The sequence below is a fragment of the Amblyomma mixtum genome, chromosome 5 (genome assembly GCF_055824585.1).
Source record: "Amblyomma mixtum isolate Tamu chromosome 5, ASM5582458v1, whole genome shotgun sequence".
Taxonomy (NCBI): Eukaryota; Metazoa; Arthropoda; class Arachnida; order Ixodida; family Ixodidae; genus Amblyomma; species Amblyomma mixtum.
The window spans coordinates 161,585,375-161,657,463 of NC_143016.1; the positions used below are offsets into that span (position 1 = coordinate 161,585,375).

Below are 72,089 nucleotides of genomic sequence, written 5' to 3' on the forward strand. Positions count from 1 at the left end.
GTGGGCCGATCCGTACGGAAGTAGTTCCTTTTTTTGCTCCTGGGGAATACATCCAACACACTCGTCCTTCTAAAAACTGCAAGCTGTTGTTGTCTGGAAGTTCATGAGTACAAGCCAGCCCTTTTCCCTGTTGTCTGAAAACGGATAAGATTCTTTCCATTGTGCTGGGGAGCGTCAATGCAGAGTTAGTACTTTTTAGTGTCACCAAGAAGTCATCCACGTATCTAAAAATTCGCAACACTGGGCCACTGTCAAGGGAAGAAGCTAAAGCATGGTAAATAGTTGATACAAATATATTACACAATACAGGGGCGACACAGGAATCGATCCAGATGCCTCTTCTCTGCAAGTACATTCTGTTTCAAAGGAAACAAACGTAGACCTTAGGTAAAATTCAAGTAGCAATAAAAAATTGTCACCACTTTGTCCAGCTGAGTTCTGAAATGCGATGGCCCCATTAGATTCAATGCTCTCCCGTAGGGATTTGAAAAGGTCGCTATGAGGAACTGAATAGAATAAATCTTCCACATCAACAGAAAACAAGTATCTAATAGGAGACTGGTCTTTTAAAAAAGCTGTCACCTCTGGAGAATTCTTGATAGCAAAGGGATTGTCTACTTCCAGTCCTTTCAAATGCTTCAGGAGAAATTTGCTCACCTTTTGCTGCCAAGAATCCCGCTCACTAAAAATCGATCTGAAAGGCATGTCTGGCTTATGAGTTTTCATCGTAAAAAACACATCAAGAGATCCTTTCTTGCAGTCGCTGATTCCCTTGACCAGCCCGGAGAGCTGCAACTGGTTGCACAACGTTTTCACTCTACAGGCACTCTTCTTCCCCTGAACAAAGTTCTTCAAAATGGCCTGCGTCGCCTTTTCTTTGAATACGCCCGCCGGAACCACCGCAAAACGGCCTTCTTTGTCTGCTTGAAGAAGTCTTAGGTCGTTATCGCTGAAGAACGACACGACGTGTTGCGTGTGCTTCTTTGGGTAAAGGTCCTTTTTCCGGACTGTCCTCAGTATTCCGTCAACACCATCCAAAAGGCACCTTTCCCGGTCCTCACTGGCTTTATCTGCCAACTTCCTGTTCAGGTGACAGTAGCTCGAAGGCTGGGATTCTTGGAGGACAACTGTACTTCGACCCTTTCGTTAGGATAACGGCCACTTCTTCTGGTGCGGAGGCATTCAAAAGGACGACCAGGCTCCTATGCTTCACCGTCTTCTTTTCAGGTTTCCGCGGGAGAACAGTAAGGTAACGTTGCCACAAAAACTCTGTGGATTGCGCTGCGAGAAGCCTTAGAGCAGCCAGTTCCTTTTCAGCGAGCCAGTCAGAGTTAATGTTGAAGCACAAAACGCGCAACCAGTCATAAAACAATCGAACTTGTCTCCACAGTTCAGATTTCAGAATTCGGATTCATATTCAGAAGTCGCTCGTAACGGGCTTTATGGCTATCAACCATTAACGGCCACCTGCCAGGTTGTTAGTGTGGGTGGCGACTTTCATGTGGTGAATATAAAGACAAACAGCAATTTCCTAGCACTCATTCGGGAGATCATCCCGTTCCTCTCGCTCGTAACGCCTCCCACGGCTGTGGCAACCTCGCGAAATACTTGCATAGACCTCGTCTTTGAGAGCCCGGCATTGGTGCAGCAAGTCGAGCATATATCCGTCTATTTCCCTGCCCACAACGCTTCCTTCATGGCTATCAAGGAATGTTAGTGGAGTATTTCTTGAAGAAAGTAAATGTGCGAAAAATAACAAGCTGTCTGAAATTGTGCATGCATGCCTTGTTCGAATTATTTGCCTCAATACATAGAAAAGGTGAAACAACTGATCAGCTGCGCTCAAATTTCGCATTAGGAACAAATGTAATCGTCGGCAATTTTTTTTTTATCATCTGCTGACAACCGTGACTTTCCTTGTAGTGTCAACTATTTCTGAAATTTCTGAGTGGATTTGAACACGCTCTTTGTCGTGTTGGACATTTTCAGGATTATTTGGAGGCTATTTCTTGCCAGGAAAATCGGAAACGTCGTTTTCTTTTGTCACGAATTTCCAAGAGTACTCAGCCCTGTTCGACATTCTTGGTTCGGTGAGGCGTCTTGTGTGACCGTTGCAGGCAAATGCAACTATCTGCTCCTTCCTTAACGGGGAAGCTAGTGCCAGATGTAATAACACTTAGTGCGCCTTGACATAAAACGTGGCTGCTTGTGCAGAATTTTGAAGTGAGCCATTTGACTTTACTTTCAGGGATCCCCTCTGGAACATTTGCGGCTGGACGACGGGCTTCTCATATCCTCTTATTCCTTTAAAAAATTTATGCTGCTAGCTGGCTCTATTTGACGATGTTCATGGATTTTGCAAATGGTGCTTCCACGCCCCCGGCTCCCACCGAATGTGAACAATGCCTGCCAAGGGAACATCGAAGATTTCAAAGAACTTCTGTGCAGCCAAATTGGAATGAAGATTGTAGCCGAGGGAGCTACCTGAAACGAAATCGTATTGCTACGTGCTTGCGACCTACGCTCGTTTCCGACGACCAATTCAAAAGAAGACAAGAAATCGCATTTTCAGCAGAAGTTGTGCCGATGAGGCTTGAAGTGATGTCAGCGTTGTATAGACTTAAGGGACATTATTTTAGCATATTTGGCAGCGACTTTTGTCATGCTGCTTAATTATGATACTGGTGACATATCGATGCAGCCGTGAATGCAAGCCTATTGACCCATCGTCGCCACTGTAACATGACACTTATAGTCCAGAATCCGATTCTCTCGCATCGGGACCGGTTCGCGCGCACTCTCAAACCCAGGTAGCAGGCGCCATCTGCCGCCAGGCTGCCAAAACGCAATGAAGTGCCTTTGCGCCATGCACAACAAGCGAGCTTTGTAACCTTTGAGTGCTGGAACATCTCCGTTTCATTCGCCTGGAAGTACAAGTCATCTCGGCACCGCTGCGTTGCTTACGCATACATTAACAGCCGGAGGAAATAAGCAACTGGGTTGTGCAGCGCTGTGTGCGATGTCCGCAACGTGTGCCGAGAGCTCTGCCGCTGCGGAGTGTTCAGCGTGTATCGTTTCCCATCGGGCGTTAAAAATGCCGACCTTCATCAAATATGGATTGCTGCGGTGCATAGAACGAAATAATAGGCAAGTGCGAAAGCACGAGTTAATACTGTGTTTGAAAGGGTCGGCCTAAATGCGTGACCATCGCACTACGTTTACCAATCAGTGACCGTGTTATGGGAACATTCTGGTATGCTCGGAGCATTTCGGACAGGGTGTTAAACGTCTCTTTGTGGAGTTGAAAGCCTGTTTCCTTTCTGCTGGTGGCCCTGCCGCTCTCCTCTCTGAGGAGGTTGCGTGCGCCGCAGCGGTGCCCGGCGCAACCCGAAGCTTTCTGTGTTTATTCGTTACAGACATAGATTTATGCGGTCGCGCTGAAATAGCCAGCTAGATTGCAGTATGACCAGTAGAATCCAATGAATTTGGTAGAGCGTGAGACGATTTTCGTCGTTGTAATTAGATCGGATTTGTAGCTTGAATGCTCAAGTGCTACATTAGGCGGGCAACGCTTCGTCAGCTGCGATCCCCGAATTACACCTTGGATTTTGGAACATCGTGGTTACACACGTTCTGAAATCGTAGCTCGCAACAGCTGCCGGCCTCGGAGGATTTGAGACAGTGGCTTGGAAAAACCACATCAACCCCGCTATCAGTACACGCATTGCCGCATCACCGCGCAAATGGCAAGCATGCAAATGAACAGTTCGTAGCAATGCTTGCTCCGTTATTGAACCCTGCCTCATCGGTTGATTGTAAAACATTTTATTCGCCGGGAAGAGCTTGGCAAGAGGTCGCGTTAAGTGGTCGAGAGTACATAGCCCTCGACGACTTTGTCAGCCCACTCCACCGCCAAAACTTGCGTTCTGGGGTCAGGCTAGCCAGCACGGTCTCCCACCGCTCGAGAGAAGGAGCTGTAACTAGATCACCCGGAGGTGGCTCTATTTTGCAGTCCCACAGGATGTGATCGTAGGTAGCACGTTGGCCACAGTGTTTGCAGTTTGGGTTGTAAAGATCTGGATAAATGTGCGCGAGGAGTGATGGGGTGCGTATCGATCTCGTCTGTAGACGACGCCACGTAACCTCTTGTTCTTTAGTAAGTCTTTTGTCTGGAGGGGGGAAAATTCTCCTCTCTAATTTAAAATGATTGGTGAGATCATGAAATGTGATCATTGAGTCCTTCGTGAAATTCAGGGAGCCAGACTCACCCACTGCCCGGTCGACGAAACCTCGGGCTTTATTGTGGGCTGCCTCGTTCCCCGGATTCCCCGAATGGGCTGGGACCCATATCAATTCGGAATGATTTGGTGAGAATTTGGTTGCGTTAAGGATTCTAAGGGAGGTGTTTGTAATTCGCCCTTTAGCGAAATTATTGATACCCATTTTGGAATCGCTGAGGATGATGCTCCCTTGGGTATGTGCTAGAGCGAGGGCTATAGCCGCCTCTTCTGCCGTTTCAGAGGATTTCGTTTTGATTGTCGCCGAGTCGATGTGGTCACCATTCTCGTTCACAACCACAATTGGAAAGGCATTGGTATTTTTGTATTCTGCCGCATCTACATAAAGTGTTGCAGCGCACTGTCTGTATTTCTTATGTAAGGCTTTGGCTCGTGCTTGTCTTCTGCCCTCATGGTGTAAGGGGTGCATGTTTTTGGGGAGTGGTTTGATTAGTAGGGCCGTCCTATAGTCGCGGGGTAAGTCTACTTTAGCATCGTTATTCGTAGGTTGAAAGTTAATTCCGAGCCTGGTAAGAATACTCCTGCCAGTTCTGGAATTGGCTAATCGCGCTGTTTGAGCCATTAACTGGGCTTCTGTCAGTTCATTGTAGGTGTTATGTATTCCTAACCTCATAAGCCTTTCGGTTGAGGCATTTAGCGGGAGTCCTAACGCAGACTTATAGGCCTGCAGTATCATGCTATCCAATTTGTCCTTTTCTGCTTTCGAAAATTTGAGATAAGGGGTGGCATAGAGTATCCTGCTTAGCGCAAAGGCCTGCACTAGGCGGCATAAATCTCTTTCCCTCACCCCTTGTCTGCGGTTAGCTATGCGGCGGATTAATCGCGCCGTCGCTTCTACCGTGCGTTTTAGCTTAGTGAGTGTGTCAGTATTCTTTCCATTTGTTTGTAAATACAACCCCAGTATTCTCATGGTCTGTACCTCTTTGACAGATCGTCCATTAACATAGACGTTTATTTGCGGGGGGGATGTCGTGGTACGCCTACCTCTTTGTTTACGACGGATCACGAAGAGTTCAGATTTTTGCTCAGAACAAGTGAGGCCGGATTCCCATGCGCATGCCTCAATGATGTCCACTGCTGCTTGGAGTGTGTCTTTTATGTAGCCTTCGCATCCTTTGGTTACCCAAAGTGTGATGTCATCTGCATAGAACGTGTGATGTAGGTCTGGTATTTGTGCCAGTTTGGGGGGAATTTTGATGAGGGAGAGGTTAAAAAGGAAAGGGGACAGGACGGAGCCCTGTGGCGTTCCTTTACTTCCTAGTGTGATTGGGGCAGACACTATTGTTCCGACCGTTATCACTGCTGTTCTGTTAGTGAGGAAGGATCGGATGTAGTTGTACGTCCTTTCTCCGGGGTTGATTTCTGACAAGTTTGTCAAAATGGCTTTGTGGGTGACGTTGTCGAAAGCTTTAACAAGGTCTAAACCCAATATTGCTTTCGTTCCTGTTCCCTCGTCAGCTTCAATTATGTCCTTGTTAAGCTGCAAGAGTATGTCCCGGGTAGATAGTTGGGCCCTGAATCCTAACATTGTTTCAGGTAGAAGGTTCATGTCCTCCGCATAGTTTTGGAGCCTATTGAGGATGACATGCTCCATGAGTTTGCCTAGGCAAGATGTTAATGAAATTGGGCGTAGATTCTCAGTGCTGAGTTTCTTACCCGCTTTAGGAATAAAAGTGATTTTCGCGTGTTTCCACTCTGGTGGTATGTTGCCTGCATGCCAGTATTTGTTCATAAGGTCTGTAACCGCCGCGATCGACGTTGCGTCTAAGTTCCTGAGAGTCTTATTTGTTACTTTGTCTGGTCCTGCCGCAGATGTTGTCCGCAGTTTTCCAATTGCGTACCAGACCTCTGCGTCTGTGATGTCTGCGTCTAAATCTGGATTAGGAGTACCCCGGTAGTCTGGTTGTGTGATACCATCATCCGTGTTTAGATAACGTTCTGCTAGCTCTTTGATTAGGTCTTCAGTTGTACCCTCATATTTATGTATGAGTCTGTACAGTTGACTTTGTTGCACGGGACGTGTTTGTTCTGGGTCGAGCAGGTGTCTTAGAAGATGCCATGTCTTCTTATTTCCGAGCTGTCCATTGACGCTTTCACATATTTGGTTCCATTGTTGTGTTTGGAGCCTCATCGGTCTGTTTGGTTTTAGGGCCTTTCAAAATGTTGGCGCTCAAATTTGTTTCGTGCTCTGGTCTACAAGCCAACTTCAAAGTATACATCTACAAAGACAAGTCACAAGACAATCCACTGAGCTGAAAGAAAAACCAAATATACAACAGTGCCTTTCTCATCAAAGTGCGACTTGAAGTTGATGTGGTGTTGCTAGGATTGCCTCAACTTTTTTTAAAATGAAAGAAAAATGCGGAGTGAAGCAATTTTTAGTCGGAAACTCACACTCGACATAGTCTCTGTATATAATTTTGGTAGCTCGTCTGTGATAGGATAGGATATACGATCGACAAGATTTGCGGCTTTATCGGTCGTTTTGTTACAGCAGTTTAGCTCCCCTCTAGCTCGGCCTGAGTTGTAATGACGCCTAAACCGATCGATGAGCTCGTCTAAGTTTAGTGCAGCAAAAAGAAATTTCATTCTTCGTCATTAAGATTCTGTCCGCTCGAAAATGCCCTTGTGTACGCGTACGCAGTGCCTTGAGTGCTGGCAACCTTCCACCAGCTGCGAATTTTCTAGCGTGCAAAGGGCAGCGCCAGTTTGCCTGCCCTTCAACGCGATCTTAGCGTGCGCGCCGCTTAACGAAAGAAGAAGAGAGCAGCAAGCGAAGGCGGCGGGCTGCATGCATCGAGCAGTCTTCGATCCGCTTTGCCAAGCCGGCATCTCGGCCACGGCAAAGGCTCCAGAAGTTCCCACACACGCACAGAGCCAGCTGCCTTACGGAAATGGCGCCTTCCAGCTCCGCGTTCTCGTCAGCCTGACTATCACCTTGGGCATCTACGCACTGCACTACGAGAGCTTCAGGGTAACGGCCGGCGTCATGGACCACTGGTGCAAGCGGCCCGATTCCTTCGTGAACCTCAGCGTCCCCGACTGGAAGCAGCTGGCCATCCCAGCAGACGAGCGAGGCGAGTTCAGCCGATGTACGGTACGCGAGCCACCCAACGACGCTGGGAACGCGACCAGCGTGGTTCCGTGCGCTTCATGGGAATATGACCTCGACCAATTTGGTAACAACATTGTGAGCGAATGGAACTTGGTGTGCGAAAGGCGTTGGCTCGTCGAAGTCGCAAGACTTGTCTACTTCGCCATTTGCATAGTGTCCCTGCCACTATTCGGAGCTCTCGCAGACCACGTTGGCCGCAAGATTATCATCTTCATCACGATACCGGTGGTTCTCATAGCAGGCGTCGGAAGCAGCGTGCCCAATGACTTCCAGTTCTTCGTTGCCGTACGTGCCATCGTAGCGGCCTCAACGAGCGCCCTGGTGCCGCCAATGATAGCTCTCTTCTACGAGGTCACACCGGCTGCAAAAATACCTGCATACATCACAGTGGCGTCGCTGTCCGCAGTGCCAATTCCATTATTGTTCTTCGCACAACCCTTCCGGGCTGGCTGGGTAATACAGCAAATCACGCTGATGCTTCCCACCTTCCTACTTGTCCTACTATACTATGGAATCGACGAGTCGCCCGCCTGGCTTTTGGCAAAGGGCAAGGTGAAAGAAGCCGAGCGCGTCGCTCTGCGCGCAGCAAGTCTGAACCGAGCGTCGCAGCAGCTTTGCCGGGAGATGCTCGGACAGCACCAATTCGAGGCCCAGGCTGACGGCAAGGATGCATCAGAGAGTACCCGTCTCTGCGGCTCGCACCTTAGGGCACGCACTGTTCTTCTGGCATATATGTGGACGGCGGTCAGCTATGCCTACGACACGTTCGTTGTCAACGATGGAGTGTACATCACCAGTGCTGTGACCGCCATTAGCTACATAATATCCGCTGTGGCGTGCTTACTGGTCGTGCCATGCCTGGTTCGGCACGGCTTCAGGAACATCGTGATCACCTCGGGACTCGCCTTCGGTACCTCATCTGCCATTCTCGCCATCAGCTACAGCCAAGGTGAGACCCTGATGCAGAACTGCCTCGTCATCTTTATGCGCATGGCTGGAAGCATCTGCTTCACGTCCTTCATATCTCAGGCATCCGGCGCATATCCCACCGTGGCACATAGCAGCGGCAACGCTTGGAACCTTGCATTCATGCGCATCGGTGACACCCTAGGCCAGACCAGTACGATGCTGCTCGAGGGCCGACATACTGACCTGCGTCTGGCCGTTGCAGCTGCCCTCTTGGCACTGTTTGTCATCGGCGCACAGGTTTTGTCGTACGAACACTACTGGGTGCTGCAAGGAAGCTCCACTTGCGGCCCCAAGAGCACCGCTCCGTACGATGTGGAAGTAAAGCGTGCCATGCAGGAAACTCTTGTGCGGCTGCCGAAGGAGCCCGTGCAGCGCCGAAACACAAAGACATCCGACAGAGTCTCCCTGCCACCGGAGCAGTACTCCACGTACTCGATCCAAAGGTCACAAACACCTTCCTTGCGCTAGTAAACGAGCTCCTGCCCGGTCGCTTTTTAATGTAAGCAAGTTTTTTTTCACAACCGGCCTATTCTATTTTCTTTCCGGATACCGATGTATTTTTCGCTGCTAATATTTTAACTCAATAACAAATTCATAGACTTTTTTGGTAAAGTTTCATGCTGTTAGGATTTTACTGTATTGTTTCGCAACTTCGCAACTTCCCATCTTCTTTAAGTGGGAAGTTTATTCAGCATTTGATACTTGGAGTTGATATACCAACTAGACCAGCCACAACCTATCATTATAGATGAGAAGGCGGAAGGGGCAATTACTGAGCTTGTCCCGGTTTGTAAGCTGAATGTTGCTCATAAATGTGGCCATGAGGAGCGATTTTGGATTCTGAATGAGAACTGCATTTTTTGTTCTTTACCTGCTGTGCACATCCTGCAGTGTTCTTATGCTCGCTTTTTTTTTTCGCACGGAAACGCGCATTGCATCTGAGATAATCACGGTGACGCCGACTAGGTGCATTTGTCGGTTTTGTTCTTGTAAGAGAGGGCTGCTAAGCGGCGGATGCTGGAGCCGCTGACGGGTGTGTGAGGCTTATTGGACTAATCAAAATGGACTATGCTCAGCAGTCACACCTCTTTTCCAGGAAATAGTTCGGAAGCAACTTGTAACCCAACAGTTTCCTTCTGTTGCGTGTGCAACAGAACCCTGACATTTGCACTAACATGCACTGCATTGACCAAGTTTTGAAATGACGGTGGTGTTAGAGTCCATGCTTCGCATCGATTTTGTACGGACCTGCTTTTCTCTCTCCTTTGTACGTGCTTTTGCGTGTGTAACTAAAACTACGCTTCATGCAACTTTTCGTGTATTGATGTGTTTTCTGTACGGTTTGGTTAGTGGGTTAAATATTTATCTTGCAAAGATATCCGCACACGTGTATGCCGGTCAGACGTTAGCGGTACCCACTCGCGTTTAAAATACAATCGATGCGATCATTTGGCATGCTACATGTGCAGCTGTCTGGCTCGTTTTTTTACCGATTGCCTGTAAACTTGACATCGAATTCCGTTTCTCTGTTATTAATGCGAAAGCATTAATAGTCCCGTTAACTCCAACAGCGCTCGATTGCCAGCGCGTTCAGCGGCTTCAGGCGCGCTTCGACGGCGCCCGGTGCTAAACGTAACCGTATCTTTCGCGCCAGCCGCTACCAGCTACACCACACCAGTTCCTCCGCAGCCGCGGCTCAGCTTCAGAGAATGGAACGGACCCCGTCAAGCCAAAGGCATCTACCGGTTCTCATGATCCTGCTAGCGTGCCAATGCAGGAACCGGTGTCAATATGCAGAGAGTGGTGCATCCCTGGTCATATGCGGCGTTTGCATGAAGCCGATAGGGCCAAGTTGAGTCGTTATCGGGTCCATAACCGATTGTTGCGTTCATGTAAATGCACGCCGAGTCGGGTAGGGAGTCGAGAGTCGGGTCCAGTCAACTCCGCTGCAAGGAGTGGGTTGACTCACTCGGCCTTACCCACCGGAAGCATTTAAACGCTGTTGAGCCGAAAAGTTGGTTTAGCGGGAGATGATAAATGTGAACCTGTTTTTCGCTTGCGCTGTCATGCCTCCGAGACAGAGGTGATGCAATATAGCGGTGGCGTGCCACGATCTTGAAGGCTACGACTGCCCTCTCCCGTTGCGCTGCTTGACGCTTGGTGTCGCTGCAGTTGAACTGATCTCGACTCCTTAAACTTGAGTTCCTCTAAACAAGCATTCGCCGAATCGGGGCGACTTTGCTCTATCCCACCTTCCACTCCACACGACGCTATCGGGTTCATGCAAACAGGGCTATAGAGGAAAGGAATTATCCCCTTTCATCTACCACCCCCTGCTTTGTAGCACTAGAGCTACGAGAATGGGCCGAAGTCATTGTCTGGAAGGCTGTCCTCTCACGGGGAAAAGACGCTGCGTTAAGTTGTATCCGACTGTAGGGGCTGGACGGGTGGCGCCGCCTCTCGTCGCTTTCCTCATTACCGGAATGGGCCGGTGCATTCAAGAGCACAGTCTGTCGTTGGTTTTTGTGGAGTTTGCTTCGGAGCTCGAAATGTTTAGGTGGTGTCGTGAGTAAATCCGGTGAAGCGAAGACTAGGCAGATGCGTTGTGTTGTTGGACGCTTCTCAACGCAAAATCGTCACAGGCTTCTAAGCCAATTAATTTCTTCGGGTTGACACCAGAACGGTCTCCGCAGCAGCATGAACGGCGGGCGGTCTGACTACGGTTAGTTCAAAGACAGAGGTATGTATGCACGGGTTTGATTACTGCGGGCTCGTGGAAACTTTGCGTCATCATCAGCCTGACTACGCCTACTGCAGGGTAAAAGTCTGTCCCAGGTATCTCATATTAACCCTGTCCTTTGCCAGCTGCGCAAATTTTGTGGCGGCATTTAATATTGTTGCCTTAACCGGAAGCTTTGTTAATCTGACAGTTATCGTTAAGGAGTGCGCTGTAGAAGTAGGTGGTATCATGGTTCGACAGGATACCGGCAAGCTGTCTCAGGACTAAAGATCTGATTAAGAAACGCCAAAGCGTGAGGACTTCTAATTCCACAGACAGAATAGAACTAGCAGAGCTATCGAAGTTAAAAAATGGCTGAGGCTTAACTTGGTTAAGCCTGGAGAATGCGAAGCATCATCGTGTCGCGTAATTTGGAGGCGCACAACCACAGCGACGGCGCGAGGTGGGCCCCCGTTTCTCCACTGTCGTGACGTCATCGTGTCACGTGGTGTGACGTCATGTATCACGTGATTTGTAGGCGCACAACCACAGCAACGGCGCGAGGTGGTCCCCCGTTTCTCCACTTTCGTGACGTTATCGTGTCACGTGGTGTGACGTCATGTATCACGTGATTTGAAGGCGCACAACCACAGCGACGGCGCGAGGTGGGCCCCCGTTTCTCCACTGTCATGACGTCATCGTGTCACGTGGTGTGACGTCATGTATCACGTGATTTGGAGGCGCACAACCACAGCGACTTCGCGAGGTGGGCCCCCGTTTCTCCACTGCCGTGACGTCATCGTGTCACGTGGTGTGACGTCATGTATCACGTGATTTGGAGGCGCATAACCACGGTGAAGGGCTGAAGTGGTAGCTAAAGTAGTATGCTTCGCATAAAAATAAGCGCCAGGTAGCCGAGGTAAGGCAGTTTAACATAGTGAAAATCGATCAGGATCTAAAGAGTGGAGGTAGCCCAAAAGCAGTGAAGAGAAAACTAGGCATAAGTAAAAACCAGATGTATGCGCTAAGCGACAAAGAGGGCAATGTCATTAGCAATATGGATAAGATAGTTAAAGTAGCCGAAGAGTTCTACACGAATCTATACAGTACCGAATGCAGTACTGTATAGGTACCGGTGCTGATATAAGTACTGAATGCAGTACTGTATAGTACTGCTATTAATCTGCTCAAGCAGGCGGATGACACCACTGTTGTCATTATCACGTCTTGTCGCGCTTCTTTGTACATTCTTCACAATGTATACTCACTCCTGCCAAAGGCCTTCTGCGATGGCTGGCAGTACCTTTGAAATAAAAAAATCAGAACGTTACTGACAGAGGCAGTAGAACATAGCAATGGGACATTCCGCAAGTAACGAAGGAGCAAATAAAGAAAGCCTTAGAGGCAATGCAAAGGGGGAAAGCAGTTGGTGAGCATCAGGTAACAGCAGATTTGTTGAAAAGGACGGAGGAGAGATTGTGCTAGAAAAACTAGCCACCCTGTATACGCAATGCCTTGCGGCCTCTAGCATACCAAATGCTTGGAAGAACGCTAACGTTATCTTAATTTATAAGAAAGGAGACGTCAAGGACTTGAACAATTACAGACCGATCAGCTTTCTGTCCGTTGCCTATAATGTATTTGCTTCGCCTTTAGGAGTGGAACGGGACAGCGTCTTGCAACGCTGCCAGGCAGTCCACAGAACGCCATCGCCCGTTCGGCTCTACCCCTTGCTCGGCAGCAAATTGGTTTTTGAGGAAAAGAAATGAATCTTTTTCGCATATCTCGGTGGGCGCCCGAACATCGCCGTAAGAGAAAAGTGGTGTTGGTGAAAACTTTTATTTCATGAAATAGAGTTTGGGAGCCACAGAGGGGCCCTGCTGCATGGTCGGCGTCCCTAGTCCCGGACACCGCATGACAATGCCCCGTCTCTCGCCCGTTTCACCAGAGCCCTTTGGGACTCAAGCGAGGAGCAGTTGAGGAGGGCAGTCTCCCATGCCTCTCTGGAAGGGGTAGGGGAAGGGGGGAGGTGGGGATTTTGCGTACATGCCCACACCATGTGGAAGATATCACAGGTCTCCCGACAGTACAGACATGACGAAGGAAACTTTGCGCAAAAATAGGAAGTGCGGGCACGCCTCAAGGGGGCTGCGCGTGCGTGGGATGGGTCCCGGAAAATGAAAGCAAAACATGAAGTACACAAACGAAGACAAGCGATGTAAGAAAAGGGACATGAAAAACGCTAAAGGCATCGCCCATCCGTATTAGGATCGTAATGTTTTATGATTGCAGGACAGAGCAGAGTACCTGTCTGCAGGCGCCTTAAAGTTCGCTCCTCCGTCTTACTCAGCCCCTTTGCAGGGGCCGGGAAAAGGCGGTGGTTGTCGCTATAATGCGCTATTATTTCCTTGAATCGCAGCAGCGGCGGGTCAGTCTCCGAGCCAGAAGAGCAGGGATGAGGAGCCCGGGGAATAAGCGCACGGGCTGCCGCGTCAGCGGCCTCATTACCTCGTAAGTCCTGGTGGCCAGGAGCCCGAATGATTCTTTTCGACGTTGGATCAGTGGCAGTCCGTCTTGGAATGCAAGCAGCTAATGGGGAGACCTCCCCTGCCAAGTAATGATGACATGCTTTTCGGGAGTCCATGAAAATGATTCTCGAATTGGCGTGGGCGGCTGCAAGCGCTGTCGCTACTTCCTCGGCTCGCACTGAATTCGGGGCTCGAAAGGGGAGTCCATCAACGTGCATTTCCTGGAGAACGACAGCGGCCGGGTAAAATCCCGTGGGCGATGGCCCTGCTACGTCTACATAATATACACCGGGTCGGGAGCCGTGCTGTCTCTCAAGAGCCCGAGCCCGCGCTTTTCGTCTGCTTTCGTGCATGTCGGTGTCCATGTTACGGGGGAGCGGGGAGACCCAGAGCACATGGCGCCACAGTACTGGGATGCGCTCCGCCTCCTTTGGAGTGCAGTCGTGTTGGATGTGTAAGCGGTTTAGCAGGCGGCGCCCAGTGGCCGTCTGCATGAGCCGCGTGTATTGGTTCACGACGTGGGCCTCCCGCAGCTCCTGGTAGGAGTTTAGAACCCCCACTGCCTTGAGTTTGGCATTAGAGGTAGCCACCGTGAGATCCAGGGCTCGCTTAGTTGCCTTGCGGATGATGGTGTCTATTCGCGCCTCTTCTTGCTTAGTAGTGCGGAGATATGACACGGCGTAGAGGATCCGGCTAGTCACGAAGGCATAGACGAGCCGAAGCGCGTCCCTGCCCCGCAGACGGCCCCGCTTGTTGGAAACGCGGCGGATCATGCGCCCCTACCAGTTCGCCTACCCTCTTGAGTTTCACAATGGTGGAGTCCAGTCTGAGTCTGTGGTGAATGAAAAGGCCCAGAATACGGAGCTCCTCCACCTCTCTAATAGGACCTCCTGACAGAGAGATGTGAATTGCTGAGGAAGATGGGGATGAACGAAGACACCGATTTCACTAGACGCGCCTTTGTTCATTCCAAACCATCGAGCTGGCATGGCAGAGGGATTAGCGTGATGGTCTCGCACTCCGGAGACCCTGGTTAGATTCCCCAACTCGTCCAATTTCCTATTCAGTTTTATTTATTTATCTGGTCCCACAAGAAAGGTTAATTAGGCTAACTGGTTAATTAACTAATTAGCTAAACTCAGTCGCGCTTACTTGGAGCATCACTATAACATCCATTTAATTGGTCGCATGGTTACTAGCCAAAGTACAATTGGCCGCGAATGAAATTCGCGCGCAGTGACGTCACGACCATTTCGACCAATCTGAAATGCGGAGATATTTGCTAACACGTCTAGGTCACGCCAATATGAGGCATTAAAGGCTTTCGCCTTAAAAGGAAAGTGTACGGGACTGCCGACTGCCTCGCTGAGCAACCACCGCTGCCACTTGCAGATAGAGGATGGTTAAAAGACGAGAGGAAACAATAAAAGAAGGGACGCACGTCGCAACAACCGCGACTGCCGAAGCGAAGACGCTGGCTGAGACAACAGGATGCATGGATGGAAACAACTTTATTACACAAAAAAGAAAAATCTTCCAGGGTGGTCCCCTACTGGTCTTGGAGTCCACGGGCTTGTGCTTCACGTAAAGCCCGATCCACCAGCCATTTCTGGCCGGCGGGCTGAGCGGTCCGTAAAGCAGCCTGCTGAGACAACAGATAACCTTCCGCGTTTATTCAGAGCGTGGGCCTTAAGTAGACTAAGCGCCGCTAATACAGCGCCCCCCGAGGTGAGTAATCTGCCGTCTTGAAACCGAAACCTTCATACAGCAGAAGTGAATGCCGAGAAAGACTTCGTGAGGGGACTGGTCCAGAACGGTGAACTGAACGGGTGCATGGAGGCCAGAGATTGACACATGGGCTGTGCATAGCCCAACCACTGGGGGCGTCCCTTTGTCGGCTACACGAACAACGGAGGTTGGGGCTGGAGTCAGTGTTTTCTGAGACCGCCGCAGGTGTGAACTAACGATCGATACTTGCGCACTCCTAACCTTGAAGGCTATGACAGTGACTCCATGAACGCGAATGCCGATGAAGCTACGTCATGCACGAACACCTAAGTGAAGATTTTCGAGACGCATCGTCTGTTCCAGGCGCTGCAGTGCCTTTTTTTTAGTCTTAGAGCCGCCGCTGCAGCAAGAAGAGGTGAAGCGACGGCGCTGGCGCAAACGGGACTGGCGGCGCAGAGGGGACGGTGAACGGCTCAAGCGGGGAGTCTGGACGGCGGCGCCAATGCTTGGCGGGCTCGTGCTGGGCCAGAAATGATTGGATCGTTCATCGGCGCGGCGAAACCTGAATCTGTAATTGGACGTGTAAGGACAGATCCAGCGGTAGCGGCACTGGCGAGCGATGCAGCCAACACGTGAACAGTGCTGTTGTTAGCCTTAAAAAAGATGGTACATAGCCAAACTGGGGAATAGGCCAGGAATTACACAAATGGGCATATTCTTCGTCGTTCTCGTCTGCGCATATTATATGTGATATGATATACGATATAATATGTGATATAATATAATGTGATATGCTGAAAGTCTACGGGTTTCTCGGCCCTTTCTGACAGCAACTGAGCTCCAAAATGCCTAAGCTTGAACGAAAAAATGAAGTTTTATTCCATATATACGTACCAGCACCTAACAAGAAACACACCACACATAGTGAAAACAAACGCTCTTGTACAGTAGAAAAGAGTCGGAACTAAAATAAAGGTATGGCCGCCACAGGGCAATCTCGTAGGTTCCAGCGCGACGAAAAAATACCCGAATGAAGTCACAGTTCTCTGAAGCTGACATTCCTGCAGCGTATAAATATTGAGGCAAGTTTTGTTTTGAAACCACTAGTCTACTTTCATCACACAACGTAGCTGGAAAAAAACAACCCGAATGTTACAAGCCGAAGAAAACCTACACATTGCGACGCAACAGGCGGGCAGCTGAATTTCGGTATGTTTTGGTGCTTCGCGGATATCCGCTTTACGTGCCACTGTGGTTTCGTTTTTGACATGCCTCTATCTGAAAAATGCGGAGCACCAGGGGGCTCCAAGCGGCCCTAAGAAGTTCTCGGACAAAGTTCATCCCAAGGTGCGTATATATAGCTTCGACCAGGAAAACAGCTTTGATTAGTTAACTTTGGGAGTGTCTCCACGTTAGCAAACAGACCGCTCGGCATGTTCACTTCACCTGCCTACCATGACGCTGATCTGTAGAACCAGTGCTACGAGGACAATTATTACACAATTTAATCATGTCTGTACGTATCAATCTCCACTCATCAATCGTGTCGGTGGATTAGCGGTTACAGCTGCCCCACAGGTAGCACGACTTCCTGCCGATGGTGCCGACACCTCGGCCCTCAGGCTACCCTGCTCGAGCCACCGCCTCAGCCATCATACGCATCACACAGTCTGTTGGTTAGAGGTCGCTGTTTTGCTGGCTGGAGTTCTTTGCTAGAGCTTTGTTGTCGCGATCGGTAACGGGACACAGCGTAACGCTGCAGCTACACAAAACAAAGGTAGCAATCGCGGGTCGATGTCTGATTGATACCTGGTAGATGCACCGGTGCCATAAATCACGGACCCCATATTTACATCACCTTACGTCAGTTTTCCGGTACTACGTCATCACAGAGTCTCGAGTTTGAATTAGAGCAGCGGAAAAAAACTTTCAGTTTCGAGTCCAAATCTAGCAATAACCACATATTTCGCTTCCGGACAAGCGACAACACCGCCACGTACTGGCCAACTATCGGTTTTTTCTGGCAAAAAAATTGAAAGAGTTGTCTTCAGCCCGCATTAAAGTAGCAGTGAAGCCCCAAGCCGCACGAAGACCACGTCAATGTTTAGTGCTGCCAAAAAAGAACGCATTCTCCGCAAACACGAATCCGTCTGCCCGACAATATTCTTGTGCTCACGTACGCAATGCCTTGGTAGCTGACAGCTTTCAACCAGCTGTGACTTGTCCACCCAGTTTCATTAGCGATGCCGCGTTGCCAGTCTTCCACGCGCTCTTAGCTTGCGCGCGGCTTTCGGAATGAAGAAGAAAGCGGCCAGTGAAGGATGATGGGCGGTATCAATCAACCATTCCCCGATATGCTTTGCCCAGCCGGTGTTCCTGCCACGGCGAAGGCTCCAGAGGTGCCTTACGGAAACGGCGCCTTCCAGCTCCGCGTTCTGGTCAGCCTAACTATCGCATTGGGCACCTACGCACTGCACTACGAGAGCTTCAGGCTAACGGCCGGCGTCATGGACCACTGGTGCAGGCGGCCCGATTCCTTCGCGAACCTCAGCGTCCCCGACTGGAAGCAGCTGGCCATCCCACTCGACGAGCGAGGCGAGTTCAGCCGATGTACGGTACGCGAGCCACCCGACGATGCTGGGAACGCGACCAGCGTGGTTCCGTGCACTTCGTGGGAGTTTAACCTGGAACAGTACGGTAACAATATCGTGAGCGAATGGAACCTGGTGTGCGAAAGGCGGTGGCTCATCGAACTCGCAAGGCTTGTCTACTTCTCCACCTGCATAGTGTCCCTGCTAATATTTGGAGCTCTAGCAGACCAGGTTGGTCGCAAAACTGTCGTCTTCATCACGATACCTGTGGTTCTCATATCAGGCGTCGGAAGCAGCGTGCCCAACGACTTCCAGTTCTTCGTTGCTGTACGTGCCATCGTAGCGGCCTCAACGAGCGCCCTGGTGCCACCAATGTTAGCTCTCTTCTACGAGGTCACACCAGGTCCAAGTATTCCCTCGTATATCACAACGGCATCGCTGTTCTCGATATTTATGACCCTTCCAACGCTATTTTTTGCACAACCTTTCGCAGTCGGCTGGGCGACGCTACAGCTCATGCTAATGGTTCCCACCTGTCTCATTGTCCTCCTGTACTACTGCATCGACGAGTCTCCCGAATGGCTTTTGGCAACAGGGAACGTGAAAGAAGCCGAACGGGCAGCTCTGCGCGCAGCAAATCTGAACAAAGCGTCGCTGCAGCTCTGCCGCGAGATGCTCGGGCAGCAGCGGTTGGAGGCCCTGGCCGACAGCAAAGGTGCATCGGAGAACAGCGGTCTGTGCGGCTCACGTTTGAGACCACGCATTGTTCTTCTGGCTTATATGTGGACGGCGGTTAGCTATGCCTACGACACGTTTGTTGTCAACGATGGAGTGCGCGTCAGCGGTGCTGTGACCGCCATCGGCTACATATTGTCCGCTTTGGCGTGCATACTAGTTGTGCCATGCCTGGTTCGGCACGGCTTCAGGAACATCGTGATCACATCAGGACTCGCCTTCGGTACCTCGTCTGCCATTCTCGCCATCAGCTACAGCCAAGAGGAGACCCTGATGCAGAGCTGCCTCGTCATCTTTATGCGCATGGCTGGAAGCATCTGCTTCACCTCCTTCATAACTCAGGCGGCCGGCGCATATCCCACCATGGCACACAGCCGCGGCGCCGCTTGGAACCTCGCATTCAGCCGCATCGGTGACACCCTAGGCCAGACCAGTACGGCGCTGCTCGAGGGTCGACATACCGACCTGCAGCTGGCCGTTGCGGCCGCCCTCTTGGCTCTGTTTGTCATCGGCGCACATGTTTTGCCGTACGAGCACGACTGGGTACTGCAAGGAAGCTCCACGTGTGGACCGAAGTGCAACGCTCCGTGCGATGTGGACATCATGCGTGCCATGCAAGACACTCTTGTGCCTCTGACGAAGGAACCCGTCGAGCGCCGAGACACAAAAACGTCCGACAGAGTCTCGCTGCCACCGGAACAGTACTCCACGTACTCGATCCAAAGGTCGCATACCCCATCCTTGTGGTAGCTTCCGAGCTCTGATCCCGGCGCTGTTTGATGTATGCGAGTTTTTTTTGCTACTACTAGGCTGTTCTCGTATTTTGTTTCCGGGTGCGAAGCACTTTTCACTGGTAGTTTTTGAACAAAGGAACCAATTCGTAGATTTGCTTGGTAATGTTTGATTAAGTATGTATCTTACTGCATTGCTTTCGTGACTTCTCCTTTTCATCAAATGGGATATTTATTTTGGAGTTGAAAATTTGAGTTTATTTCACTATAGAACCTATGGGCAGACAAAGCCGCTAGTTATAGATGAGTCGGAGGAAAGGACAATTACTGAGCTTGTCCTAGTTTGCAAGCTGTACGGTGCTATAAGTGTGGTTGTGAATTTTGTAGTTCGAATAGGAAATGTTTTTTTTCTTTATTCCGCTGTGCGTAGGACGCAATGCTTTTATGTTCACTTTTTTTCGGACAGAAGTGCGTATTGCCCCTGAGATCATCAGGGTGGCGCAGACGTGGTTCCTTTGTTGATTTCGTTCTTGTATGAGTGGGCACCTCATTGGCGGATATTTTGAAACTTTGACGGCTCTGTGAACCTTGAATGAAGCTAATCAATGGAGACCCCTCTCAGCAGATGCACTCCGTTTCCGGGAAAAAGTTGTGAACTTTTTACACCAGAGTTTCCTTGTGTTGAGTGTGCAGCAGAACGCTGACTTTTGAGTTAAGTGCAATATCGACTGCATTGACCAACCTATAAAATGGCAGTAGTGGTGTTAGATATCATGCCTCACACCGATTTGATGTTGGCCTCACCCTGCTCTCTCCTTTATGCTGTATGCGTTCGTATGTGTAACTAAAGCTGAACAGAGTGCAACTATGCTTGTACAGATGAGTTTGCTGTACGGTTTCCTTAGTGTATTAAATCTTCCTGTAGCAATGAAAGTCGCACACAGGTCTATGCCGGCCAGACATAACTGGCTCCAGCTCGCGCTTCAGTGATAGCCAGCATGGTCATTCGGCACGCTATATGTGCAGCAGTGTGTCTCGTGTTTTTACCTATTCCCTATAAACTTGACATCAAAATACATTCGTCTCTGTTATTATTCCGCAAAGTGAAGTTTAATGCGCTCAAACTACATCGTTCGAAAACATGATTGCAGAGAACCTGAGCCGTTCAAAATCATTTCCAATGCTGAATGCAAACCGTTGGCGATATTTATTCGAAGAAAGTGTGCATTCTGCCTAGAAGCTTTGCGTGTGAGGCCTCCATAGTGTACCACACCTAGGCCTCCCCACCTTCTTTTCACCCTGGCCTCGAGCCATCCCTTCTTTATAAATTCATCTCTATATAGTTCAATAAGCAATCTATGACAATAACAAGTTGCACTAGGTTTTGAGGGGGCTTTTTAAGGCAGCTTTAATCGACGTAAGTATTCATGGGTAGCAGTACTCAGCGTGAACAACGCCGCTGGAAGAGCTTGTCTGCCGTCGAAGTCAAAATCCCTCCCACTTCAGCTTGTGCTAAGCGCTCCTCCCCCTCGACTGCACTCCTTTGTTGGACGGACGGACGGACACATGCATGCATGTGTAGGCTTATGCCTAAGGAGCAAAGGAACGAGCAGCTGACTGGGATCTCGGCAAGAATAGAACTGCTTGCTGTGGCATCACGTGCCAGCGGCGTCTTTTTATGCGAAGCATACTACTTTAGCTACCACTTCAGCCCTTCACCGTGGTTATGCGCCTCCAAATCACGTGATACATGACGTCACACCGCGTGACACGATGACGTCACGACAGTGGAGAAACGGGGGCCCACCTCGCGCCGTCGCTGTGGTTGTGCGCCTCCAAATCACGTGATACATGACGTCACACCACGTGACACGATGACGTCACAACAGTGGAGAAACGGGGGCCCACCTCGCGCCGTCGCTGTGGTTGTGCGCCTACAAATCACGTGATACATGACGTCACACCACGTGACCTAATGACGTCACGACAGTGGAGAAACGGGGGCCCACCTCGCGCCGTCGCTGTGGTTGTGCGCCTCCAAATTACGCGACACGATGATGCTTCGCATTATCCAGGCTTAACCAAGTTAAGCCTCAGCCATTTTTTTTCTTTCTCGCGCGGGCACACTTCTGTGCCCTAGGCGCAGCCAAAGGAGAGTGCTACAGGCCACCCCCCCCCCCCCCCCCCCCCCCCCTTTAGAGGTCAAGTCGACACCGCACCGAGGGCCGGTGGCGCAGACAGAGAAGAGAGGAGCTGGAGACCGCGGACGGGGGCCGCTAATGGAAGGCGGCACTGCGAGGCACTCAAGCGAGGTCTCCATGTAGGCCGGTTTGAGGCGGTCCATACTGACTCTCTTCGCGGGCATTTTGGAGGAGGGTGGCAGTTTTGAGGGTGCGGTGATGGACGCGGAATGGTCCGTGTAAGCCGGGGTGAGCGGTGCTCGGTTAGCGTCGCGGTGAACGTAAATATGGGTGGAAGTGGCGAGGTCCGGGTGAACAAAAATGGTAGGCGGCGATGAGGGTGAGTCGGAATAGGGCGGAGGTCTTTAACAGAATCAACCAGACGTGGCAGAAACTTTTGCGGCTGGGCAGGTAGCTGCTGTGATGTGTCTCCGGGTAGATGCTGGGAGCTACCGTACCCAGCTCCGCTGCAGAGCACTGCAGGTCTGCTCGAAGAACGGTCCGTAAGCCCAGGAGCACAAGGGGCAAGGCATCAACTCAGTGGGCGCAGTTGTGACGGGTAGCGAGGGCGCCCTTCAGTTGGTGGTGAAGGCGTTCTACCATGCCGTTGCCGCATGGGTGGGACGCAGTGGTGTGGCAATGCTGGGCGCCCAGAATGCGGTTAATGGAAGCAAACACTGTGCTCTCGAATTGGCGCCCACGGTTTGTTGTCACGGTGTCAGGACAACCAAAGAACAACCAATATAGTCAGGACGACTCTGAGCGTTCATGACCATTCACTCACTCCCCTTTTTCGCCAAAACTAACAGTTTTGAATACAGTTTTATGCGTAGCATATTGAAATAACTCAGTTCAGCCCTTGGGCGCGGCCGGGCAGCCACCAAACCACGTGACGTGACGTCACGTCACGTCACCAAACCACGTGGGAAAAAAGAAAGGGAAAAAGAAAAAAAAAACAAGAAAACCGGCTAAGCATGGTGGCGGTTGCCACCGCCCCATTTCAAAGGGGGCGCTCCTATCCATCCATCCATCCATCCATCCATACGCCACAGAGGAAAAGCTGCTGAGAAAATCGAGTGCCGCCAAGCAATACCTCGCGCAAAAAGACCGTGCAATATGTAACGCATTATTGGCTTAACCAAGCTAGGCCTGGGCATCTTTTTCCTTAGAACAGTACAAGATTGGAATTCGTTGACGGCATCTGTTTTTTCCTCGCAAAACTTATCTGATGCGTTAAACCGTCTACTTACCTGATAATATTGTTTATATGTATGTTTTTATCCGTGTGCTGCTGATATTGTATAATTTTATTCTTTTGGTTATGTAAGAATTTAAATTCACTCCTGCTTGGAGCAAGTAGTGGCCTGCAGTAGTATTAAATAAATAAATAAATAAAACAAGAGACCCACGAAGAAATGAAGGATCGGGAAACAGTCTCAGCGGTGATGTCCCAAATGGGAACAGCCTCTGGCAAGCGTGTGAAACGGTCGACCATGGTGAGTATGTAGCGGTAACTTTGGCACACAGGTAGATGGCCCACAATGTCGAGATGAACATTGTGAAGTTCGGTGAACTTTCTGATGCGCAATCCAGCCTCCAACAGAGTGCACGGAGCGAGACTTTGACATGTGCACCTGATCCCGGTCGAAGGGTTACCGAATTCATGGAACCAGAGACGCACGACGGAAACGCGGTGGCTGCTCCATTGTTGCTGGCGGCATCGTCGCCAGAACGGTCGTTCTGTCTCCGTCTTGCCTCCCCACCACATATATTTTCTAGCGCGCAGCTTTCTACCGTGCATTGTTTGAATGCCTGCAGTCGTGTCTGTGGCCAGTGGATGTTTTTTATGCGAAGCATATTACTAGAGCTACACTACAGCCCGTCGAGCGCGGCGGTGGAGCTACCATTTACCTTTAGCGTGACCACGTGACACCACGTGACAACATGACGTCACAGCAGAGGAGAGATGGGCTGCCGGCTCGCGCGGTCGGCCGCGGCGGTGGAGGCTCCACATCAGAGGCGCGGCGGCTGACCACGTGACAACATGACGTCACAGCAGAGGAGAGATGGGCTGCCGGCTCGCGCGGTCGGCCGCGGCGGTGGAGGCTCCGCATCAGAGGCGTTGCAGCTGACCACGTGACGCTACAGCAGCGGTATAAAGCTGAGCTTGCCTCGCTCTCCGGGCACTTACGAGGCGGCCAGGTGTTGGGATGCCGCCTAGAAGCAGGGCTGATTTGAACGAGAAGCGAAAGCTTCAGCGTGCCACAGAGACCGATTAAGAGCGGGATGAACGTCAACCAAGGAAAGCCATGTATTACCAAGCCTAGCCATCAATATGCTTCGCATCTGACTAGGCTTAACCTTAGCTAAGCCTCAGCCATTTTTTTTTAACCTTCTCGCGTCCCTTCTGATTACTGTGAGGACGCAGGTGGACGGTGGACGATCGGTACGCGATGCGGCGCCGATGGGTCTATGAGCGTCCGATACTCAGAAGAGGCCCATAGTTAAGCTGTAGTTGCCACTGGACCCCTCCGCGATAGCTTTCCTTTTTTTTTTTTATAAGGAACCTTCAGTGACTGTTACCGTGGCATACGTGTGTTCCGTATGCACGTGCGCGGGGAGGGAAACGAAGAGGAAGGCAGAGGTTCGGAATGCAGCGAGTTCAGTGCTGTTTGTATGCGTGCTCGGAAACCTTTCCTTTCCCAAGTATTTTATTAGCTAACATCCTTTTTCCAGTCTTTGATTGGCTGACGGAAACTTTATTGTCCTTTCCCTAAGCACCGATTGGGGAGAAGTGTCGCCTGTTTTATTATTGGTTGCTGTCCCCGCCAAGGGCGGAGACAGAAGGCTTAAAAACGGAACGCTCTCGGTTAGGGGGGGCTGATTTCGTGTAATCAACGGTTCAGTCATGTTGCAATTACGTTTCTCCTTGATTGTTTCTTCTTTTTTATTCCTGTATTAATAAATAGTTAACCTTCTTGTCCCGCCGTCGAGTAATGTGATTGTTGGCGAGTCCGAACCATCAATCAAGAAATCCGATTTCATCATCATCAAATGTTTCCTCACTTCGCCACGTGAAAGGGAAACTCAGCTGGCGCAGTCGTGTCAGGATCGCAACGCCTTTCTACTCGAGGCATTGTACGGAAGGTGAGACGAAAAAGTCGGTGGACAAGCTACAGAGTAGCTCGTCCTAAAGGAGGAAACGCAAAGCTGCGTCGAGAAACAGACGTCGAGACGCTTCAAGAACGCAGGTCGAGTTCGAGAGGACGCCGGAAGCTCAAGTCAGCGAGGAGCTCAAGGAGCCGGGCGAAGACAAGCCGTCGAGGGTTCGATACAGCAAGCTGTTGAAAGGAACCAGGCGTCCATATCGAAAGGCTCAGAGCAAGAACCTGGCGACCAAGCGAAGCGAGCTCCAATGCTGTGGGACGCACCCGTGTGCGTCTACCTTCCCGGGAGCCCGTTGTCATCACGCCGAGTGCGACAGCAGTGCGGTCGACGGAGCATCGAGAGAGGTAGGACACCTTTCTCCTTACTCCGAATTCACCATGTCGGTGTAGTGTTTACGTACTGGAAACGAAAGCACGGAAAACGGAGATGGCTGCCTTACGGTATGATCGGGAGGGAATTATGCGACGTTTGGAGATTGAGGAGGGAGAAAAGCTGCTTGAAATTGAGAACTTGAAAATGTTAATTGAGCTGGAAAAGACAAAGCTTGCACATATGCAGTCGAAATTAAACCAGAGAGCCAAAGCTAATCGCGAGATCCAATTTGCGACAGTTCAATGTTTTGACTGCATGAAATTTGTGCATTTCATGACTGATTGTCCGAAATCACAGCAAAAACAGGATGTTCCCGTGGTGAGAAGAGACCTGTGCAAAATTTCGTGGCTTTCGACATCAACAGCGACAGCCGCGAGTCCTCCCTGAACACACTACCCCTTATTCTAGTACACTATAATGGGGCCTCATATCGCGCCGTCGGACGTCGCCCGGCGGAGGCCTCCATGCTTCGGTTCGCGCCGTCGCGCGCTGCGCGGCGGCGGCGCCACCATCGCTGCATCGCGTGATATGTGACGTCACGCCAGGGATGAAGCGGCGCGCGCCCACCGTCGCGTCAGTCTCTGTGCCCGCAACCGCGCCAGCGTCTTTGCGCCGGGCGTGTATGCGGTCAAGATGCCTCCAAACGCTAAGGACGTTAATAACCTAAAAACACGTCTCCGTTACTTAGCCCCATCCACACTGAGGCAGCTGCTTAACATGCTTCGCATGCACTGGGCTTAACCTTGATAAGCCTCCAATTTTTTGTGCAATGTGATAAGGTGGCGAACTAGAATCTAGAGGGATTAGTACGTGCCCGTCCTGCAGTGCAAGTGGAGATCCCTTGGAGGCAGGTGATGTGTAGCAGAGGTGAATTCGCAGGCCCGTTCGTTGTCCGCGACACCGCAATGACCGGGCTCCCATTTCCAGCGAACAAAACATCAGCGTTGAGCGAGGCGGTCGATGCGCTCGCAGATCGCGCACAAAACCTGGAAACCACGTTCACTGCTCTCTAGGCTGCTCAGGTTGTCCCGAGCGGCGCAATGGAGGTTCAAATCCTGGCGGTTGCAACGTGCGCCTTGTTCCCCCGGGGGAAAAAAAGTACATACTGCCGGCCTAACACACAGACATTACAGTCTTCATATTAGCCACCGCACCGCCAATCGAGGCTCCGTCCGAGGTGCTCAGTTAGGTCGGCGTGCAACACCAACCCAGCGGTTAAGATTGTCCTGATTTGATGGTGTTGATCTCTTTTATAATCAGTTCTGGTAATTCGACCATATCCAGGCCTGCATCGATGACAGCCAGCATACACAAGTTCTGCAGCGTTGGTGCTAAGTGCAACACGTGCAGGTCCGTCAGCTCTTCATCTTCCTCAGAAATGTCCTCGAGATGCTCTTCGTCCTCAAGCCTCGGTGGAGGCCCGAAGCCACCGAAGACCAACACCCTCTCTCCAAGCACACAGCAGCCGGGCGAGTGCCTCGCAGACGGGCCTGATCCAACTGGCGTCACTTTATTCCAGCACGACTGTTCAACGTCATACTTGTGCATATCTGCAAAGCAGGTGTTCGGCATTCCGTTGTAGCCACCGAAGATATACAGCTCTCTCTCGTACACGAACGCAGAGTGACACTCGCGTCCCTCCGGGGCCACACCTTGCACTTGTGGGCGCACCCACGTCGCAGTGGTCGTTTCCAGATAGTATAAGCAATTGTCATAAGGGTCGTCGGGTCGCGAGCCTACTAGGTAGCCACCCCAAACGTACATGCTTGTTCCTATGGCGGTGGCCGTGTGGCAGTAGCGCCCGAGGGGGGTCCGCTGGTCGGGACACAATGCCACTCTTGGGTCTCGAGGTCCAGAAAATGTACAAAGTTCGATGAATCCCTGTCCATGCCACCAAATATGTACATCCGGTGGCCCAGCACACACGCCGAGTGGTTGGTGTCCGAATCTGGGATTTCGCCGCTGACGTCCGAACGGCTCCATGTCATGGCTTGGGTATCGAAGCGCCATAGACCATTAATTACTGGGCTGATGTGCCATCCGCCCCACAGAAGGGCGCAGTGGCCGTAGGCTACAAAGCTGCGGCCCATGATGGTAATCGGCGCATCTTCGGGAAGTGACCGAGTCTGTATCCTATCCCACCGGTACGAGACGGGGTCGAAGGTGTACACGTCGATGAGGTAGCCCGAGATTTCATCACTGTCCGGGTAGCAGATGTCGAAACATTCGAACGAGTAAACCCTCCCTTCGATGGTGACCGAGGTTTCGTTGAGGTGTCCTGGAATACCTTTGAGCCTCGCCGTACACATCGTTCGATGGCAACCAGTTCTTACGGAAGATGAACCAGGCCTCCTTTCTTTACAGCTATCGGGCGCACGCTGAAATCAAACCTGGTAGGCGTTGTTTGTTTTTCTTCAGGTCTTAGTTTCACAGAGTGAGCTGCTTGGGCGCCGTCTGCCGGAATCAAGGTGTGGTCGGCTGTGTTCATATCTGCACGGGAAAAAGAGAGGAGGAAGACGTAATAGAAGGCTGTCTTCGGGAGAGTGCTAGGCGAGGAAAAACGCTCTGCACTGCGGGCGGTGCATGCGCATGCGCGTGCGAAGGCGACGCTTATCGTATTCCTCTTCACCTCTATTGAGCGCATCGTTCGGTATGATGACGTGACGCGTGAGAAATATTTAGCCACTTGACTAATGAACAACTTGTCTGATTTATTTGGATGTAACCGCTATTCGGGCCCTGTGCACGTGCACTACTTCAGGCGGGCAGGATATTTCGAACGGAAGAGAGCAGAGTCCGCGACGACCGACAGCTCGACGTGCAACTTAGGCCGGGAGAAATATCGAACATCAGAGCTAGGCTTCCATAGGTGCAACCGTGAAGCAGCGTGTAAATGCATTCGAAAATCTGGCTGCAAACGAAGAGCGCTCCAAGATCGCTCATATCACGTGACTCGTGGGCACGTATCACCGCTATCTTAGAAAAAACACGAGCCTTGAGCTAAACGCGCCGCGAACTTTGTCGCTGCAGTTCCCGTTACAGGTGGTAACCGTGCTGTCCGTTTGGATGCAGATTGTAAACATTTATACTAGACTAAACGGAGCACAAACAAGATATTGGAACAAGAAGGGCCGATTTAATGTTAATGCTCATTTTTATCCCAAACAAGCATTAAAAAATGGTCTCTGGGTTTATGGGGGTTTAACGTCCCAAAGCGACTCGAGCTATCAGGGACGTCGTAGTAAAGGGCTCTTGAAATCTTCCTGAGGCTCCAGAGGCTTCTCTGTAAAGGGCTTCACCCTGCAGTTGAAAGCAGCGGGGCACCTGATTTATTCGAAGCATTTGGATTTAAGGACAGGGAAGGAAAAATGGATTTTAAGCGAGTAGAAATAAAAAAGAGAAAGTTATATGACTGGTGGCTAAAACCAAGACAAGAGCGAAATTTCGCGAGTCATGGCTAGGTGGAGTTAGTCGCCGTCCCATTTAAACGGTTCAGCCTTATCCATCTATGCAGGATACAGAAGGGAAAGAAATAATCGCAGGGCTGTGGGAGCATTTATTCTTCGCCAGCACCTAGCAGGGAGCACACCGCGTCTGCCAACGGACTGCCTTCTCTTTGCGGCGATAGCGACCGCGTTTGCCTGTAGCGGCCTTCACTACCGGCGCCGCCATCGGGTCTTCTGGATGTGTACTATGCCCGATCCAGCAAACGGAAGGCTGCTGCGGCTGAGCGCTGGAGGCGTTGCAGGCGTCAAATGGCGGGAAACCCGGTTTGTAGAGGACACCATTCACCGCTACGCTTGTTCCCTCTGCGGGGTGGTTCCCAGGAGGACACTGCGGCTGCCTTGCACGCATGCGCTGTGCATGCCCTGCAAGACCGGAATCTGCCGAGGTGTCGCCGGAGGCCTTTGTCCTCTGGACCGGGAAGCCTTCGACTATGAAGAGTGCACGAAGATTCCTTTCCCCGAGAAGAAAATCGGCAGTCTTCAAGTAAGTGTGCAGTGCCGGATTAGCAGTTTACTTATGATTTAACTATCCATTTTCCAAAGCTGTCTTGAAGCGGAAAAATGTTGGCGCCCGCACGCCTATTGCTATTCTACCATTTTATGCACGGAGCTTGAAGCCATAACACAATATACCTAAGGAGCATTATCTTATTAATTTTGGAGCGTTAGCTCTATTGATCCCGTTTCGAGCCTCCAAGTTTTGCTGATTCCACGAATGGAGTCCAAGATGGTGGCCTCGATGGCGACCTCTATAACAACGACATTGTATTAGAGCGTTAAGCTCTACTTCTCTCGTTTCGGGTCTCAGCGTTACGCGTTAAAACGGAAATCATAACCCAGTGGTTGCTATGGTCACCCAGGTGGTTACGTCATGGAATAAAATAGTAACAGATCGAAGAGAAGTTTATTTGGACCCTGGAGCATACAAGGGACAGCCGTCCCTCTACAAAACAGGCGGCAGGTTAATGCCCGAGCACCCCAACTGGAAAGTTAATGTCGATCCAGTACATATATATCTCTCTGGCAGGCGTCAGAGTCGGGCCACTAAGTCCTGATATTTGAGCAAAATTTGTGGCCCAACTGTTTGCCGCAGAATGTTCCGGATGCCGTCATACGATTGGGCGTTTTGTGCAGCATAGTGTTACTATTGAAGTCAGAGCCTAGCTCACGGCAGGGATTCGAATCGGCAACCTACGTACCCCCCAATTCCACGTCTTTACGAATCTTCACATGAACATTGCGGCTCAACCGTTTGCCGCAGAGTGTTCAGGGGGGTGGCATACGATTTCACGTTTCATGCAGCATAACCTTACTAGGGATTCGATCCGGCTACGGCCGTCACGTGTGTTAGCGCTCGATATTCGGCTGCTGCCTCAGCGTCGGCTCACTTTCTTTTTATAGCAAGTCGGTTAAATGCATATAAAGGCGCTAGCTTTGGGTTCCAGCAGTATTCATACAAGTGGATGGCTTTTGCACCGACGTTGACGCCGGCATCTAAGCGAATAGGACCACCGTGAAAGGCAGCGCGCTTACCTGGTTCGCTTATCACCGCAGGCTTCAATGTTCATTTCTGCAGCTCAGCGTGCTTCAGCATCGTTTCACCCGTGACATCTAGTCCAGTCCATCCGCGTATCGGTTCATTAATTTACAGTAATTATCTGTCTACAGTCCGCACCCTGTGTATAGGCCGTAGGCATCAATTCTGGCTGAAAAAAAAAGTTTACATGATTACCTGCAATCGGTAGAGAAAACAGTTGGGCTTTCTGTGCTATCGCGAGAAATATCGCAAAGAGATAATGCTGCATAATGCGCACGTTCTGTCGCGCTCAAAAAACGCAAATATGCATTGATAGATGTACAGCCAACGGGCTGTGTACCGAACTCGACTGTAATTTGTTTCTAACCACATGCGGCACTACTGACTGTGCGTAATGGTAAGCTCTACGTTCAAATTGGAAGGTTGTATCATGTTTCATAACTACCGTAAACTTAAGTTCATCATGGTCGCTTAGTGAACCCACAAGGGGCCATGACGTGGTTATTCTTCCGAATTAAGTTTTGTACATCAGGAAATAATAAAAGAGCGCGTGATTCAATTGACTGCAATCTACTTCTAGCCCCATGTGGCGCTGCTGATTAGTGCGCAACACTAAGATCTACGTGCAAGCTGGAAAGTTTTCAATTTTCAAAATTTGAGTGGCGTGGACGCACGTTATGAACAAAAAAAAAAACGATCGAAATTGATACCGGGAATCTCCTCCCACCAGCAGTGACCGCCATATTGAATGCTCGCGTGACGTCCCAAGGGCGTACACAGAGCAGTGTCGTCTGCTTTCGTTGCTGCAATGTATGCAACGAGGTTTTTCTTTCGTGTGCGATCGAAATAGCAGTCGTCCCTCATATGAGTGACTGGTGCCGCAAAATCGACAAGAGTAACGTAGATTTCCGTCTGCATATTTGGGGTCGGGTCACACCAGGCAGATGCGACGTCGATCCACCGTTGGTGGGCAGGCCGGTATGCAGATGCTGTCGCTGACGCACCTGTCTGTCAGACTAGATCGACGACGATGTCAGCACGACCAACGACCCCGGATCGTTGTAAAGAGTGTGAGTAATGGGAACCAAGAGCTTGCGATGAGGGACTAGTTGGCATGACATCCTGTAAAGTTAAATATTTGAAAACTTAATCGGAAACCTCGACCATATGGTAGCCATGGTTACGTACGAGATGTACGAGCACCAGCGAAGATGTATTTCATCGGGTGCCGGCGCAGAACCAAGCGGCGAGGCAAGCGACAAGGGCAAAACACAGCGCGAAGGTGCCGCTCGTCGCTTGCCGCCGTCGCTAGGCCCGCGGCCGAGCGAAGGCATCACTCCCGGTGAGGCGACGGCCCAAAAAACAGCGCTTGCCTACCTTATCCGTGTAGAGAAAAAAATGGCAGCGGCTTAGCTCTGCTATGCCAGGATATACATAGCGTAAGCGGCTAACTGCCAAACGACAACCTCGGGGTCTGAGCAACTGAGGTTTTTCAGTCTTCTCCGCCGACTGGCAGCGGCTCAACACTCAACTTCCATGAAGAGCTCATTGCGTCAAGCGCATGCCCCGCGCGTTATAAACGCAATGTGCGTCCTTACCGCGCATGCGCAGTAGCGCTCAGAGCGACAGTCGTAAACACAGCGGCGGGCGCACGCGGCTCCAGCGCGTCTGCCGATACGGTGACGTCACGCTTCTGGAAAGCGTCGACCGGCGGCGGCAGCGAGGGGGACGTTGCGCCTCTCGTGACGTCACGCGGCTGCCGCGTCTGCGCAGTATGGTCGGCGCTGAGGGCACGCGAAGCTCCTTCCATCCCGCGTAGTGTAGCTTAGGCTACAAAAAGCGAAACGAGCCGCTGCGTTTCATATCTTGACACTTTAACAGTAATCAGCGATGAACTTTTGCCAGATTCATAAATATCGGTCGGCGGCGGACTGTCGGCCCCTTTAGTGAAGGGGCCAATAGCGAGTCGAGTCCATAGAATATGTGCGTGCGATTTCGGCGATTGCGAAGAACGAATTCACAAGCCTTAGCGCATGCAAATGGCCGTCGAGCGTTGTTCTGGATACAGTAACCTCGAACCGACGATTGCGTACATCGCAGGATGCGCGTACATTACTGGAGAAGTGCCGATGTAGCCCTGTGTTCAGAGCTTATGCTAAAGCTTGGCAGCCGGCAGCTGTCGTCGCCGTGCGCTGTGGCGAAAAAAAAAACTTAGCTGTTTTCATTAGTGCAAATGGTCGCCGAAAGCTTTTCTAAATAAAGTGATTGAAAATCAAGAATTGGTGACATCGGAGGAAGCAGATGCAATTAGGGGGAAGCGGCACGGTGTAATGCGAAGTGTTTCCTATGAATGATGGCATCATTGGCGCTTATTGCAGTGTTATCGTAGCGTGCAGAGGAGTGAAACTACAAACAAGAGTAGATATTTAAGATAAGGAGAGCCCATCTTGCTTTTTATGCCATGGAAACGGAGAGTACTGTTTGTCTGAAAATACTGCGGCGCAACGCGACGACAACACAAGAAAGAAAAAGGCAACTAAAGTGTACACTACCAGCTGTTTACTCGAAGAAAAGGGACATATTTATAACCCTCACTCACCGTGTCACAACGCTGTCTCAGCACAGCCAGTAACAAGTAATCTGCAAGTGACAAGGTTAAATAAAAATCGCAGAACGCTTCTTCCCTGCACTTAATCAATTCGTTAATTTCAAGAATCAAGACTCAGAAAAGCTTTCCGTTGAATCTGGCGTTCCCCAGGGCTCTGTACTTGGCCCTCTTCTTTTTCTCCTTTATATCAATGATGTAGTAAAAGATGTCCCTGTAAAAATAAGATTATATGTAGACGATTGTGTACTTTACTCGGCAATAGAAAGTCCCTCGGATCAAGTGTTGTTAAATAATGCTCTTCAGAAAGTTGTTGCTTGGTGTGACGAGTGGCAGATGTCGGTAAATTTTGAGAAAACTGTCTATATGTGTATTACTCACAAAAAGAATAAGCTCAATTTCAATTACCCAGCTAACAATATCTTTCTTTCTGAAGTATCAGAATACAATACCTTGGTCTCTGGATAACTAACAACCTCAAATGGAATCTGCACATCGATAAAGTAACCGCTAATGCTTGTCGTAAATTGTTTTTTTCTCAGAAGAGCTTTAAAACTGTCTAGAATCAATGTCCGTTTACTAGCATATAACACAATTATACGTCCAATTTAAGATTGAACTTGTGTTTTCGCACGCCAACTCGGTTTAACTACGTCAAACCACTACCCAAGTTTTTCTTACGCTTTTGGTGGTCTCGTCTAGTAACCGCATTTTTTTTTGTAGTAGTAGTAGTTTTGAGGCGTGCTTTTGTTTCACCCTGCCTTCGTTTACCTCCAGGTTTATTGCTAGAACGACGTCCATGGCTGCCAGTACGTGGGTTCCCTGCCAAGTGTTCTCCGACACTACGAAGACGAATGCACCTTCCATGCAGTCGAGTGCCCGCGCTGTGGCAACAGTGTTCCGCACGGGGCCTTAGCGACGCACTACGTGAATGGATGCAGTGGCGCCGCCCGCGCTGTTTCCACAGCCGACAATCCGCACTCAAGAGGCGACCGCGTCTGTCGAACAAATGATGTCATCGCCACCCTGGAGGAATTCAAGGCGCTCCTTATGGAACCGTTCCAGAACCAGCTGCCTGCAATGGAGAGCCAGGTTAACCGACTCTCGGAGGAGATGGCAAAACCACGCTGTCCTCATGCGGGAAATCGTGGAAACACTCAGAAGTACGAATGGTAATTTGAACTACGGGCGCACACAACCTTCCGAAGGACCTTCAGTGGCAGTGAGGGAACAGGTACAGTCGCAGCCCGAAGACTTCACCCCTCACCTGAGTGTCGGATCTAACGAAGAAGAGCGCGCAGAGGGCGAAGCACCTTTGGAGTGGAGCTTGGAGAAGAGGCACATCCTGGGAAGACTGGAAGTGTTGGTCAGCCAATCACTCGCTTACCTCGAAGACGGATACCCGACAGCCGTCCAGCATGTGAAGCGGCCTGTTGCTTGGTGGGAAGACGTTCCTGATTCTTGCAGTAGCGATATCGACGAAGTCTTACATGTCTACTCTTTTGAGAGAAGTCGTGAAGAGAATAGGTGCGTCCTTTACTCCTTGAAAGTTGAAAATGCTCGCGGCCTTTACACCCAGACTCCAGACTTTAAAACGGTCCTGACAGTGAACAAGTGGCACTGGAAAGACGTTTACCTCAGAGTCGCTGTGGGGGCGTGTGATAAATTCTTAGTCCTCCGTTTTAGCTCTGAAGGTACCTTCGATACGTCTCGTTTGGCTTCACATGTCGAGGGCGTGAAAATCTGGAATAAAGAAAGAAATAAGAGTGTATGTTTCTTGGAAGAGGTAGACGTTCGAGAGCTGCTTCCTGCGGGATGGCAGCAAGAATTCTTCCGGAGTTGGTCACACCTCGAATCAAATGGCTTTACCAGTGAGAGCGAGATCAGCTTCGATGTCTTCGTGGTGGACACTTAACACCTATGACCTCGTTAGCAATGTATCCACAATCGATGCCTTGAACAACGTGGAACCGTATATGTTTACAAATATTTGTGTTACGTCGGGACTATAGTGTTATTTACGCGTGCTTGTGCATGCTTCCGTAACTTACGAATTTGTCACGTGCGAGGGTCAGTTGATGACGAATGTATCAAGGGTCCTGCCCCTAAATATCTTCAGCCATCGCTACATGCTGGAAGAGAAGCAAATAAAGGCAAAGTATTCTGCAAGAACTACTCGAGACAGAGAGCGCGCGAGTCGTTTCACCGCCTAGTGTCTTTTCATTCTGTTTTATGTACAAATAAATCGTAATTATGGTCTATCATTACAGCTTGAGGACTTCTTCACGAGTTTTCATTTCGCTGTAAAATATCGCTTCTGTTCTGTCTCTTGATGAGTGTGTTGGTGCGCCCAGTGGCTTTCTAGAGTTGTTCTCTCCGCCTTTATGATATTTCTCTTTTGCATTTCGAGTATTTCGAGGCATTGAAGGCGTTCTCGCTTCCAAGGCCGGTTACCGGTGCATCAGCTCGCCTTGAATTACGCTATTATAGAAGGAAATAGCCTTTTGTGTACGCTTTTATAAATTGTGCCCGTTTATTTTATCATTCTAACCAATGTGACTGCATCTTTTTTCCTCTTGATGATGGTCTTTGCTCTTGTGTTTTAGTGTGCGCTTAAGGTTACGTTTTAGTCCTGACACTGATTTTTCTACGAGCGTTTGACTCTGCTTTTGATATGATCTTTCTTGAGCAAATGCATCGCGACTGTGGCGGTTCGGCCTCGGCTTCTTGTGTGTGATATTCTGGAATGTGCGCGTACGTATCACGTGGTTTCCTTTGACCACGTCATTTTTCATACTGTTAGTGGATGCGCGGTCGGATTTTGCGTTCCCGCGTTTTGTCAAGTGATGTTCTTACCTTGTACAGATTCCGGTCCGTTTGCTGCAATAAACCAGACATCATTGTCAGCACTGCTCCTATCTTCTGTTTCTTCGTCGCTCTTTTTTAGGGCTGCTTATTTTTCTGGACGAATTACCAACTAGCCCACAAGAAGATATTAATACATCTTGAGATAATACAATCGTTCTTTCACGCTAATGGTGGCTGCGGTGAGGAGCCTTATTGGAAAGGATCAGGTAAAGACACTCACAGAACGCCTGAGAAGTGGCGCTCCGTTGTGGCCGAGTGGGTTTGGCGTTCTGCTGCTGACTGGTCACGGGTTCCATCGAGGACGCATTGACCGTACATCGATGGAGGTGAAGTAAAAAAGCGCCTGTTTTCTGAGCGATGTCTGCGCACGTAATTAATCCCAGGCGGGTCTAAATGCATCCGGAGCCAATGCTACGGCATCTCTCAAAGCCAGGGAGTCTCTCCGGGACGATAAACGCCACTACTTACAATCATCCAAAAATAAAACTCTTTAAAGCACGTATTTGAACGCAAATAATGCCATGCCAAATTGCCTCCTGTGCTGCCCTCGTTTTCAACTTACTTTACTGTTTTTTAGTCACCTACCATATAGTGGTGCCTGACCATGAAAACTGCCATGAAAGCAGGTCTCAGCTGCCAGCTTTTGATCGGGGCTGCAAGGTTAGATCACTTCATCTACTATAATAGCTTTCAAAGCTCAAGCAGACGACAAACTGATTACCCCCGCTGCTTCGGCCTACGCCGCAGCCGCGCCTGCAGACGGCAAAAAGAAACCGTGACTCAAGCTCACGTGGTACCAGAACGATTCGTTACGCTGGTTCAACGGCTGCACGGGCAGCCGGTGAATAAATGACACGCTGATTATCGTGCCATGAATACCCTAGCTTTCACCTCCTAATTACTTGCGCAATAGTGCGGACGAAACTGAAAATTCTGCATCAAAGACGTCATCATAAAACTTTCACACTCCATATTTTCAAGTAAATATCCAGCATTTGCTTAGTATGTCCGATATTTAAAGGGACACTGAGGAGAGCACTATTAATATTTTTTTTATAGTAAAATCAGATAGTTCGGCATGTCATGGCTTTGTTGCCACTTGGCCGGCAGCGAAAGATGCATTTATTTCTAAGAAATTTGGATTCGAAGTTGAAAAAGTTTTTCCCGCCGCTCTGATTCAAACTTGGGATTCGTCTATGACGACAGAGGACTAAGAGACGTAAAACATGACGTGCACATGACGTAACGCAGACTCCGTGATTTCTGGCTGCCAGCAGTGCGGCCTAGCAGCAGCCGAAAAGAAAGCTACCGCCGGCCGCACGTTGAAGGCATCTATCGGCTATTGCGGCCGTCGCTACAGTCGCTTCGATTACGTTTGCACTGGCGTTTCGCCAGCGTTACGATGGATCTCGTTCTCGAAGTCGTCAACGAAGTTCTCGCAAATAGACACCTTTAGCATACCGTGTACCTTGTTACCGCTAGCGGAATACCGGGAGCCCGCCTACCGCCGGAAAACAGGCGTTGATTTGTCCCGATGCTTCAGGAGCGCGCTAGCAGCCGGGCACGTGGCGCCATCTGGCGACGTCAAGGAGATTTGCGCATGCATTGGCTGCGCCTCAGTGATGCATGGTTTCTCGGTTCCTGGTGTTGCTAGAACCATTAGTTCTAGCAACACTGTTTTGTTCTATGATCTCATCACGCTTGTACTTGCGAGTTTGGCCTGTGGCGGCGATACCTGTATTTTGGTTCTTGCTCTTTTCTACGTTACAAGAGCTTTGTTGTCAGTATGAGTGGCGTTTTTGTAATCAGGAGCTGGTATTCTGTCGATACGAGCCAACTTCAGTTTCTCCTCAGTGTCCCTTTAATACTGGAAAAGTTGTGAGAATCTACCCATCTAGTTATGAGCCGTCTTGATCGTGATAAGAACAGAAAAGTTCAACAATGGTCAGTAGTGTTCATCTTACCAGCATGGGCGCAGGTGTTCATATCAAGGCTGGACAAAACATCATTGTTCCTGACTGATAAGCTAATCCACCAGGTGCATTGATAATGATGTTTTTGATAAGGAAGGATTCAAACAAAATTATGCAACCGTGACTGTCTTGCCTTTGAGATCATTAATGAAGTGCCCGCCTATTACTAGTAGGTCCTTCAACACATAACAGGCACGGAAATAATTTTCATATGGGACATGAATTGGCTCGTACACGAGTTTGGCAGGCGATTACCACGCCTACTATGAGTTCTGTCTTAAGTTGAATAAAAACGGCTTCTGTGCTTTCAGAACTTTGGTGCGGAATCACTGAGCTTTTTATGAATTTAAATGAAAGTGGCGCGGCAACCTGGAGGGGCGCTGTCTTTTGGTAATGGTATGGTTGTGCAGCCAGGATTGCAGGGGAACTCACCTTACTTTATCCAGATTTTTGTTGCCAGTGGAAGTGGTACGCGGACAGTGTTGGTTGTATTGTGAGCCGATCGAGCAGCATCGTCAGCTAAGGCGTTACCAACAATGCCGCTATGGCCTGGTACCCATTGACAAGAGCTGACGCAGCAAGACACCTTCAACTGCTCGCCCGAAACCTGACTGCAACGTCCTGGTCTGCCCCTGGAGTTTGGACACCCCGCTCGCTCCACGTCAACCTCTTGCTTCAACATCATATACCATTCATATACCATACTACGCTGTTGTGCCGCATGTGGCTGGGAGTGGCGTTCACAAACGCCTATTCCCATCTCATAGCAATGGCAGACTCTCCAGCGTGTGACCAGTGCGGTTGTGATGAAACGATCGGACACCTCCTCTGTGACTGCCCTCGTTTTGAGCGAGAGCGCGGTTTCCTAATTGCTGCTCTGTACCGCTTGGACTCGTGTCCTTTAACAGATTCCAACGTTCTGGGGCCTTGGACATAACCTTCCTCACAAAGGAAAGGAGTGAAAGCGCTCCTGAGATTTTTAAGAGACTCGGTGTTCTATTCCCGTCTATAATCTTAAAGTTTTCAGTGCGCGCGCTCTGTCCCCGTGACATAGTGGTCGCTGGACACTTAGAAAACTCATTGCATTGCTGCTCTTTTTAATTTTTTCCCCCTTTGTTCTCCTCCCCAACTGTTGGGTAGCCAACTGGGCATCGCCTGGTTAACCTTCCTGCCTTTCCGTCTTTTTGTTTCTCTCTCTTATTTTTTTTCTTGCTGCAGTGAGATCATGTTGTAGAGAGGAAGGCTAGGAACTGCTCAAAAGGAAGAGGAGAGGAGGTTGTGAAATGAATGCGACACCAAGGGCGCAGCATTCTCTCTTTTTATCTCCAAAATGAATCAAATAGCCAGCAAGAATGTTCTGCCAAGTCAAAAGACTGTTGCCATAAATATACAAGTGCACTTGGCTGGATTAGCTGAACGAAATAAACGTCACAGATAACACGGAGGACACGCGAGTCTCTGCTTTCGCATCAAGATTTCGCTGTCTGATTGCCTGGTGAACTCGGTGTCTTTTTTTCCTCCTTTTCGGCTGTCAACGCTTTGCACAGTCGGACCTTGCAATAGTGACAGAAACCACGTGTAGGCAGCTACCGATACCTAACCGTTCGCTCTGCCATGCACTCTGCCTTGTCGGACCCCAAAACAGGAACGCTGCTGCGGCTGAACGCCGGAGACCTCATCGGTGCCACATGGAGACCAACCCGATCAGCCAAGCAAACATTGCATCTTTACGCGTGCCCCTTGTGTTGTCTGATTCCCTAAATCACCGTGCTACTGCCCTGCGGCCACGCCCTTTGCGAAACCTGCAAGAAGGGAAGTGTCCAAGATGGCGTCGGCGGTGTCTCTCCTCTGGAGCAGGAACGCTTCGACGAAAACGTGCCCCCGAACATTCCTTTGCCGCCGAATGAAGACGAGAAGCTAAAGATGAGTGTGCTGCACCTAATTATTTCTTTCCTTATGATTAAACGTTTCATTTACGAAGCATGTATTCATACGTGCATGAGTGTGAAGTTGTGTTTGTGCGCGCGCATAAATTTTTTTACCCTATTGTGCGCGATGCCTGCAGCCGTAACGTAGAATAACTCTGAAGCCTTTTCTTAATTTTTTGGCTTTCACGTCGGTTAATTAGGCGCTGGTCGAGGTTCGAGCTTCGGTAAATAGCGCTGTGGTCGCATATAGGTGGCTTGAACCCACGTTATACCGGTGGAATAATGGCGAACAGGTCCGCTGTGAAAGGCAGTGCGCACGTTTTATTCACTTATCGACACCTACCCTGTAGAGAGCGCCGTAGAAGTAGGCGGTAGGATTGTTTGAGAGAATACCGGAAAGCTATCTCAGGAGTCTAAAGATCTGATTAAGAAAAGGCAAAGAATCAGGATGTCTAACTCCATAGACAGAATAGAACTAGTAGAGCTGTCGAAGTTAATAAATAAGTGAAGGTAGCCGACATCAGGAAGTTTAACATGGAGAAAATCGAGCATGCTCTAAAGTGTGGAGGTAGCCTAAAAGCAGTGAAGAGAAAACTAGGCATAGGTAAAAACCAGACGTATGCTCTAAGACACAAAGAGGGCAATTTCATAAGCAATATGAATAAGATAGTTAAAGTAGCCGAAGAGTTTTGCACAGAAGTATACAGTCACGATTGAAACCAGAATGTTACTGAGATAGGCAGTAGAGCACAGCAATGGGACATCTCGCCAATAACGAAGGAGGAAGTAAAAAATGGCCTGGTTTAGCTTATGGTTAAGCCTAGGATGCGAAGCATACCGCCGGCGGAGGCTGCTCGTCCGCAAGCGAGCGCACGAGTTGAGCCCCAGCTTTCACAGCTGTTGTGACGTCAGCGCCCCTAGCGGAAGGAGCGGGAGTTAGGCCGCCGGTGGAGGCTGCGCGTCCACAAGCGAGCGCACGAGTTCAGCCCCAGCTTTCACTGCTGTTGTGACGTCATATCACGTGGTGCGCCGATGTAGGTCAAGTAGTAGCTACGCGGCCGCGCGCGGCGCAGCAAGGAAGAGCTCGGTTGTGCGGCTAGTATGCTTCGCATAAAAATTGGCGGGGGCTTAGCTTTGGTTAAGCCTGGTAGGTTGCGAAAGTGCGCAGCGCCTCCAACTGAAGGAACGCAGTGCGCCCCGTCTACAGGTCACGCGTGGCTACCGGCCGGCGCTGCGCGACGACTGAAAGCGTCTTCGATCGCATTGCGCCGCGTCTACAGGTCACGCGTGGCTACCGGCTTTTTGATGAAAAGAAATGGCGCAGTAATTCTCTGTCATCTCGGTGGACACCCTAACCGCACCGTAAAGGAAGGGAGGAACGCCACAACCCGTTCGGCGCGATGCCTTGTTGTTGGGACTGAAAGAAAGAGAACTTGTAGAATGCCGCCGGGCTCGCCGTTCTGCGGCATAGGCGCGTTGATTAGCCAACCGCTCTTGCCTTTCTTCATCTGTCTCCTCGGCACGGCGCCGGCGTTTGCGCGCAGTACGTCGCTCCAGCGACGCCATGTACAACTCCTCAGACATGACTAAGCGGAGCGCGCCTGCGGCGCCCCGTTTATCCTCCCCTAGCGAGCGCCCTCACGCGGCGGGCCGAGGAGGCCGTCACTTGGTAGCCGCCGCGCCAAGCGAAGGAACGACTACGGCCGAACAGACGAGTTGGGGCCCCTGCTCTCGTCTGGTCGTGACGTCACGCTGTCACGTGAGCGAAGGAATGACCTCCAACGACGGCAGAAAAGTGCAAGCAGTATTGCTTTCGCAATAAAATCGCCTCAGGAGCAATGCAGAAGGGGAAAGCAGCTGGTGAGGATCAGATAACAGCAAATTTATTGAAGGATGAAGGAGAGATTGCGCTCGAAAAACTAGCCACCCTCTATACGCAATGCCTTGTGACCTCGAGCGTACCTAGTCCTTGGAAAAACGCTAACATGATCTTAATGTTTTATAAAACTGTGTGAAAAAAACTGACTCATTTTTCTGTACACCTTGCTCTATTAAATAAAATATCCAGAGCGGTACATGGGCGGAGAGAAGAGCGTACGAGCTAAGTCTGGGTACAACCATTTTCTCGATACTGAAAACCGGAAATCATGGGATAAAAGAACAAGTAGGAAACGAACAGCTAAGTACCACCGCATGCATTAAGCCCGACAAAAAGGGGCTACCAGAAATATTTGAAGGCGCAGTAAATTTCGGTAAAACATTAACTTCACTTGCAAGAATGCATGCCTTATTGGACGTATAATGTCGCGGAAAAACATAAAACAAATAACTACCTATTTGACATACAGGCAGTTAAACCAAGGCCGTCGGTGTTTACAGACCAGAGCAGGTAATCAGAAGTAATCAGTAATCAGTATCTGGTAATCAGTCAGAAGTGATGACTACACCTAAGTATCGATATTCGGTCACACTACTGATTTTCATGTTATTACAAGGATATACATAATCTAATTTACACTTTTTCTTTGTAATAGACATAGAGACCGTTTTTTCGAAATTAATTACCATCTGCCATTTATTACACCACTCTGCAATTTTTCCTAGAGCATTGTTAAGTTTTTCCTGGTCATTAGGTCACGGGTAGTAGGTGACGTCGACGGTGTTTACCGTACAGCTATCTCTGCATTTCTGTTTAATCCTCCATCTCACATGCTCGCTCCAACTAAACCTTTTTGTACAGTCAGGGTGACTGAAAGCCTGTAATACCCAAATCTTATCATTCTCCTTCCTAGGAATACTGCTGGAATAAAGAGCGAGGTTGTTCGTTCGTGGGAACACTAGACGCTGTCCTTCGACACCACGAAGAGGAATGCTGTTTCCACGCTGTGGACTGTCCCCGGTGAGGTGGAAACATCCTCCACGCAAGCCTCTACATGTCCGGATGGTCCGACATTACGACTTGCACGCGCAGGCGTTAACCAGCCACCGCAAGGTGATGGCGTCGTCCAGACGCGTGAAGTCGGGGCAGCTCAGAATGAATTCAGACCACCCTTGATGGGGCCGTGCGAAGACCAGCCTCCCGCATTGCAGAGTCAGCTTAACAAACTCACGGAGCAAGTGGTGAGCCAAGAATTCCTACTCCGAAAAATTGAGGAAGAGTCCAGGAAAGCTCAAGGGTAACACTCATCACTCGGTTCACTGCGGTCCCAAACAGAAGAACTCATCTCTGAGTTGCGCTCAACCTCGGCTGAGGAAGAAAGATGGGATCGCAAGACACCCGTTCCATCGCGCTTGGAAAAGAAATACATCCTTCGAAAACTCGAACTTTTTGTTGATGGATCCCTCACTCACCTCGATGACGCAAGCCAAACAGCTGTTCCACTCGTCAAATACCCCGTCATTTGCTCTTGGAGTCGTTACTCTACTTCGAGGCAATGCGCGGACGGTGCGGAAAAGGTCGTCTTCTACCGCAGGTCCGACAGCAGCGTTGCGTATCTATTTAGGGTGTACAATTTTGACAAAATTCTGAGCCCTCCTTAAAACGAGAGGCGCCTCCGAGCCGAGGTCACTGTGTGGAACACTAGGGATGTGTATTTCACTGTGGCTGTGACAACAGAGGGGCCACGGAAAGAAGTGGAACTTCGCTTTCGTTTTGGCAGCTGTCTGGCAAGGGTTCCCGGGATAAGGGTGTCAAATGGAATGCCATCAGTTAAGCGGAGCGCTGGGCTTACTTTCAGTGCACAGCAATCTTGTGGTTGCCAAAATAACTTGTTCAGACTAAGCCTGAGCAAGTTCAAGAGCGCCGGGGTCACTGAGGGCGCGTGTGGAGGACTAACAGTTGTGATCACGACTTCGCACACGGTATACAGCTTTCTTCACCTACGGTGTTCCGCAATTTTTTGACATAGGCATTTGGAGTTAGAAGAGCGCATTTTCTGCGATGGGGAACTACTGCGCTGGGAAACTAATAGTGAGTATTGAACTTTTCAACTATTACTGTTAGCCTCCATCTGTGCTGAGAGGTGTGCAGCTCACCGTGAGTAATACCCTATCAATATCAAGAACTTCGAATACAAAGTTACCTTTGGCGCACTGTCCCAACCAATTTTCGCTATTTCGGCGGGTTACTTGAACTGCAGTGTTTCTTTGCCAGCGGGCTATTCAAAAGTGCACGTATTTTGGCGCGGTGGGAGCAAAATTTGTTGGGCCGTGTGTAACTGCGTTTTGCGAATTCTAAAAACTGATATGGACAATATTTAAAGGGAACTACGTGCCTTTCAATTAATAGAGACTAGTACAGAGAGTTAAAAAGTTAACTAGTCAAGTTCAGTTAAGCTGGTTAGCACATTTTAGCTGTATACGGACGGGCTAGAGCAGTGACAATGCTTAGCCGTAAAGACCACTCCTACTGAAAAAGGCCGGCTTTATAAATTGCGGAACATCTTAGGTTGAACATCCAGCATACGCTTAAAATGGTGATTGAACACATTCAAAAGTGTTTAACATGCGCAACGCTTTCCTTTTTTGTTTTTATGGGAATAAAGATTACAATTTGGATTTCGTCGTGTATGGAAATTTTTCTGCCTTTCGAAGTCACTCATACAGAACAGAAGAAAGTCAACAGGCTTGACGCCAACATCATTGCATAGTGATTTCGGTTGCAGATAGATGTTTCAAGTCAAGACGAAAACTACAGTTGTAAGTGAAGGTGGTTAATAGTTGGGGATTTTGGGCTTCGCCTGGGATTTCGGGCATGGCAGAATAGTTATTTTTTGGCACTCTCCAGTGAAGAAAAAAAAATATTTTATCCCTGCGTATCTTCTGGAAGTAACTCTTTGCCCCTACGTTATTATGTAATCGGTTTGAATCCAGGAATGCATTTATAGACTGCTTTTGCTAATTGAAAGTTTCTTTTTTCAACTTCCACAATGCTGATGGATGCCGTGCCAAAACGGCTGTAAGAAAAGCTTGACAAGGCCAGGACACTAGCGAATGGCAGAACAAGAGTCCATAGATGAGGCTGAATAGCATACAAATTAACATAATAAATATCACAAAGAATGGCACCCAGTAGAAAAGGTAAAGCAGAGCCTGCTTATAAATGCATTAAACCTGTCTTATAATCACTTTTTCAAAGAGTTGCGCAAAAGAAGTGAATGTCAAATACATAAACTAATGTGAAATAAATACTGCACAAAATATTACGAGGGGGTACCCAAAAGAAACCGGACTTATTTTTGTTAGAACTTATTTTTTCACATTTTCAGCATAGACCTTCAATATCCTTCAAAGTACTCTCCACTTACAATGATACGTTTGTCGAATCTTTCATTCCATTTCTCAAAACATTGTTTAAATTCATCTTTTGTGGTGCTTGACAGTCCTTCCGTCGTTTTTTTCTTCACCTCAGCAACATCAGCGAAACGCTTTCCATTCACCTGTCTTTTCATTCTACGAAACAAAGAAAGTAGCACGTGGCAAGGTCGGGTGAGTATGAGGGTTGAGGAACAGAGGTCATGCCATTTTGGTCCGAATTTGTCGTACAGACAGGGCTGTGTGAGCAGGGGCATTGCCGTGGTGGAAAAACCAGTCACCCGTCTGCCACAAATCAGGCCGCTTCCACCGAACACTGTTGCCCAATCTTTTCAAAACATACAAGCAGAAAGCCTGGTTAACTCTCTGACCCTGCGGAAAAAATTCTGAATGGACGACTCTTCTCACGTCGAAAAAACAAATCAGCATTGTTTTGAGGTTTGATTTCACCTGGCGAGCTTTCTTGAGGCGAGGTGAATTTGAAGTTTTCCATTGGCATGATTGTTGCTTTGATTCAGGATTTAATTCAGGAACACTTGAGTTGTCCCGATAGCATCGTCCTTGAACGTCTTTCTGAATATTTCAAGAGTTTCCGTTCCACTTTTGTCGAGAAAAAATCAGAATTTCACCGGCGCACGCTGTTCATGAAAATCAGCCATTACAAAAACGACGCTCACACAAAACAGTCGTCACTCTAAAACTCAGCCTAAACTAGCCTGACCTCCTTCAGCGACGGCACTAGGCTTACTGACTCTGAAATGTTCGTTCTATACACTCCTAGCGGCAAAACGCGGTAAAACAGAAGCTGTGCCGATTCAAAAAATTATTCCGGTTTCTTTTGGGTACCCCCTCGTACACGACTTTATACGAATACATAATATTCCATAGTCTGCATTCGTTAAAAACAGTGCATCCAACGTCCCTGAAATGAGCATTTCGGCATAAGGTAGGTCAAAACAATGTCTTGGAGGGAAAAGAAACAAAGAAATGAGGCTGCATCTGTGCCGTTGTGCCAAATCGAACAGCTTGACGTTCTGCAGGCAATATGATCCATTAGTTAACCTTTAGTGATGTTATAGTTAAACCTGTCATGTAGCACTGGTGGAGATTACGTACCGCAGTACAGGCGGTAACTATTTGATTTATTTAATATATTTGGTGCGTTATGCATTACCAACGTCGCATAACCTTGCGTTTGACGCGTAGTATTTCGCTCTGCCAGGCCTGATAGGTTACTGAAACTTTTTCGTGCTTGCCTTTCCTGTATATTAGCCGGGAGAGTAAACGGCATTTGTCAAGACGTCCGATACTTTTATTCTGTGCGAAATAACAGTTCTTTAGCTGGGTGCAGGTTTGACATGTTGGAAGAACAGCGAACTGCTTTTAACGCTACAGCGGTAAGGGTGCCGTTCAGCTGGGAACTCCGCGTAGTTGGCGTCGTCACCGGTGTGCGCGGAAAACCGGATTGGTCGAGAGGTTGCTGATGTCACACGTGGAGCCGTGGAATGAGAAGTGATAAAATACTGCAAAACTAATGAATAGAAGGTGGAAATAAGACTCGAATGTCATTGGACGTTTAAGTATATAAAGCAATTCAGTTGCGCTGAAAGCAAATTTTGGGGCAATTAGTCGTGAATCGAACGCTTGACCTGTCGGTTGCGGGTAAGGCACGGTGTCCCTAGGCCAGACAGGCTTTTTTTTTCTAACATGATACTAAGCATCCATTGTGGAAATAAATAATCTAGATACAGATTATTTACAAAGAACTCAGCTAGTGGCTTCACTGCACTACCATGACAGAAGGCAACACAACTAAAAGGGCCAGGCAGCCTTTATGCTTTTGATGAAAAGCATAGCCCAGACAGGTTGTTTTTTTTCAGCATGGTATTTATTACATTCAAGCAATGTCCTACGTATATGAACTGTGCGCTAACGTTTTGAAAAAAAAAAAAGTCAGATAAACACGACACACTCAAGTCAACAAAGACAGGAAAAGACGATGGAGAGAGCACATGACTAACGCATCATAATACGGTAAACCTAAGCAAAGCAATAGAAAAAAGACAATGAAGATCACATTAATAAGAGTGAGTGCCACTCGGGTCTGAACACATTACGGGTTTACACTCCCTTTAAGTCAACAGTCATCATTCTGAAGTGACCTTTTGCAGAAACAAGATTTACAATGTCAGTATATCATGAGCGCTTTCCAGAAGCCGTGTAGTCCAATTAAAAACAAGAAAGGGTCATTAGCAAATAAAAGTTCAGTGTGATATCGTAGAGAATGCGGTGTCTAAACTTTTTTTTTGCAATGTCCGTTGTATGATACCTCAAAAGACTACCGAGTCTTTTCGATTGATGAAACAATGCTCAATTGTTTCTGGAGCGTTGCGGTTTTAGCGGACAATGTGTCAGTGTAAAAATGTGTGAAAAAGAACGCATCCTTTTTTCTGTACACCTTGCTCCATTAAATAAAATACGCAGCGCGATACATGGGCGGAGAGAAGAGCATACAAACTAAATCGTTGTACAACCACTTTCCCGATACTGAAAACCGGAAATCATTGGTAAAAAGAACAAGCAGGAACCGAAGAGCTAAGTACAACCGCATGCATTAAATCCGACAAAAAGGGGCTACCAGAAACATTTGAAGACGGAGTAGGGTTTGGTAAAACATAAACTAACTTGACTTGCAAAAATGCATGCACTAGTGAACGTGTCGCGCAAAAACATGAAACGTGAAACTACCTATCCGACATACAGGTAAATGAACCAAGGCCGCCAGCGTTTACAGACCAGAACAAGTAATCAGAAGAGCAAGATTAAAAAAAATATGAGTCTAACATAAAAGTAGCGAAACTTTTTGAAAACCTGGATATAAAGTACTGTGCAAATAATATTTTCGAGTAAATAAGGAATTTTAGGGCGAGAGACAGATTTCAGGCGGTCGCAGTGCCAAAATCGAGGTACCGTAAGAGACAGATGTCTGAGAAGTTAGAACAGTGCTGAAAAGTTTGCACGCGGGCTTTACCAGTACTGTGCCCTCTTATTACGGACACTCAAAGAGACGCCAAGGTGCTTGAGTAGCCTAGACGTCCAGTCCACACCAGCATATTCAGCAATAAAACATGATATATGGGATATATGGGCGCTAGGTCGTCTGTGGCTAAAGAGCGCCATGGCACAAAGTGTCTTTATCCATTCAAGTTGGTGTCACAGACACATCTTCTGGACATTTCCTACCCGCAATCGCGGGATGGCTTGTCGAGAATGTATCTGGCGTGCGCAGTGCACCAGAGCGCACCCAAGCGAACCTCTGGGCGCATCTAAGAAGAGTTGGTCGCTTCAAAATAGTACAGGATGAGGGAACGGTCCGTTGGGCTGCCGCCGAACACATACATGCGGGTTCCGATGGTAGACGCAGTGTGGCAGGCACGTAGAACCGGAGCCTCTCCGCTGGTGGTATCACGATGCCACCCTAGGGTATCCAAGTCAAGGACCAGCGTATACGGCGATGGATGCCAGTCACTTAGGATATACTCGCGGTGACCCACAACACAAGCTCCGCTGCCGTAAATCGATGAGGGCACCTCACCGAACACCTCTGGACGGCTCCATGTCATCGTGTTTGAATCGAAGCGATAATGAACACTTGGCCAGCTGTGCGGGCCGCAAAACAGATACGCGCAGTGGCCGTACGCTACAACTGTGTGGCGGGAAATGTTAATCGGCCCGACGTCGGGAAGTTGCGCCTGCACCATACCCCACCGGTGCGATGCGAGGTCGAAGATGAAAACTTGGACCAAGTTCCATGCCGTGTGGCTACTGTCGAACCAGTAGACCTTGCCGCTGGTGCGTACAGTCCTGCAGGTGACATGCTCTGGAACACCGTTTAGCCGCACCGTCCACATCCTGCAGAGACACCTGCTTCTGTAAGAAACAAGGGCCGGTCATTCCAGCGATGGTGGCGACATCATGCGGCTTTTTTCTGAGGCAGCGATATAGTGATCGGTCTCCGCGGCGTGAGCGGACTTAGTGCGTTGAAAATTGACTATTTCTGTTAGATTTTGGAATAATTTTGTCATTTTATGACACTCACACGAATGAATGTTCGAAAAAAAAACATCTACTGTTGCTGTTACCGAGATTAAAAGCTGAGTGAAAGAAGAAAGAGAGAACGAGGGGCCGTAGTAGAGGGTGGTGGTGGTGGAAACTTTTATTCCCAATGATGTAAATCGTGAGGGCGAAGCCCCCTACATGGCACTTGGATTCCTCCTCAATTTGAGGGGGAGGCACCCTTACAACGCGAAGAATAGCCCCTGGAGTGAAATCCTTCTGTGAGCGCTGGAGATGATCCGGCGCTGGTCTTGAGCGGACGAGCTGACCAGAAGAGACTCCTAGTAAGACTCCGCCGCGGTTGGTGATGGGGGATGAGGGAAGGTGGGGCATGTGACGAGGGTGTGTAAGAAGTCTCCTGGTTTACCGCAAAGTGTGCATGATGACGGGAATTGGCCTGCGTATCGGGCATGCAGCAGTACTGGGTATGGAGCAGTTCGGGTTTGTAGTTGTCGCCAATGTGCAGCCTGCGCTATGGTGAGGGATGGAGCTGGGGGTGCCTATTCCCTTCGTTTGTCCGGTAGTACGAGCGAATATCACTGAACGAGAGCAGGCGCTCCGAGGCTCGTAGAGGGGGCTCGACTCCTTCCCGGAATGTGATACGTCGGGCTAGGGAATGAGCCTCCTCGTTGCCCGGGAGGCCATCATGTGCTGGCGTCCAGATGAGGGTGATGAGGCGCCGGGGCTGCCAGAAACGTAGTAAACGAGCAGCGGTGCTGGATATGTAGCCTTTGGCATAATTTAAAATTGCGGATTTTGAATCGGAGATAATTTTTGTGGCAGATGTATACATCTGCCATTTATATAGAAATGAGAGCAAGCGCGATGGCTGCCTCTTCTGCCTCTGTGGTCGAATTGGTAATGATTGAGCTGGAGGTTAGAAGCTTTGCATTATTGTCGGCTACCGCCAGGGCCATACGGGAGCTTGTTGTATATTCCGCTGCGTCCACGTAGACCACCTCATGATCCTCGCTGTACTGCTTGTAGAGGACCCGAGCCCTTGCTACTCTGCGTTCCCTGTCTCAATCAGGGTGCATGTTCTTGGGGATGGCGGTTACGTTGAGGTTAGAGTGGAGGGTAGCAGAAAGGGTAGCACTCATTAAAGTATCATCAATGGGTAGCACTCATTAAAGTATTCTGTAAGTGCAGCAATGGATTGTGCGTCGAGATTCCTGAGAGCCTTGTTATGTACCCCGTCTGGGCCGGGGGCTGAGGACGTGTTCAGTGTCTGGAGTTCAGCCTGGACCTCTGCTTCTGTAATGGGTCGGTCAAGCTGGTCGTTAGCGGGGCCGCATAATCAAGGTGGTGTGCAGGAGGGTATGTGGGGAAGTATTCATTTCGAAGTTCTTGGAGGAGTTCTGGTGGAGGTATATCGGAAGTATGTAAGAGTTTGGTGAGGGCGTGTCTCTGGGCGGTCTTAGAGTGAGTGGAGTCTATTAAGTGCCTAAAGAGGTGCAGGTCTGAGGCAGACTCATATTTCCATCAGTCGCCGCGGTGGCTCAGTGGTTATGGTGCTCGGCTGCTGACCCGAATGACGCGGGTTCGACCCCGGCCGCGGCGGTTGAATTTCTTTGGAGGAGAAATTCTAGAGGCTCGTCTACTGTGCGATGTCAGTGCACGTTAAAGAACCCCAGGTGGTCGAAATTTCCGGAGCCCTCCACGGCCTCTCTCATAGCCTTAGTCGCTTTGGGACGTTAAACCCCATATACCAATATCAAGCTTGTTGGAGGGCTCCGGATTAATTTCGACCACCAGAGGATCTTTAACATGCATTTAAATCGCACAGCACACGGGCTCCATTTGTGTTTTCCCTTCATCGAAGCGCAGGGCGCCGCGGCTAGGTTCGAACCCGGTTACTCCTGCTGAGTAGCCGAGCACGCTAACCTCTAAGCCATCACGGCGGGTGTCTACCTGTTGTGGGAAACGTGTTGTTGAAGCGAATTTGTTTAAGAGGTGATTTGCAACGGACAGCGCGAAAGTGTGTGCGCAGTTTAACAGGAGACGTGATCGTTTGCGGCGATACCAACGCGCCCTAGTGCTGTTGCCAGCAAAGCTGACCTGCTTGCTCCGCCGTGGGTTTGAAACGCCCTCGTGGCAATATTAATCTACTGAACTCATGTGCAGTAACGGTGTCTGATAAATTGCGTTGGTTTTGGGCTTCCCGTACAGTGTGAATTGGCAGTGGAATGGACGCTTAATTTGCAAACACCGCTCGCCTCTCTTTTTAGAACTACCGGGCATAATTTCTTTAGTTATCGAGCAGCAGAAAGAAGTACGTTAACACTGCATCTGACTGCCTTTTCTCGACTTCATGTCGCTCTGTTAACGCGCCAGCGTCAAAGGCCCCGGTGTCCTCGTCGGCGTTGTGAGCGACAAATCACGGGCATGGCTCTGGCAGGTGGTTCCCAGAGGGCAACCTGGATGGGCCACCTAGGTCACATGTCCTTGTTGCGTCATCAAAACCTACCCACCGGGTAGTGATCAAGCTGCATACTGTGGGAGGTAAATAAATTATTGGTAGCTCTGGAGGATCAACCTGGGTCCCACATGGCCCATCGCTTAACCCCTGCACCAGTGCTACTGGAGGGGTATGAGGACTCCCAAGGATCTGTGAGTGTAAAACAGTGATTGGCCTTCTGCATATATGGGAATTAACCCATCATGCTATCGCGTCGTAGTCCTAAGTGTCCCCTCCAATTTTTTTTTTTTTTTTTACGCAACAGCATGAAAGGTCCCGTTCGTCCAGCAACCCAGCGTCAGAATCGCTGACACTGCAGAATCCTGATTGGTCGAGAGAGTAGTGGAGTAGGAAAGCTATTTTGCTGATATTAAAAAGGAAAGGTGGTTAGTCGGAATCAAAACCGGCACTGAGGTACGTGCGTTAAGTGGGATAGATAGAGGTCTCGTACGAGTACCTCCCATCGCACAGCAGGCAAATTACATGAAAGAACCACATAGCTAATTAGAGTTACTAATTATCGTACCTGAATAATAAGGACGATGATGTGCAATAAAACACTATGATTTCACCAAGTGTGTCGATGTCTGCAAAGCGGTGCGCCAGGAGACACCCTAGCTACCGTAGGGACCGTTTAACTATATCGTTACATACTCATAAGGTGAAGATAAGTTTCTCGAAGTTTTTCCTGTCAAGTAAGAATCCTTAATCACGCCGAAATTGCACTCCTGCACTAAAACTGGCGGAACAGTTACCACTAGTAACGGGAATTGCAGCGACAGAATGGCTTGCCCGCAGAGCTGAGGACTCGCGTCTACGACATTCTGCCCAGATTTTGGGGGCGCAAGAATTTTGGACCTCGGGATGCAAGCGATCTTGTCGTGTAGCGCGTTTGAGTTCGGCTTTCCTAGCGCGTTGATCTCCTTTTCCAACAGCCGCATGTTCGCACACATTATTCACAGCCGCATTATTCACAGGGCTCATCTCACACAAGACTATATAATATTGGAAATTCGCTCTCTAGTAGTGCAATATGATATGAAATGTGCGCTGCATCATCCAGGCGAGCTACAGTGCGGACGCAAAACTGATTCTGAAAAAAGCTTTGCTAACTTAGAATCCTTAGAACAAATTTCAGCATTTCAAAATCAAAAGTGCGCAGCTATGAGTAAATAACGTGCCGGTACCAACTCTGTTGCGTGCAGTAGTAACATTTATTGACCGCATCTTCTGTGCTTATCAGCGTAGCAGTCCCAGTCGTAGGAACGAGGCGTAAAATTGCGATGACGGCGGCCGCGAACCTGCGGCTCCACACGGTGGCGCCTTGCAAGGCACCTGGTGCGGTACCGTGCCGAAAGCCCGGCATCTATATCCGCGGTTCTCCCCACTTAGCTCCGGGGGCGGCCGGACTGCGGTGATTCTTGTAGGAGGGGAGGCCGTTCGCGGACAGCCACTGTGCGATGAAGATCAGCCGCGACACGACGATGTAGCTCGTGGCGGCGGTCACCGCCAGGATGGCGAAGATGAGGCACGCCCGCGGCATGCTCACCGCGTCCCGCCGTACAGAAGGGAATACGCCGTCCGGGGTGGAAGGCTGCGGCGAACGGCGCGGCTCATCTCCACTGCGCGGCGGCTCTCGTCGCAGCTCCGTTTAGTCCACGGACTCCTCAGGCTGGTTTGGTTTGGTTAATGGGGTTTAACGTCCCAAAGCGACTAAGGCTATGAGAGACGCCGTAGTGGAGGGCTCCGGAAATTTCGACCACCTGGGGTTCTTTAACGTGCACTGACATCGCACAGTACACGGGCCTCGAATTTCTCCTCCAAAGAAATTCAGCCGCCGCGGCCGGGATCGAACCCGCGTCTTTGGGGCCAGCAGCCGAGCACCATAGCCACTGAGCCACCGCGGCGGCGGACCCCCGAGGCCGCGAACTACAGGACTCCTCAGGCATCCTGTAGTTCGCGGCCTCGGGGATGTTCCCATCTTCGGCCGAACGACTCCTGTTATTCGCCGTCGGTGATGCCATTCTCACCGGAGTCCCCATTGATAGCAGACGGGGCATGTGCGTCTTTCCAGTACCACTGCGGGCTTGTTCTCTGGGCGTGGATCGCGCAGCTTACGCGTGGCATGAGCTGGCGCCGTCCTAATTATTATTCACTTTCTCCGCCTGAATTAAAAGCTGCGTTCTTTCTGTCGCGAGACATGGACATTCTTCGTTGTTCTTACTATTTCTTACTAAGGCAGTGTACTATAATGCAAAGTATAAAGGAAGAACGTATTTCGCACAATAGTTGTATAGTGACCTGATATTCGGTGTCAGAGAAGACGACGAAGACGAGATGGGCACAGCGAGTAGACCTTGGCCAATCCCTCCGCGTGGGTATGTGCCATGATTACTCTGGAGAAGGAGAAAAGTAGTAGCGAGAAAGAAAAAGTAATTTAATGAAAGAAGAGTAGAAGGAAACTGCTAATCATTCTAACAGTTCACCGCCTGTGTCTTGGCCACTCCCCCGTAGTGGGTATGTGCCATTCTACTTGAGGCCAATCAACCAACCAAGAACCACATCTCAGCACGTCTAGGGTACAAAGAAACAAACAAACATCAAAGTAGTGACGACAGGAAAAAACAAATGAGCCGAAGATGCCTCTGTGGGCTTTTATTAGACGGAATTAGAGTCTTACTTGTACCGGGGAGAGAGAAAATTTTATTAAAGTAGACTTTGCCTTCGACAATAAAACTTTCATCTCGAAAATCCAGCGCTGACTATAATCTCCCGCGCACGGCGGGCCACCAGAAGTTCGTGGCTGGGCAGGGGGAGGGGCAGCCAGTGGTCCCACGAGGCTTAGTGCATGGGTGGTTGGGGGATGCTCACAACACATTCCCAGACCATGTCGCAGGGAGTCTGGGAGCCCGCGCATAAGCTACAAGTTGGAGTTGTGTCGACGGAGGGGCGGGCTCGTCGGTTATGTGGCGTCGAGGAAATGTCTGTCTGCAGCTGCCGATATAGGACAGCTTGCTTTCCCGAGAGTGTACACTGAGGGGAGGGGGTGTTCTCAGGTGTCTAGGTGGCCCAGTGGTTTGAGCGCCCGTCTCGGTTGCGGGAGGTGGTTGGTTCGAAACCCACCACCGGACACCCACCGGTAAAAATGGGTACAAGCGTCCCCCGGCATGGCGCTCGGCTTTCTTCAGGGGTGTACGTTTGGGAGAAGCTCCGTAAACCCCGCTGCGGCCCTCCCAGGCCGAACCCTGTTTCGAACGCACTCGCAGCCTGCTAAAGGTGGTGCCCTTCGGCCAAACGCAGTTCGAATGCCAGTAGACAAGCGCAACGGCCTTTCCTCATACCTGAGGACAAAGCAGCCCTTACGGGGGGGAAAAACTTCCTTAGCGCCAACACACGCCTGCAGTTCTGTCCACAGAGCGCAAAACTCGCGCACTGATCCACTGGCACACAGCAGGATCATCCGCATAAAAAAAAGCACCTCGAGTTTTTACTGCTGCTGATTCTCCTGCTGTGAGCCAGTGGATCAGTGCGAGTGTCAGACGCTCAGGAAGTTTTTCCTTGCGCAAGGGCTGCTTTGTCCTCAGGTCAGCTGTTCCCGTAAAAAAAAAATGTTTATGCAAGACCTGTCCCGCTCGACGGACGGAAAGGCGAGGTACAGTGTGGTCGAACGCTTGTATTTCAAAGCAAATATTTTCGCCATGTCATGGTTGTTTTCAATAACCTGACTCTACCAAAAGCCTTTTCGATGCCACTGGTCACTTGACAATTTTTCTGCGCACGAAAACAATTGTTCAGCGCCCCCCTGAGATCAAGCTGAAAATTTCTAAAGCGTACCATGCACAAAGGTTGTCTCCTGCTCATGTCGATGCTCCATTTTAGGTGAACTTACCTTCACCTTCGTTCTCACCTCAGCTAGTTCGGCGAAGTCATCAGCTCCTACAACTCCTACAGCTACAGCTCCTACAGCTCCTACAGCTACTACAACTCCGAGAGCTGCGTGATCGTTGTCCTCCCAGCCTTTCGACCTACTCAGATTGAGTAGCGATCAACGTCTGCAGGGCCATCGTAGACGAAGCCGATCGATGAATTGTCCTTTGTATTCCAGTCCAGCGACCGTTTTGAGTCTTTTATCGTTTGCTCCCGAGAGTGAGAAGGCAGTTGTTAGCTACCTACAGGAGACCTATCATCTGGTGATCGTTTCACTACCTCTTAGTTTCCCCGTACACACGCCCGAGTTTCCTACTTCTGAGCGGGGCAGCGGATGAATAATTAATTCCAAATGGCCCAATCGCAAGAGATTCTGAATACGAGATCACCTTAAACTAATTCGGTATCCATGATCATGAACTGAAAAAGAAAAGTCACACTCGAGATAATTCTACGACAATTATAGCCCCTGACCATATGCAAGCATATTTCAGTTAGGAAAGTGGTATATAACACCAACACAAGCGTACTTGGGTTGTTAGACAGGACTCCAAAACGAGGTCTCTCAAACCGAAAGTCTTCATTCACACCCCTTTGCTTTATTTGGAATTTTCAGAGGATCTTTGATGTCGGAGAAGTATTTCGTAACTAAGAGCACAGGCATACCCCTGGTGGCTAGCAAGGATTTTACTCATCATCGTGTTTGTTAGAATTATGAAACAACAGTGAAATGCGACGGGAAATTGATTTTAGCTTATCGTTCCCCCTCTGATAATAAGAAATTCATTAAATACGTGAGTGGTGTTCTTCAGTTATTTTCACGTTTGGAACCTGCCGTTCTCTTGACCAAGATTTTAATATTGACCTACTGACAACGGCAGGTTTCAAAACAGAAACATATTGAAAAACACCACTCACATATTTAATTAATTTCTTGGTGCTATCAGAGGATGAAGGATAAGCTAACGCAATCAGTGTCCCATCGCATCGGGTAGTCGATCGATAGTGGTAGAAAACATTCGAAAACACAGGAAAAACTGCGTACAAGAGCTCAACTTTAGCATAAACTCTCACCTCACAATCGACACTTTCTGTCAAACCCTTGAACGTTTTAGACCCCACGATACTAATTTACTTTCGGCCTGCACACATTTGTCCATGAAAGCCAAGAAGTGAAGTCTGTAATCAAAAGAATATAGTATCATCTCGATTAAGAAAACTTTTCTTAGTTTTCTCATGTTTACACAAAATACTGACACCTTTTCTCTCGCCTTAAAAACAGGGCGGTGCATAAAACAATTGAAAGATTCAGTGCCATGGTACAATGTGCCGCATAGTCCCGATATCCGGATAGACAAAGTCAATAGAATCATCGTGCATACGGAACCGCATCAGTGAATTGTGCATCTGCTTTGCTTTCAAGATATGGCTGCACAAATTAGGTTTGGTTTGGTTTATGGTGTTTAACGTCCCAAAGCAACTAAGGCTATGAGAGACGCCGTACCGGAAATTTCGACCACCTGGGGTTCTTTAACGTGCTCTGACATCACACAGCACACGGGCCTCTAGAATTTCGCCTCCAAAAAAATTCGGCCGCCGCGGCTGGGATCGAACCCGCGTCTTTCGGGTCAGCAGCCGAGCACCATAACCGCTGAGCCACCGCGGCTGCCGGCTGCACACATTAAACGGGTTACAACTTGTATCGCCACCACTCCTGAGGAAATGTGACCTGAGGACATACGTTTCATCAGCGCATGAAGTTGCGCTAGCAGATCTGACATGACTACAATATTACCGCAAAAATGCGTTTTCGTCTCATCTTTTCTGTGCGTCAAAGTTTTATTGTGAAAGCATTACTTCACGAAGTATAACTAGCTTCCTAGACCTGTCATTGCATTTTCGCCCCAAACACGTATGTTGGGCATACCATCCCAGGGCCAAGAAATATTTGCTTGATTACTCATCCGGCCACTCCATAGTCGTAAAAAATGGGATAGTCACTTCCTGTCTTAAGGCAGCCGTCTTCAAGTCGTGCCCACATGTCATGAACGAAAGGGTTGCATTTCAGTTGGAAAGGCTGAGACAGAGTGGGAAACCTCCGCAAACAGTCGTGGAAGCCTGCGGGAGGTTGTAAGGTGGATCAACGCAGGTTAGAGGCCCAAACTCTGGGAAACAGACCGGCGAAGGGTCGCCGTTATACCGTACGTGCACAGGTTGGCGCATGGGCTGAAGAACCTAGCCGGACGTTACAACGTTCCTGATGTGTTTTCCGGCCCTAGAAAGTTGGCTTCAATCTGTTCCCAGGTGAGCAGCCGGAAGGAAGGAGGTGGCAGAAGGAAAGGAAGAAATAATGATTGCAGTATCAAGCACACAGCCCCGTTCGTTCCCTGTGCCAGGGGAGTTGTGTATAAGCAGCCGCTATCCTGTGGTTCGATGTACATCTGCCAACAGGGCGATGCGTCAACGAACGATCAGGTGAACACCGAAGATTACTCAGGGGAGATTCCCTTGACAACCTCCCAAAACATTGCCGCACTTGTAATGCCGGTGATAAGAAGCTGCAGTGTAAACCGCTCTTTGACCAAGCAACAATTCTGTTCAGGCATAGGGACCAACTTGTGCGGGAACTCATGGAGGCGTTTCATATGCGTATCAGCGGAGATAAATGCATCAGCCAGACTTCCGTCCGCTTCTCTGATAGGGAGTTCCGCTTTTTGGCAAAATCACTGCGGCACACAGGGGGTGACATGTCATGTTCTTGATGTCAGATTGGTATGATTCGTTTTGTTTTTCCTATTTATATGTGCTTGTGTTTCGGAATAAAACTTCAGTTGTGAGTTAGCACTCGTTCTTGTCTCGTTCTTGCTTTCTCCTCGTTTTTTCTGCGCAAATTTTTCAGTATGTATAACTAGCTCACCGAGTTTGCGTTATATTCGACCTTGAAGGTGACCTTTTGCAAAGCCGAGCATAGCTCAGCCCCTGCAGAAAGAAAATAAAAATTGCTGTGACTGGGTTTCGAACCCTTGGTGGCGAGAACAAATGAGCTTCTCTGGTCACTGCACGAGGGCACTATATCCTATCACCGTAGGCGATCACTCCTCGTGTTTAACTGCTACAACACCTTGCGCTGCGCATTGCATAATGTCGTCTTCGACTTTCACCTGCGGCGCGAGCACATAGGTTAAGTGCCTATGAGCTTAAGCTGGTCTATGTTTATTGTAGCCAGAGGTGCCAACGACCGAGCAAAATAAAACCATGAGTCAACCAGGCTAAGCAAATGATTTCGCACGACTACTTGGTTGAGGCACGTTAAAACTCTGCCACATTTGGCGAGCTACGCGGTACCACAATCGAGGCCTGCGTAGCTCGTAGAATGTCCGTGGAGCACCTGCCTTTCCACGGGGCACGCAAGAAAGACGCACGCTCCAACTCTAAACGCGTGCGCTGGCGATGAAACCGCGCTCTGAATGTGCGAAGCGCAGTTCTGCCAGTGTTAGTTGACCGCGAATCACAGCACGCTGGTCCCCAAACTCGAACGAGGTGTCGTTGGGAGGCAGCTGGTCTGCGGGGTGGCGAGTTGGTGGTCCCGTTGGCTTCCCACGACGCCGCAGCGACCCGCCAACCACTGCACGCTATTGACACATCCGCGTTCTGCAAAGCGTTCGATGGTCTCGCTGAATACGCACAAGAGCTGCGGACCACAGTCACGGTTCTACTGGCTGCCGAGGACGGAGCGCTGATCGCAGAGCAGGGCGCTCCTAGGCGGTAAGACGCCGTTTATGGCGCGCCGCGGTGGCTCAGTTTTTAGGCCATTTCTCAGAAACAAATAATGTCGTACTCAGCTAGAAGCATTTATATCACTATTGTGGTCACCGCACCAGTGTCTGTGGCTCCATTGAAGGCGCGCCATTCGTTAGAAGTGCCGCACGAGTCCGCTGTCTATGATGAGCCAGAAGAGATAGCGTTGATCTCGTTACTAATAGCTGCCGGTAATCCGCCTACGTCCAGGCCTGCGTCGATTACAGCAGAGAGACACAAGTTCTGCAGCGTAGGTGCTTAGTGCAACACGTGCAGGTCAGTTATCGGCTTTTTATCTTCAGAAACGTCGATTTGTTCTCTGTTCAGATGGTTGCCACGGAAAACTAACATCCTTTCTCCCATCACGCTGCAGCCGGCCGAGTGCCTAGCAGACGGGCTCAAAACAAATGGCGTCACTTCGATCCAACAGGACTTCTGGATGTCATACTTATGCATGTCTGCACAGTAGGCACCCAGCTGTCCGTTGCCCCACCAAAGATGAACAGCTCTTCATACACGAAGGCAGAGTGACGTTTGCGACCTTTGGGGCGCACGCATTCCCCTCTTTGGTGCACCCACATCGAGGTGGTGGTTTCCAGATAATGCAAGGAATTATCGTACCGGTCGTTGATCTTTATGCTGAACGCCTGGCCATCTGAAACATACATTCGGTTTCCGACCTCGGGCGCCGTGTGGAAGCAGCGGCTAGCCGGGGCCTCTGCACTGGTCGTAACGCGATGCCACGTCAGGCTCTGCAGGTCAAGATAATATACACGATGTGAGAATTCCGGGTCCAAGAAATCAAACACTGTACATCCGTTCACCCACAACGCAAGCAGAGAAGATGCTCAGTGTCGGAACTTAGCCGCAGATTCTCCGGGCGGCTCCATGTCATAGCGAGGGTATCGAACCGGTATATATGCCGCCAATCCGCGACCTTATGTCCGATAGGATCCCCCACATGTAGGCGCAGTGGTCGTAGGCGACAACGCAGTGAACGACAAAGTTAAGGGGATCGTCGTGGAGGTGCAACTTAGTCAGCGGCATACCCCATCTGTACGTTGCGGGGTGGAAGATATATACGCCGAATCGGCTGCTTAGGATTTCATTCCTGTATTCATGACCGTTGGAGAGCAGGCCGAACGAGCAAACCTTCCCTTTGATGGTGACAGCCATTCCGGTGGCGGCTTCTGGAGCCCGGTTCAGCCGCACAGTTCACATCGTGCAGTGGTGATCACTACTCTCAGAAATGAAGCCGGGTGTTAGTTTTTTCTTACTGCTAACGGCAAGCACTAGGAAAGAACAGATCTCGTAAGCGTTGTTTTTATTTTTTTTCAAGCCTGTCTTGGCTTTAGTGTGATAGTTTCTATGACACAGTTCGATGGTAAGACGATGTAGCAACTGTTTCTTGGGTTACACGAAGAAGAGAGAGAGAGAAAGGCTGTAAATAGGCTTGCGGAGCGAAAAGGTGGGCGCTGTGCACTGTGTGGCGCAGGTGTGTGTGTCACCGAGACACAATTTTCTTCGCTACAGCCTAGTTCATACAGCGATGCGGTGGCGCGAAGCGCTAGGAATATTTAATCCCTTGACAGCAAACGCCTTCTGTGATTGCTTCAGAAACCACGGAACTGTAGGCCCAGCGCACACACAAGATTTGCGGTGCTCGTAAGAATGCGAACACAAGCGCAGAGTCTGCGAAAACCTGCATAGACGGGCTGCTGAGGTCACAAAGAAATGCGAACAACACCATTAGGCAGCCAGGAAGCAGGTTTATGTTTTCACCTTCCCATCATGCTTGCTTCCATTTTCACATGTCATATAGTGTTTCAATCCCCCATCGTCTCCTTTACTCCGGTTGATCGTCGTTTCTAATTCGGCCATCCACGTTGGCTCTAACATTTTATTCTCTCATCTTCGCCTTTACTGTCGATTCTGATGAATATTTATGGCGCTAGGTCATCTGTGGCTGAAGCGCGCCATGGCACAAACCTGCCTTGTCTATTCAAGCTGGTGTCACAGACACATTTTCCGAACATTTCACAGCAGTCATCGTGGGATGGCTTGTCGAGAATGTATCTGGCGTGCGCAGTGCACTGGAGCGCTCTCGCATCAGTGTAAATAAGCTGTCGGGAAGCTTCAAATACAGTGCAGCATGCTGTCGTTTGCCTTCAAAACGATCCTAACCTGATACGATCAGTTACACAATCTTTGACGAATTCTATCGGCTCAGGTTCACGACATATATACCGATCGGATGCTACCAGATCGAAATTAGAATGTACATAGGGAAATTAGGACCATAATTATCAGGCTATAAAATCAGTGAACCTTTAAAGCAGCGTCAAAGTGAGGGCAGACAAGCGGAAATAAGTGACAACTATTTGGCTTTCTGAAGTCATCGCGAAACACGCAAGTTGTTTCCGGATAAGAGCTGAAATCGACGCCTACCGCCACATATCTCTATCCGCCATCTGCTTTTAAAAGCATGACCAGCAGGTGCTGCGGGGTAAAACTAGAATTGAACACCAGCTTCATGCCGAAGTGACGGTAATGCAACTCGCTTGAAGAAACCACCGGGCTGGAGTGAATAATTCTTCGTTCAGAAAATTTGTTCCCTTTGTTATTTAAGAAAAAGTGGCGGCCCCGGGCGACATGCATATAAACAAAATACTAGCGACTTTGTAGTGGCGCCGACGTTGCACCATCACCGTACCACATGGCTGGCTTCGCCGAACGCACTCAGTTTCCTTGAGATGCAGCATCTACTATCGACTACGATGGGTGAGAACTGATAGCGTAGACCATTTCTTTAATGAAGCTTGGCAAGGGGCGTGGATTGAGCCGCGCATCAATCACTGCAAGTAAGCACAGGTTCTTCATTGTCGGTGCCAAGTGCAACACGTGGAGATCGGTCAGCGCCCTTCGCTCCCCAGCAACCTGCGCATCATCCTGGTTGGGTGCCAGCCCAACACCGCCGAAGATAAACACTCGTTCACCCATCACTGAGCAGCCATGCCAGTACCAGAGAGATGGTGGTGAGCCACATGGCTTCACTTCGGTCCAACGCGACGTCACGGGGTCGTACTTGTGTATATCTGCCAAATAGGTCTGCAGCAAATCGCTGTACCCTCCGAAAATGTACTGTTCTTCGTCGTACACGAAGGCTGAATGACCTCGCCGACACACAGGGGGAACTCCTTGTACCTGTGGGCGTACCCATGAAGAGGTGGTCGTCTCTAGGTAGTATAACGAGTTGCCTACGCGATTTGGGTGGAAAGGGTCTGCTGCCGCCAAACACATTCATGCGGGTCCCGATGGCAGACGCAGTGTGGAAGGCACGCCGAACGGACGCTTCTCAGCTGGTGGGGACACGATGCCACCGTAGGGTATCCAAGTCAAGGACCCGAATATATGGCGAAGGATCCCAGTCACTTAAGATATACTTGCGGTGACCCACAACACAAGCTGTGTTGGCGTAATTCGATGACGGCACCTCACCGGCCACCTCCGGGCGGCTGCATGTCATGGTGCTTGTGTCGAAGCGGTAAAGGACACTCGGAGATTGCCAGCTGGGCGGGCCTCCCCACAGATACGCGCAGCGGCCGTACGCTACAACTGTGTGGCGGGAAATATTAATCGGCCCGCCGTCGGGAAGTTGCGTCTGCACCATATCCCACCTGCGCGACGCGGGGTCGAAGATGAAGACGTGGAGCAAGTTCCATGCCGCGTGGTAACTGTCGAACGAGTAGACGTTGCCGTTGATGCGTACAGCCCTGCGGGTGACATGCTCTGGAACGCCGTTCAGCCGCCCCGTCCACATCATGGAGAGACACCTGCTTCTGTAAGAAACAAGGCCCGGTTATTCCAGCGATGGTGGCGGCGTCGTACAGCTATTTTTTGAAACAGCGATATGGTGATCTGTAATCGCGGCGTGAGCGGACATAGTGCGTCGACGGGTGACTATTTCCATCAAATTTTGGAATACTTTTGTCATTTTATGACACTCACACGAATGAATGCTCGAAAAAAAACGTACTGTTTCTGTCACCAAGATTGAAAGCTCAAAAAGCCGTTATAAAGTGCGCGTAAGTGGTCAAGAGGCTGTTCTGCCATTACGGGTTTGTTTCAGAGCGAATTACCTTCTTGACGCCGCGAGATACGTGATTAACGCTTTCCAATAAAAATTTCGTTTAGTTGATTGGTCATGCCAGTCGCATTGATAGGGACTGAATATCTGGCGGTCCTAAAAAGAAACGTGAAATATATATTGCTTAAATCCTGCGGAACTTTTTTCTTTCGTTTCGCACGTGTTTGATTGCCGCCTTATCGTCTAGCAGGTGTATAGTATCGGTGTCATGCATTCACATCGTGAGCAACAACCCTTCTGTTGAACCCGCTTCTTTCGGGTCAGCAGCCCGGAAGGCGCGGCCGGGATCGAACCCGCGTCTTTCGGGCTGCTGAAACGAAAGACGCGGGTCGGACCCTGGCCCGTGGCGGCCGAATTTCGATGGAGGCGAAATTCTAGAGGTCCGTGTACTGTGCGATGTCAGCGCACGTTAAAGACCCTAGGTGGTCGAAATTTCTGGCGCCCTTCACTACGGCGTCCCTTATAGTCTCAGTTGTTTTGGGACGTTAAACCCCAATAAACCAACAAACCACCAACGTGGCCGAGATGATGAAAATGTGGCGTGGATGGTCGGGATTTCACCTTTGCATTTCATCTTCTAGCAGGAATTGCCTAATGTGGGTCAATTCCTATAGCTGTTGCCGATGAACTGGAAACATTGATTTTAGTCACTGTGCCTTCCATATATACCTCTAAATAAGTTGCTCTGGAGGAAAGGAAATTTTGCACTATTGTCTCACTTCTAGCTGGACACCCCAACTGCGCCGTGAGGGAATGGAGGTAGGTGGGAGTGAAAGATTTGGATTGTGGGCGTTAAACGTTCCAAAGCGGCTCAGGCTATGAGGGACGCCGTAGAGTGGGGCTCCGGAAATTTCGACCACCTGGGGTTCTTTAACGTGCACTGAGATCGCACAGTACACGGGCCACTATAGTAACATCGTAAAACTGCTTAGGCTTCTGTGTGTTTTCTAACCTTTCTTCGGATCGCCACATTAACTGCATGACCAGTAATGCTAACTGTTCTCTAGGTTACTTGGAACAAAATTTCTTGTCTGTATATTCCTTTGCCTACAACGTTACAAATCACTTGTTCGTTCTAAACCTGAGAATGCGGCCTCAGTACGGCACCCTGGTCTTGATTTTCTAGTAAGCTACGAACATAATAAGAATCGGTCTGCTCGTTACATTCTCAACTGCTGTCATCGTACCACCAGCACCCCTAATATGAAAACTAATTTGTTCCTTCCTCTTTTGTAGTTACGTAACCAAATTCTGCGGCTGCGTTTGCTCCATAAATATACTGCCAGAAAAAACTTTAGGATAGTTTGCTTCAGCGGCCCATATACACAACGCGCCACTTGCATCACCGTGAAAAAGTTTGTTTTTTCATGATACACGAATGCTTTTTATCGCTCATTCCTGCCTCATTCAATTCAGGACTGGAACCACATTCATGACGTGCTAGTTTCAATAGCATATAATAATTCGTTTACCAATGCTCTAACAGCTCATTCTAGTGTTACGAATAAACTTTATTTCCACACTATATAATTATTTTTGATTAAAACCATTGTATTTGCGTCTGATTTTTCTCTTTTACCGTTCATTTACTGCCATGAGATAAAGCCTCACGTCCGCGAAGCATACGTGTAGAATGCTATCAGGACTTCGCACATGACTATTATTGGCGCTGGATAACACGCTCTCTAGATTTCTGACATCCGCCGTTTAATTGGATGTTGGCAGAAGCGGCTCTGTGACGGAACATGCCACACCCGAGAGCAGGACGATTACTGCGGCTGAGCGGTGGAAGCATCGCTGGCGTGAAATGGCGAACAACGTGGTTCACAGATGAAAATATGCGCCGCTATGCGGTTCGCGGTGCGGAGTGATTTCCAGCACCAGGACTATACTGCCCTGCATGCACTCCCTCTGCGGAACCTGCAAGACCGGTAGTTTCCAAGATTGCGCCGGTGGCGTTTGTCCCTTGGACTGGGAGCGTTTTGACAAGGAAGAGTGTGCGAAGCTGCCGGTGCCGGTAAAGAAAATTGATATTTTGAAAGTGAGTGGACTTCGCTCTTTATTCATGGCTATGGGTGGTGGGAATATTTGCGAAATCATGATAAGAAAGACTTCCATATTGAGCGGCCAGAACTAAAAAAATGTTCCTTTTTTTAAGCACTGACCTATTCAGGTTCAAACATCACTCGAAAGCAGTATATTGATGCTGCGTTGTTTGAGAAGTAGTCTGACATCGGGACATTCCTCAAATGTTTTTAATGATTGAGAAACTGACGTCGGCTGTGAGTGTATCTGAGCAGCAGATCCGAAAGGCTGCGCCCCCTGACCAGTGAAGAATAACCAGATGGCCCGGCTGCTCATTCTGCATCACGAGTGTACAGTTGGTATTCAGAGATACCAATTTCGAAGAGTTGAGGATAAAGGTTAACAGAGTGCACCACGGCAATCTACTATTCGCTGATGGAATTGCCGCAGCAGTAGCTGAGCGGAGAATCTCCGAAGCATGGTGGAAGTCCCAGAGAGGCAATGCGGAGCTGTGGCTCTCAAATTTATTATGCACAAAACTATAGTAATGCTGAAAATTCTCGAAAGTGAACAGGAGATTACGATAGAAAGGGAGCGGTGGACGGAATAAGGGCATGCCCCTACTTACGGCAGGTATTCATCGTAGATCTGACACAAAGGATTGAAATAACTAGGAGAATAAGAATGAAGTGCATTGCATATTCGGCAGGAGTGATGAGATCGTGAATGGTTAATGGGAGTGGGTTAATGGGAACAAAGCCAAAAGCTTCGAGCAATGGAGGTAGGCGGCCAAGCACATGCACCTATCGCTAACTTCAATTTTTTGCACCATCGGCGATCACGTGACTAATTTTTGCATAAAACCCAAGTTTCGTGCCACCGTCGTTATTAAAACTCGTGCTCGTAAAAACCGTCAGAAGCTTTGGTATGCCTCTCTCAAACAGCAAGTAGGTGGTAGGTGACGTCGACAGTGTTTACCTTACAGCTATCTCTGCATTTCGGTTTAACCCTCCGTCTCACATGCTCGCTCCAACTGAACTTTTTTGTATAGTCAGGGTGACTAAAAGCCTGTAATACGCAAATCTTACCATCCTCCTTCCTAGGCGTACTGCTGGAATAAAGGGCGAGGCTGTTCGTTCGTGGGAACACTAGACGCTGTCCTTCGACACTACGAAGAGGAATGCTGTTTCCACGCTGTGGACTGTCCGCGGTGCGGTGGAAACATCCTCCACGCAAGCCTCTCGGAGCACAACATGTCCGGATGCTCCGACATTACGACTTGCACAGCAGGCCACCTCAAGGTGATGGCGTCTTCCAGACGCGTGAAGTCGCGGCTGCTCAGAATTAATTTAGACCACTCTTGATAGGGCCGTGCGAAGACAAGTTTCCCGCATTGCAGAGTCAGCTCAACAAACGCACGGAGCAAGTGGCGAGCTAAGGAATCCTTCTCCAAAAAATTGGGGAAGAGTCCAGGAAAGCTCAAGGGCAACACTCATCACTCAGTGAACTGCGGTCCCAAATAGAAGAGCTCATCTCTGAATTGCGCTACACCTCGGCTGAGGAACAAAGCTGGGATCGCAAGACACCCATTCCATGGCGCTTGGAAAAGAAATACATCCTCCGAAAGCTCGAAGTTTTTGTTGATGGATCACTCACTCACCTCGATGATGCGAGCCAAGCAGCTGTTCCACTCGTGAAATATCCCATCATTTGCTTTTGGCGTCGTTACTCTACTTCGAGGCAATGCGCGGACGGTGAGGAAAAGGTCTTCTTCGACGGCAGGTCCGACAGCAGCGTTGCGTATCTATTTAGGGTGTACAATTTTGACAAAATTCTCAGCCCTCCTGAAAACGAAAGGCGCCTACCGGCCGAGGTCACTGTGTGGCACACTAGGGATGTTTATTTCACTGTGGCTGTGACAACACATGAGCCACGCGACGAAGTGGAACTTCGCTTTTGTTTTGGCAGCAGTCTCTAAAGGATTCCCGGGATAAGGGTGTCGAATGGAATGTCATCAGTTAGGGGGAGCGCTGGACTCACTTTCAGTGCACAGGAACCCTGTGGTTGCCAGAATAACTTGTTCAGACTAAGCCTGAGCAAGTTCAGAAGCGCAGGGGTCACTGAGGGCGCGTGTGGAGGACTAACATTTGTAATTACGACCTAGCACACGGTATACAGGATATATGCTGTATGATGTATGCTGGATGCATTTCCCAAGGTCGGTTAAGCCCCTTTTAAATTTTTAATCGGGTCATTCAAAAATTGTTAAATGTAGTATTGCTGTGGCCTGTTTGTGGTCTTTTTTACCCAAGTCGTGCACTTACTCTTTCAATGATAGTTTTTCTGAGCAAGTAAATTGATTAAGATTCGCTGGTTTTTCAGATAAAGTCTTGACTCTTGCCTGGAGTAAGGCGTTAAAAAGAATTAAGGATGCCAACAGGCCTTCACCTAGGAGTGCTGAAGAAAGAGAGAAAAAGAAGGTAGCGGTTCTTTCATATGTTAACCGCTTTTCACATCAACTAAAAAATGTGGGCAAGAGATATAATGTGGACGTAATTTTTTCAGCCCCGAAAAAGGTTGGGAGTATTTGTGCCAGGGTTGACAAGCGCTCTGGTTGTGCTGCTCGTGATAAGCGGAAGGTGTGCAATGTGAACCATGTAAACCGGTACATCAAATGCGAAAAAGTAGTGGTGTACCAGATTCCACTGTCTTGTGGGCGTATGTATGTCGGTCAAACTGGCCGTTGCACTAATGTTCGCTTACAAGAGCACAACTTGTCGTTGGGAAAAACGCCTTCTTTGAATCGTGCCAAGCACTGTATGAAATGCAGGGGCTGTAAGCCTTTACTTGATAATACAACTGTTTTGTTTAGGCATCTTAATCTTTTGACAAGAGAGGTATCAGAAGCCTATCATATCTACAAAAACCAGCCTACATGTGTTAGTGACCCATCTGTTGTCCTGCATGAAGGAGAATTTTCATATCTGGACGCGCCTGCGTGATTGCATAAGTTTTGATGTTTTTGTTTTTCCTTTGAGCATATATTTTCTGCGTTTGCCAATAAACACTTAGTTGTGAGTCAGCGCTTGTGGTGCTCTTTTCTTTGACCCTGTCCTGTGTGCGCTGGAAATTTTTCAACATGCTTTACCAACTCGCTCGAATGTCAGTTTTACTACAGTATACAGGTTGCTGCACCTAGGATGTTCCGCAATTTTTAAACAAAGGCAGAAAAGCGCATTTTCGGCAAATTATTGTCAAAATGACGCATAAGAATACCGCCAAGACGTGGAAACTACTTCGCTGGGGAACTAATGGTGAATACTGAACTTCTCAACCATTACGTTAGCCTCCTTCTGTTTCGAGAGGTGTGTAGCCCACACGTGAGCAATATCCTATGATAATTTACAACTTCGAATATAAAGTTACCCTCGGCGCAGCGGCCCAACCAATTTTGTCAATATCGACGGGTTACTTGTACTGGAACTTTTGCTTTGCATGCGGGTTATTCGAATGTGCTCGTATATAGGCGCGCTGTGAGCAAAATTTGTTGGGTCGTGTGTAACTGCGTTTTGCAAATTCTAAAAACTGATATGGACGTTATTTAAAGTGAACTACTTGCCTTTCAGTTATTACAGACTAGCAATAAGAGTTAAAAAAATTAACTAGTCAATTTCAGTTCAGCTGGTTAGCACATTTTAGCTGTATTCGGACGGGCTACAGGTGTGACAATGCTCAGCCGTAAAGCCACTCCTACTGAAAAAGGCCGGTCTCAAAATATGCGGAACATCTTAGGTTAAACATCCCGCATACGCCTAAAATAGTGACTGAGCACATTCAAAAGAGTTTAACATGTACAACGCTTTCCTTTTTTCTTTTTATGGGAATAAAGAATACAATTTGGACTCCGTCGTGTGTGGAAATTTTTTCTGCCTTTCGAATTCACTCATGCAGAACATAAGAAAGTTAACAGGATTGACTCCAACATCATTACATAGTGACTTCGATTGCAGGTAGATAGTTTCATGTCAAAACAAAAACCACAATTTTAAGGGAAGGTGGTTAATGGTTGGGGATTTTGGGCTTCGTCTGGAATTTTGAGCACGTTAGAAAAGTTATTTCTTGACACTCTCCAATGAAAAAAATATATTTTATTCCTGGGTAGCTTCTGGAAGTAACTCTTTGCCCTTACGCTGTTGTTTTATCGGTTCAACAGGTATGAATCCAGGAATGCATTTACCAATTGCTTTTGCTAATTGAGAGTTTTTTTTTCAAATTGCACGATGCTGATGGATACCCTGGCAAAACGGCTGCAAGAAAAGCTTGACAAGGCCAGGACACTAGCGAATGGCAGAGCAGGAGTGCACATATGAGGCTGAATAGCATACAAATTAACATAATTAATGGCATGAAGATTGTAATCTGAAAGGAAAGGTAGAGCAGCACCTGTTTATAAATGCATTAATCCTATCTTATGATCACTATTGCCAAGTGGTGCGCACAACAAGTGAATTTGAAGTGAATAAACTAATGTTAAATAAGTACTGCACACAATATAACAGCGACTCTATATGAATACATAATATTCCATTGCATTCCATGCGACTGCCTAAACCAAGTCGTGCGATCACGTTGCATTACGAACTTCGCATAACCTTGCGTTTGAGGCGTATTATTTCGCTCTCCCAGGCCTGGTAGGTTACTGAATATTTTTCGTACTTGTCTTTCCTGTATATTAGCCGGTAGAGTAAACGGTATAGTTAAGGCGTTCGATACTTTTATTCTGTGCGAAATAACAGTTCTTTAGCTGGGTGCAGATTGGGCAGGTTGGAAAAACAGCGAACTGCTTATAACGCTACAGTGGTAAGGGTACCGTTTAGCGGAGAACTCCGCGTAGTTGGCGCCGTCACCGGTGTGCGCGGAAAACCGGATTGGTCGAGACGGTGCTGACGTCACACCTGGAGCCATGGAAGGAAAAGTGATAAAAAACTGAAAAACTTACGAAAAGGAGGTGAAAACAAGACTCAAATGTCATCTAGAAAAAAGACAATGAAGAGCATATTAGTAAGAGTCAGTGCCACTCGGGTTTGAACACATTGTGGAGTTACACTCCCTTTAAGTCTACAATCATCATTCTGAAGTGACCTTTTGCAGAAACAAGATTCGCAATATCAGTACATCATGAGCGCTTCCAGAAGTCGTGTAGCTCAATTAAAAAGAACAAAGGGTCATTAGCAAATGAAAGTCCAGTGTGATATCGCACAGAATGTGGTGGCTAAACTTCTATTGCAATGTCTGTTGTATATCACAGAAGACTATTGAGTCTTGATTGATGAAACAATGCTCAATCGTTTGTGGAGCGTTACAAACGGAGCGCTCTCGCATCACTGTAAATAAGCTGTCGGGAAGCTTCAGATACAGTACAGCATGCTGTCGAATGCCTTTGATACGATCTGCCCCTGATACGATCACTTACACAAGTTTGAGGAATTCTATCGGCTCAGGTTCACGACATAGATACCGATCGGATGCTTCCAGATTGAAATTAGAATGCATATAGGAAAAAGAGAACCATAACTAGCCGGCTCTAAAATCAGTGAACCTTTAAAGCAGCGTCAAAGTGAAAGCAAACATGCGGAAATAAGTGATAACTGTTTGGCTTTCCAAAGTAATCGCAAAAGAAGCAAGTTGTTTCCGGAAAAGAGCTGCGAATCGACGCCTACCGCCACATATCTCTGTCTACGATCTGCTTTGAAAAGGATCACCAGCAGTGGCTACGCGATAACCTAGAATTTATCACGAGCTTCAAGCCGAAGTGGCGTTAATGCGACTTGCTTGAAGAAACCACCGGGCTGCAGGTGAATCGATTTCAGTGAATAACTCTTCGTTCAGAAAATTTGTTCCCTTTATTATTTACGAAAACGTGGCGGCCCCGAGCGACATGAATATAAACAAAACACTAGCGACTTTCTTGCTTGCGCGAAAATAGAGCACTGAAGGAAGGCGTTTTTTGCGTGCAAAAAAAAGTGCTTACATCTGCGTCAAGTACCTGCGCCGGAGTTGCATCATCTCCGTACCACCAAGCTGCCTTCGCCGAAGGCACTTAATTTGCTTCAGATGAGGCACCTGACATCGACTGCGATTTGTGAGAAGTGATAGCGTAGACCATTTCTCTAATGAAAGGTGGTAAGGGGCGTAGATCCAGCCGTGCATCAATTCCTGCAAGTAAGCACAGGTTCTGCAGTGTCGGTGCCAAGTGCAACACGTGGAGATCCGTCAGCGCACCTCGCTCCTCAGCAACCTGCCCCTCATCCTGGTCGGGTGCCGGCCTAAAGCCACCGAAGATAAACACTCTTTCACCCATCACTGAGCAGCCATGCCAGGCCCTGGGAGATGGTGGTGAGCCACATGGCTTCACTTCCGTCCAGCACGACGTCACGGGGTCGTACTTGTGCATATCTGCTAAGTAGGTCTTCATCACATCGATGTACCCTCCGAAAATGTATAGCTCTTCGTTGAACACGAAGGCTGAATGTCCTCGCCGATACACAGGGGGAACGCCTTGAACCTCTGGGCGCACCCAAGAAGAGTTAGTCGTTTCAAAATAGTATAGGATGAGGGAACGGTCTGTTGGGCTGCCGCCGAAAACATACATGCGGGTCCCGATGGCAGACGCAGTGTGGCAGGCATGTAGAACCGGAGCCTCTCCGCTGGTGGGGACACGATGCCACCGTAGGGTATCCAAGTCAAGGACCGG

General features: G+C 49.1%; 2 protein-coding genes across 2 annotated transcripts; both read left to right on the forward strand.

Annotated features, from left to right (window-relative positions):
* The first annotated feature begins 7,089 nt into the window (after nt 1–7,089).
* On the forward strand, nt 7,090–8,850 carry LOC149344336 (solute carrier family 22 member 7-like). Its single transcript, XM_089547215.1, has one exon. It carries the CDS (start codon nt 7,090–7,092, stop codon nt 8,848–8,850), a length of 1,761 nt encoding a protein of 586 aa, XP_089403341.1.
* Nucleotides 8,851–17,711: 8,861 nt separating this feature from the next.
* LOC149344337 (solute carrier family 22 member 7-like) lies at nt 17,712–19,433 on the forward strand. Its single transcript, XM_089547217.1, has one exon. The coding sequence runs from the start codon at nt 17,712–17,714 to the stop codon at nt 19,431–19,433; it is 1,722 nt and encodes a 573-aa protein (XP_089403343.1).
* The last annotated feature ends 52,656 nt before the right edge of the window (nt 19,434–72,089 follow it).

Bases quoted from the DNA above. Each gene is read 5' to 3' on its own strand.
- LOC149344336 (XM_089547215.1), top strand. From the start codon at position 7,090: ATGCATCGAGCAGTCTTCGATCCGCTTTGCCAAGCCGGCATCTCGGCC.
- LOC149344337 (XM_089547217.1), top strand. From the start codon at position 17,712: ATGCTTTGCCCAGCCGGTGTTCCTGCCACGGCGAAGGCTCCAGAGGTG.